At 39.9% G+C, this 72,089-nt stretch overlaps 2 protein-coding genes and 1 pseudogene across 4 annotated transcripts; 1 reads left to right on the top strand and 2 right to left on the bottom strand.

The window, feature by feature from the left end:
- The first annotated feature begins 24,602 nt into the window (after positions 1-24,602).
- On the top strand, positions 24,603-24,827 carry LOC116753459 (annotated as a pseudogene).
- A 7,640-nt stretch (positions 24,828-32,467) lies between these two features.
- On the bottom strand, positions 32,468-51,776 carry DPPA2 (developmental pluripotency associated 2). Its single transcript, XM_032629418.1, has 9 exons — positions 51,635-51,776; positions 48,853-48,909; positions 44,460-44,575; positions 42,074-42,221; positions 40,286-40,446; positions 39,492-39,545; positions 38,834-39,092; positions 35,184-35,379; positions 32,468-32,576 (listed from the first exon to the last, which is right to left on the bottom strand). Exons 1-9 carry the CDS (start codon positions 51,774-51,776, stop codon positions 32,468-32,470), a joined length of 1,242 nt encoding a protein of 413 aa, XP_032485309.1.
- Positions 51,777-60,045: 8,269 nt separating this feature from the next.
- Positions 60,046-67,645, bottom strand: DPPA4 (developmental pluripotency associated 4). Of its 3 annotated transcripts, none has more exons than XM_032629310.1 (7): positions 67,554-67,645; positions 65,628-65,787; positions 64,559-64,722; positions 64,421-64,471; positions 63,781-64,078; positions 62,098-62,293; positions 60,046-60,792 (listed from the first exon to the last, which is right to left on the bottom strand). In XM_032629310.1, exons 1-7 carry the CDS (start codon positions 67,575-67,577, stop codon positions 60,762-60,764), a joined length of 924 nt encoding a protein of 307 aa, XP_032485201.1. In that variant the 5' UTR covers positions 67,578-67,645; the 3' UTR covers positions 60,046-60,761. The 3 variants fall into 3 exon arrangements, with proteins under 3 accessions (XP_032485201.1, XP_032485203.1, XP_032485202.1); XM_032629312.1 differs by lacking the exon at positions 60,046-60,792 and adding an exon at positions 63,412-63,482 and having other exon boundaries at positions 62,208-62,293; XM_032629311.1 differs by lacking the exons at positions 60,046-60,792; positions 62,098-62,293 and adding an exon at positions 63,490-63,589.
- Between the last annotated feature and the right edge of the window lie 4,444 nt (positions 67,646-72,089).

Here is a 72,089-nt window from a genome sequence, read left to right as displayed (position 1 = left end):
TAGACTTTGACTTTGGACCACAGTGGCTCTAACTTTAGAGAGCCTCTTTGCCTAGATTCAAAGAGTCTCATTTTAATTGTACAAAAGAAGAACTGTAGTTCACAAAAAAATGCAGTTTCTCAAAAGAAATTTTTTTCTCAAACTTTAATCAATGGAAACAAAAAATGGGGTATTTTCAAATTTGCATTAATGCACGTGAGTTCTTTGTGGTAGGATTATAGTGATAATGGCCCTAATTAGTTCACATCTCTCTACACCCCTCCCTTGGGAAGTCCCCTCCCTCTCTGATGTTGTGCTTGGCTGTGTGACTAGCTTTGGCCAGCTGGAAAATGGAAAATGTGACTTAGGCAAAGGGTTAAAAAGAGCTGTGCATTAAGACTTGCCTCTTCTTGCTACAGGGAACCCTCTGGCCATTATAGGAAGGAGCTTGGGCCAGTTTGCGAGATGGTGAAACTTATGTGGTCATTGCCCAGCTGACATGGAGCCGACTTCCACATTTATGAGTGGGAGTCCCCCTAGACCAAGTAGTTGTACTCTCCAGAGTGTAAGTGAGGTGTCCTGAACCTAAACACCCCCACCAAAAGAACTGCCCAGGGATTGTTTTCAGTGTCTATGTTTTGGGGGATGGTTTATTAAGCAGCAAAAACTAACTGATAAAGTTTACAACATATTGATGCATTAAGATTCAATTAGAAAATATAGTTAAGTAAATCTTGGAACTATTTTAGAAGTTTCTCTTTCACTTAATATGTGTCAGATAGCTTTCATAACAGTAAAACTACCTCATTCTCTTTCATAGCCCCATTATATTCCATGGTAACATGATTTAACATTCACTACTTGGTATATATTGTATAAAATTCACCTTAACTGACAACAATCCAGATTAAGTTCTTTCCAGGATAATAATGGGGCACTAACAATCATTAGCTCACTGCCAATTCTCCAGTAGCATCAAGTATGTCTAAATTTTTGGATCACATTCACAAGCAACATATTCCTTACATCTCTCAGCAAAGCCTCTTTCTCTTAAGTTTATTAAGATTTGTTTCCTCTTAGATCTCTACATTATACTTTTCATTATACATTTCACCCCAAAGTTTCTCTCCATCTTTCCTGAAACAGACATACATTCAAGATTGAAATTCAACTTGAAAGCTCAGAATTCCATCAAATAGCCAAGTTCTAGCCAATGTACCTTATAATAGCTATAGTACTTAAAACAGGTATTTTCCCATGAGAAATTCACCCACACCAATGTTGTCAATTTGTTTCTCTGTTTGTTAAGCAAGAAAGACAAGATCTGATGATTCATCTATATGTCACTATTTCTTCAGCTAAGGATGTGCAGTTTATTAGTTTTGATCACCTATGTTGAACAGAAATTTTATTTTTTTAATCCCATTCTTGCTTTAAATTAAAAAGATATATATTGCATTTATTTGTATGAAATTGAAATACCATGCCTTGAACAAAATTAGGTGTTTCACTTCTACACTTTATATTTAATTAACATAAAGCCAGGGACTTCCCCAGTGGTCCAGTGGTTAAGATGCCACCTTCCAATGCAGGTTTGATCCCTGGTCAGGGAACTAAGGTCCTGCATGCTATGGAGTGCAGCCAAAAATTTAAAAATAAATAAAATAAAGCCAAATATTTGTAAATGCATTTTACTTTATTTAGGTTAGATTTTTTCAAACTGGTAAATAGCAGAGATTCTGTTCAGAGTCATACATGAAATCCATCTAAATAAAGTATAGCTGCCTGATTTTAAAAGGCCTATTTCAGGCAGCAGACCTGAATAGACATTCTTCCAAGAAGGTATACAGATGGTCAACAGACACATGAAAAAATGCTCAACATTACTAATCATCAGAGAAATGCAAATCAAAACCACAATGGCAGGGGCTTCCCTGGTGGCGCAGCGGTTAAGAATCCGCCTGCCAATGCAGAGAACACGGGTTCGAGCCCTGGTCCAGGAAGATCCCACATGCTGTGGAGCAACAAAGCCCATGTGCCACAACTACTGAGCCTGCACTCTAGAGCCTGCAAGCCACAACTACTGAGCCCATGTGTCACAACTACTGAAGCCCATGCACCTAGAGCCCACGCTTTGCAACAAGAGAAGCCACCGTGATAAGAAGCCCGCACACCGCAACGAAGAGTAGCCCCAGCTCGCTGCAACTAGAGAATGCCTGCATGCAGCAATGAAGACCCAATGCAGCCAAAGATAAATACATAAATAAATAATTTTTTTAATTTATTAAAAGAAAACACAATGACATTTCACCTCACACCTGTCAAAATGGCTATCATCAAAAAGTCTACAGATAACAAATGTTGGCAAGGATGTGGAGAAAAGAGATCATTTATACACTGTGGTGGGAATGTAAGTTGGTGCAGTACAGGGGTTCCTCAAAAAACTAAAAGTAGAACTACCATATGATCTAGCAATTCCACCATTGGGTATATATCTGAAGAAAATGAAAACACTATTTTGAAAAGATACATGTACCCCAATGTTCATTTACAACTGCCAAGCTATGGAAGCAATCTAAGTGTCCATTGACAAATAAATAAAGAAGATGTTATATCTATATGTTGTATATTTACATATACATACACACAAGAATACTATTCAGCCATAAAAAAGAATGAAGTTCTGCCATTTGCAACAGTGTAGATGGACTGAGAGAGTATTACGCCTAGTCAAATAAGTCAGAGAATACTCTGTTATCACTTATATGTGGAATCTAAAAAGTAAAACAAACAAATGTATGTAACAAAACAGAAACAGACTCATAGATATAGAGAATAAAACAGTGGTTACCAGTTGGGGGAGGGAAATGGGGAGGGGCAAGGTAGGGGTATGGGATTTAGAGACACAAACTGCTATGTATAAAATAAATATGGGGCTTTCCTGATGTCGCAGTGGTTGAGAGTCCGCCTGCCGATGCAGCGGACGCGGGTTCGTGCCCCAGTCCGGGAGGATCCCACGTGTCACGGAGAGGCTGGGCCCGTGGGCCATGGCCGCTGAGCCTGCGCGTCCGGAGCCTGTGCTCCGCAACAGGAGAGGCCACAACAGTGAGAGGCCCGCGTACCGCAAAAAATAAATAAATAAATAAATATGCAACAAGGATATATTGCACAGTACAGAGAAATATAGCCATTATTTTATAATAACTTTAACTGGAGTATAATCTATAAAAATATTGAATTACTATATTGTACACTTGAAACTAATAAAATATTATAAATCAACTATACCACAAGAAAAAAACAAATAAATAAAAAATAATAGAAAGATCCATTTCTTGATCACTGAGAAATAGCTTAAACATTGCTGGCTCAGATGATGCCAAAGAATGTGTAAATATGGATTTTTAGATTTTTTTCTCTTTTAACAAATTTCTCTACTTCTGGAAATTCAGCTTCATAGTTATGAGGGCATGTGTCACTTTGAAAGAGACAGCTTCTAAGTTAACATCTATCTTCTTTCTAGGGGAAAAAGAAATGAAGCAACACAGAAGGAAGCTTCTATTTGCTCCCTTGTGACTCTCTCTTGACCCTTAGTGCAAGAAAATTCCATTTTGAAGCACTGCTGGCTTATTTTTACTTCAGAGCATATAAACCCAAGAGTTACATCTACTTTAACTGGCATGGGAAGGAAGCAAGCACTCTGCATCATTTTCTTTGAAAAAAACTCTGCTATATACCAGCTCTCAAAGTAGCAATCACTTTGGGTGGATCCTGAAGTCCAGTAGATCTTAAACAGATCACTCCTTTTATCCTCTGGTCTCTTCACAATGGAGACATGATAGAGAGGAGCATTGTGAAGACAAAGATGCAGCTTTTGTAGGAACCAGATTATGGTCAACATACCTGGAGTTTATTTAGTCAAAGTTTCTAAACCAGGGGATGCTCTTAGCTGCTCGTAACAATTCCTTCTCTTGCTCATCTGTACTGACTGGGGGCTTTTCACTAACCTCAGAGGCTTATGGGGCAAATAAAACGTGAGTTTGCCAAAGAAGGGTAGTCAGAGAGACCATTTTACATAGGCCTCTTTCCTGAAGGTGGTCAGGAAAATAAAGAAAACAGTTGCAGCAACACCTGAGAGTGGTGGGTGGGGAAGGAAGTAAATGTAATAAAGGAAAGAATGTTTCTCTTATTCTTCACTGGGCCTCTCATATCATACCATGCTAGTGATGATGCCCTTCCCTACATCTTCATCAACTATTATGGACTGATTATTTGTGTTCCCCCTCCCACATTTATATGTTGAAATCTAATCCCCACTGTAATGGTATTTGGAGGTGGGGCCTTTGGAAGTAATTAGGTTATGAGGGTAGAGGCCTCATGAATGACTAGTGCGTTCCTAAGAAGAGGCCAGAGAGCTTGCCAGTTTTCTTTCCACCATGTGAGAATACAAGGAGAAGTCAGTTGTCTGCAACCTGGGAGAGGGTCCTCACCAGAATCTGACCATGTTGGGACCCTGATCTCAGACTTCCAGCATCCAGAACTGTGAGAAATAAATTTCTGTTTGTTCCTAAGCCACCCAGTCTCTGATACTTTGTTATAGCAGCCCAAACTGATTAAGACAATCCTATTCCCAATTAATCATAATGCCAAGTTCTCATCTTATCTCTGACCCACCCATTTTCAGTCTCCTTTGCTCACCTGTTTATAAAAATACAGGGATCTTTAGGACTTCTTCCTCAAGACAAAACCTTCTCTCTATGCATTTTAAGCAACCTCCTTCATTCCACAGGTGCCAACTACCAGTACCTGCTTGTGTCTCCCAGAAGGATCTCCAACAAAAACTTTTCTCCTGAGTTCCAAATTACCTAAAATAGATCTGAATTTGAATTCAGTGCCTTTATCACCAAATCTAATTGCCTGCCTCTATTTCCTGTCTCTTAGGTTGTAACACCAACGACTCACATCACTTAAGCCAGGAAGCCTAGAATGAGGCATCTCAGCTCTCAACTACACACTCAATACTTCAAAAGTCCAGTGATTCTCAAAAACAGAAATATAGATCAATGGAACAGGATAGAAAGCCCAGAGATAAACCCATGCACATATGGTCACTTTATCTTTGATAAAAGAGGCAGGAATGTACAGTGGAGAAAGGACAGCCTCTTCAATAAGTGGTGCTGGGAAAACTGGACAGGTACATGTAAAAGTATGAGATTAGAACACTCCCTAACACCATACACAAAAATAAGCTCAAAATGGATTAAAGACCTAAATGTAAGGCCAGAAACTATCAAACTCTTAGAGGAAAACATAGGCAGGACACTCTATGACATAAATCACAGCAAGATCCTTTTTGACCCACCTCCTAGAGAAATGGAAATAAAAACAAAAATAAACAAATGGGACCTAATGAAACTTCAAAGCTTTTGCACAGCAAAGGAAACCATAAACAAGACCAAAAGACAACCCTCAGAACGGGAGAAAATATTTGCAAACGAAGCAACTGACAAAGGATTAATCTCCAAAATTTACAAGCAGCTCATGCAGCTCAATAACAAAAAAACAAACAACACAATCCAAAAATGGGCAGAAGACCTAAATAGACATTTCTCCAAAGAAGATATACAGACTGCCAACAAACACATGAAAGAATGCTCAACATCATTAATCATTAGAGAAATGCAAATCAAAACTACAATGAGATATCATCTCACACCGGTCAGAATGGCCATCATCAAAAAATCTAGAAACAATAAATGCTGGAGAGGGTGTGAAGAAAAGGGAACACTCTTGCACTGCTGGTGGGAATGTGAATTGGTACAGCCACTATGGAGAACAGTACGGAGGTTCCTTAAAAAACTACAAATAGAACTACCATATGACCCGGCAATCCCACTACTGGACATATACCCTGAGAAAACCATAATTCAAAGAGTCATGTACCAAAATGTTCATTGCAGCTCTATTTACAATAGCCCGGAGATGGAAACAACCTAAGTGTTCATCATCAGATGAATGTATAAAGAAGATGTGGCACATACAATGGAATATAACTCAGCCATAAAAAGAAACGAAATTGAGTTATTTGTAGTGAGGTGGATGGACCTAGAGTCTGTCATACAGAGTGAAATAAGTCAGAAAGAGAAAGACAAATACCGTATGCTAACACATATATATGGAATCTAAGAAAAAAAAAATGTCCTGAAGAACCTAGGGGTAAGACAGGAATAAAGTCACAGACCTACTAGAGAATGGACTTGAGGATATGGGGAGGGGGAAGAGTGAGCTGTGACAAAGCGAGAGAGAGGCATGGACATATATACACTACCAAATGTAAAATAGATAGCTAGTGGGAAGCAGCCGCATAGCACAGGGAGATCAACTTGGTGCTTTGTGACCACCTAGTGGGGTGGGATAGGGAGCGTGGGAGGGAGGGAGACGCAAGAGGGAAGAGATATGGGAACATATGTATATGTATAACTGATTCACTTTGTTATAAAGCAGAAACTAACACACCATTGTAAAGCAATTATACTCCAATAAAGATGTAAAAAAAAAAAAAGTCCAGTGATTCTTTCTACCTTCCAAAGTTCTCCTGAGTTTGTCACATTTTTATCCCCTCTACCATTTCTTTAGTTTCAGTCCTAAATTATTTCTCTCTTACATTCCTGACCCAATAATTGATTCCTCCTAATTGATTTTCTTTAATCCTCTTCTAGTCTTTCCCAGTGATGCAAGTCAAATCAGTTCACTTCCCTGTAATCACCTAACCTTCAGGACCAGTAGCTGAGTGTCATAACCAGGAATGCATATAAGTTATTTAGGAGCTGAAATTTTATACAACAGTGTGTATTTGCATTTTTCTGACAAGAGGGTTTTATACATTTCATTAGATTATCAGAAGCTGAGGTCCCTGAGATAATTTAAAAATTGACCCACTGAACAAAATTTATAATATTCTTGGCTCTTCCACTACAACTATACACCAGGTTTTAGTCTTATTAGAGTTACTAAAATGAATCACATTTCTCTCACTTTTTTATGCTTTGTGTGCACAGTTCCCTGTATCAAAATATCTTCCATTTCTCTTTCCATCCAAAATACTACTTGGTTTGGACCTCCCCTCTGGGATATATCCTTTCTTACCCTGAAAGGAAATGTACAGTTAGGTACCTTCTGTGAATTCTCATAGCACCTGTGGCTCTCGTGTGAGCTGCCTGAAGATAAGGATTTTATCTTGCTGTGAAAAATCAAATAATGCACTCCCAAAGATACCCTATTCCCTGGAACCAGTGAATATGTTACCTTACATGGCAAAAGGGATTTAGCAAAAGTGATTAAGTTGAGGATTCTAAGATAGGGAAGTTATCCTGGATTATCTTAGTGGGCCCAATGTAATCACATGGTCCTTATATGAGAAAAAGAGGTGGGTCAGAGTCAAAAAAGGAGACATGACAACAGAAGCAGAGGCTGGAGTAATGAGAGAAAGGGGCCATAAGCTGAGAAATGCAGACACTGTCTAAAAGCTTAAAAAGACTAGGAAACAGATAACTCCCTGAGAGCCTCAAGAAGGAAGGAATGCAGCCCTGCTGACACCTTGATTTTTAAGACTTTTGAACTCTAGAACTATAAGATAATTTGTTCTAAGCTGCTAAATTTGCAGTAATTAATTATAGTAGCACATAAAAACTAGTACACTTGATAATGTACAGCATAGGGAATACAGTCAATAATATTGCAATAACCTTGCATGGTGACAAATGGTAACTAGACTGTGGTCATTTTGTAATGTATAAAAATATCGAAATCACTATGCTGTACACATGAAATTAACATAATATTGTAAATTAATTGGTAATCTGTGCGTTCTAGATCCTAGTAGAGTACTGAGTTTAGAATAACTAAACAAACTTTTCCTGGAAGAATTTCTCTCTAAAGCTGAATGTTGCTAAAGTCCTGACCATGTTGCTTACTTACTTTATGCCTAAACTAAGTAGCCACTAAACTGATTAATAATTTAATCAAATACTCTTCCTTGACTACTTATGGCTAATTAAGAACAATCTATCTCAGCCCTCTTGACCCTCTTGGAGGAGGTAGGAGGATACGAAGAATTAATTAATTAAGAAAAGTGGTAGACTCTGGCCCTATCTCTGAGAAAGTAATGACTGATTTAAGATTTGAACTAGAAACAGCTTTTAACTAGGCAGAAGTTCAGGGTCTTCCCTGGTGGTGCAGTGGTTAAGAATCTGCCTGCCAATTCAGGGTACATGGGTTCAAGCCCTGGTCCAGGAAGATCCCACATGCCACGGAGCAACTAAGCCTGTGCGCCACAACTACTGAGCCTGAGCTCTAGAGCCCACGAGCCACAACTACTGAAGCCCGTGCACCTAGAGCCCGTGCTGTGCAACAAAGAGAAGCCACAGCAATGAGAAGCCTGTACACAGCAACCAAGAGTAGCCCCTGCTCGCCACAACTAGAGGAAGCCCGCGCACAGCAGCAAAGATCCAACGCAGCCAGAAAAAGAAAAAAAAACAAAAAAAACCTACTAAATAAAAAATAATAATAATTTTTAAAAGGCTACAATTGTGGAACATGTCTGGCAGATTACTAGAAAGATATGATCAGAAATAAATAGTAGCCATTGTTAAAAAACACTAGGCAGAAGTTCAGTTCAGGAAGAGTATTCAGCCACTGGAGGTGAGAAGGTTGGTAAGTATAAAGGAATGAAAAGAAAGTCAGATTAGCTGAAGGCTAGAGAGGATGTGAGATACAGAAGATATAGGAAGAGGAAGACCCAAAAGCACCTTGTAAGGGAGTTCCCATTGGCTAAAAACAATGGAAAAGCATCGAAGGGGGACATGGTGGTGACAACAAGAGGGTATGGTGGGGATAAGGAATGACAAAACTTTAGGAATCTGGATATTGGATTAGGGCGGATGTGCATTAAAGGGAGCAGATCTGAGGATTTTCTTCTTTGTTTTCCAGCCAAATTTTTTTAATTGAAAAAGATGAGCGCTGCTAATAAAAATTATTATTTTATTAATGCTATTTTTATTAATAATTATTATTATTATTCTCCCTTGCCACACCCATGAATTCCTATCAATGAATATCCAAAGCCATTTTATTAGCATTCCCTGAAGAGAAACTATATTTACATTAAAGACTACATCCACTCAATTCTAAGGGCAAGTGGAAATGGTGGCTATAATAGTGTGCCTGAGAAGTGACAAAATGAATGTTGGAAAAGGAAAACAAATCACTACATGTTACAGTATACTTCATGTTTACCCGCATCACCATTTTTTAAAATTCATATCATTTATTTTCTGACTTATTTTATTATCTTACTCCATGTATCCTAATCAATATATTTATCAATCGATATATTATGTTTATAATGTTGTTTATAATTTTTATAATTATAATTTTGATATATTATGTTGATATAGTATGTTTATAATTATGTTTATAATTTTAGTTGCTACAAATTTTACATTAAAAAATAATTTTTATTACAAATCCATTAACCGCTATTTTTTTTTTTTTTTTTTTTTTTGCGGTACACGGGTCTCTCACCGCTGTGGCCTCTCCCGTTGCGGAGCACAGGCTCCAGACACGCAGGCTCAGCAGCCATGGCTCACGGGCCCAGATGCTCCGCGGCATGTGGGATCCTCCGCACCGGGGCATGAACCCGTATCCCCTGCATTGGCAAGCGGATTCTCAACCACTGCGTCACCAGGGAAGCCCCAACCACTATTTATTTTCAAATAGATTTTATTCAAAATATAAACAGTTATAAGATATAATGAAAGAAAAAACAATAATTATGTATATGTGTGCATATTTATTGACGTACATACCTATAAAACACAGAAAAATAAACTCCACTGAAAATGGGAACAATGTATATGAATAAATTAATAGAATACTACTGAAAGTCATAAATGAAGATTTGAAAAAATGGAAAGGTATAACTCTAAGCACTAAAAATGTCAAATCTCTTTTGAACAAACTTGTGGTTGCCAAGGAGGTGTCGGGGGATAGGGAGGGATGGATTGAGAGTTTGGGATTAACAGATGCAAACTATTATATATAGAATGGATAAACAACAAGGTCCTACTGTATAGCACAGGGAACTATATTCAATATCCTGTGATAAATCATAATAGAAAAGAATATGAAAAAGAATATGTGTGTATATATATATATATAACTGAATCACTCTGCTGTACAGCAGAAATTAACACATTGTAAATCAACTATACTTCAATAAAATAAATTATTTTAAAAAGTCAAATCTGTTTCAATTTATAAATTTGATGTTGTTCCAATAAAACTCTAAGAAACTTTTTTCTTCTGGGAGTTAAACAATTTTAAAGTTTATATATAAAAATAAACTAAATGATAGCTCAGAAAAATATTTTAAAAATGAAGGTAGCAGGGCTTCCCTGGTGGCGCAGTGGTTAAGAATCCGCCTGCCGATGCAGGAGACACGGGTTCGAGCCCTGATCCGAGAAGATCCCACGTGCTGTGGAGCAACAAAGCCCGTGCGCCACAACTACTGAGCCTGTGCTCTAGAGTCCGTGAGCCACAACTACTGAGCCCTCGTGCCTAGATCCCGTGCTCCACAACAAGAGAAGCCACTGCAATGAGAAGCCTGCGAACCTCAACCAAGAGTAGCCCCTGCTCTTTGCAACTAGAGAAAGCCTGCGCGCAACAACGAAGACCCAATGCAGCCAAAAATAAATGTTTTTTAAAAATTAATTAAAATAAGTAAATAAATAAGGGTAGCAGAATGTGCCACCCCAAAATACACTGCTTTGGTATACTGATTATTTTGAGCTTTTTCATTGTTGTTGAAAAACAATAAATGCAGGCAGTGGCTTTCTCTGAACTCCTAATATCTGCCTAAAGACGAAAGGAGCTCAATTGTCATAAATGCCCTCCCCAGGAATTTCATCCATCAGGGAAGACTGACTCATCACAGGAGAGGAGACTAGAAGCCGACACCTAACTCTGTCATAAACTATCATACCTTCCATCTATTCTTCCAAGGGCCCATTCACCTTTCCTAAAAATCACTTACTCTCCCCTCAGAGGCCTACATCTCCCCTCCGTCTTCCCTATTAAGATGATATTTAAGCCTAAATTCTAAGCCACTTATTTGAGTTACTCATCTGTTTGTGGATAGCTCCTATGTATACATGAGGTATATAAGTTAATAAATTTGTTTGTTTTTATCTTTTTAATCTATCTTTTATTATTGGAGTCTCAGCCAAGAACTCAGAAAGGTAGAGGGAAAATTTTTTCCTCCCTTACAATATTAAAATTAATTATGAATCTACATTTAAAAATGCTAACCTAAGAATATTCATACAAATCAATAGAACAAAATAGAAAACCCAAATATAGACTCAAATACACAGATGTATTTAGGATATGATAAAGGTAGCATTTCAATTCCTAGTGGAAAAGGTGAGTCCATAGCTCACACCTTATACCATATATAATTCCAAGTGGATAAAAGACTTAAATGTTTAAAATGAAACTCTAAAAGTAACCAGAATAAATCACAAAAATTTGTCTACTTGTGTGTGCATATATAAAAAATCTAGGAATGAGGAAAATTTTTCTAAGTATGACACAAAATCCAGAAATCATTCAGAAAAAATAATTGATAAACTGAACTACATAAAAACAAAAAGGCAAACAAAACAAAAAGCCCAAATAACCCGTTGGAAAAAATGGACAACAAATTTGAACAAATAGTTTAAGCTGAAATAAAAATGACTCTTTAATTTATGAAAAAATGCTCAATCTCAATATTAATCAACAAATTAAAACTATACAGATAATCTCCCATGCAGAAAATTCCAAATAATGTATTTTGATACTCCTTCCTGAAGGAGGTGGAGCACAATTCCCCATTCCTTAAGGATGGGCTATACATAGTGACTTCTCTCAAAGAGTACAGTTTAGAAAGGAGTCAGGGGAAACCTAAACTTACGGTGGAGAGATCTTACAAACATTAGTTCAATCAGGTGACCAAGGTCAACCTCAATAGTAATATGGTGTTGATAGTATGTACTCTTGATATGATATGATGAGAATAGCAATTTACCTCTGTGCTTTTCCTCCCCAAAGGGTCTTCAACCCGTCTAGTCATGAGAAAAAAATCAGACAAATTCAAATAGAGGGACATTTTAAACAAAACACCTGACCAGTATTCCTCAAAACTGTCAAGATCATCAAAAATAAGGAAAGTCTGAAAAGCTGTCACAGCCAAGAGAAGTCTGAGATATGACAATTAAATGTGAAGTGGTATCCTGGATGGAATCCAGGAACAGAAAAAGGACTTTAGCAAAAACTAAGGATATCTGAATAAAGTATGGAATTTAGTTAATAATAAGGTATCAACACTGCTTCATTAATTGTAATAAATGTACCATACTAATGTAAGATATTAATTAATAATAAGGGAAATTGGGCATGGGATATATGGAAACTCTATTTATCTTCACAATTTTTTTCTGTAGATCTAAAACTGTAATAAAAAATAAAGTTTATTTTAAAGGAAAAAATTCTATACAGCTATGCCATTTTCAGTTATTAGATTGGCAATGTTTAAAATTTGATTTTACACTCAGTTGGTGAGAGTGTAAAGAAACAGGCATTTTTATACATTGTGAGATGAGTAGAAGTATACATTTCTACTCTATGGAGGGCAATTTGGCAATACATTTTCAATTATTAATATCTCTACTTTTCCTTAGCAATTCCATTTCTAGGAATTTATCATTAAAAAAGACTCATGGGATTTTGCCATTTGAAGCAACACGGATGGATTTGGAGGGTATTATGCTAAGTGAAATACATCAGACAGAGAAAGACAAATACTGTACAATATCACTTACATGTGGAACCTAAAAAATACCACAAACTAGTGAATATAACAAAAAAGAAGCAGACTCACAAATATAGAGAATAAGTTAGTAGTTATCAGTGAGGAGAAGAAAGGGGGGAGGGGCAATATAGGGACAGGGGAGTAAGAGGTACAAACTATTATGTATAAATAAGCTACAAGGATATATTGTACAACACAAGTAATATAGCAAATATTTATAATAACTATAAATGTAGTATAACCCTTAATAATTGTGAATCACTATATTGTACACCTGTAATTTATATAATATTGTACATCAGTTATATTTCAATAAGAAATCAATATTCAAAAAAAGCAGTTCATTACAAAAATTTCTCATCTTTAATTTTATTTTGATCTTCTCTCAATTTTCTGTTATTTTATGTAATACTTTCTCTCCAAACATAACCCTAACGATGTTAATATTTATTTCTAATCCTCTTTCACCAATACTCTCATTTATTTCCTTTCTAACCCAAATTGTGTAGTATGTTTGTCAAAGATTTGAAAGCAAGCCTCTCCCTCCTTCTGAAACACGATTGTTATAATGCCTTTAACATTCTACTCTTTTTCCTATAAAAGCTCAATATTTCAAATGCATTTATTTAATAATAATTCGTTAAGTGCCAACTATGTGTTAGATTTAAGATAGGGTGATATAAATACAGCCCCTGCCCTTGAGAAGTTTACTCTGGGGAACTACTGAGTTGTTAAGTAGCAGTTATGATTTTGGAGTCAGGTCAACTTGATTCGAATTCTGGATTCTAAAAGTATTAGTTCTATTTCTGTAGGCAAATTATTGGCCTCCTTGAGTCTCAGTTTTCTGAATGACTCCTTTTCCTTCTTTGGGACTAGATGTGACTTATTTAAAACCACATAATGATAGAAGATCCCTTCTAGTACTGACTCTTTTTGGCCCTTCTCTCTTTCTTTATAAAAGTTGGATTTCCATTCATACTTTGTAGGTTTATTTATTTATTTATTGGTTGTGTTGGGTCTTTGTTGCTGTGCACGGGCTTTCTTTAGTTGTAGCTCGTGGGCTCTAGAGCACAGGCTCAGTAATTGTGGCACGCGGGCTTAGTTGCTCTTTGGCATGTGGGATCTTCCCAGACCAGGGCTCGAACCTGTGTCCCCTGCATTGGCAGGCAGATTCTTAACCACTGCGCCACCAGGGAAGTCTCATTCATACATCGTATAATACCCATCTTCCCTACCATACTCTGAGCTATATAAGGGCAGGGACCACAACTATTTTTTTTTCACCAGGGTTCAGTTAGCTCCTAACAGCACCGGCACATAGAGTCCATTAATAGATATAAGCCATTCTTATTCTTTTTACCCTGGTTTCCAGGATTAAGCTTGAACAGACCCATTTAATCTGTCCCTTCCTGCTTGAGTCAGGTACTCTCCCTCATGTGTCCCATCTGTAATGTTGTCTTTCATTTGTCATATTCCCAACCACAATGTCAGCATGGGCAGTGTTTCCAATCAGTTTAACCCATCAGAGACGAAAAGGATCTGGTTCCTTGAAGGATCAACACACACTGAATGAACAAATATAAGACGAATTGCAATGACTTTATTTAGTGGCTTTTCAGGCCCTTAAAAAGGTTCTTTTCGGATGGAGTTGTGTCACTCAGGCAACCATCTTCACTATGGAGTCCTAATCACTATGATACTGTTTTTTAGGTCACAAAGATTAATTCAAATGATCTCTTCTATTCCTTCATATTAGATTACATGGTCCGAAAGTACACCCCTCTTTCTCTAGTACCTAGAGGCAAACCTGAAATTGTAAATACAAATCAAGAGAAGTTTCTAGATATATACACTGATTTTGAGGTCAAGAAAGATAGGGTCTTTGTGCAGTAAAATAAGAAAAAAATAGAATGAATAGAACTTTTTTAAAAAAATAAATTTATTTATTTTTGGCTGCGTTTGGTCTTCATTGCTGTGCACATGTGTTCTCTAGTTGCAGCGAGCGGGGGCTACTCTTTGTTGTGGTGCGCGGGCTTCTCATTGCTGTGGCTTGTCTTGTTGCAGAGCACGGACTCTAGGCACGCAGGCTTCAGTAGTTGTGGCACGAGGGCTCAGTAGTGTGGCTCACGGGCTGTAAAGCGCAGGCTCAGTAGTTGTGGCACACGGGCTTAGTTCCTCCGCGGCATGTGGGATCTTCCCGGACCAGGGATCGAACCCGCGTCCCCTGCATCGGCAGGCGGATTCTTAACCACTGTGCCACCAGGGAAGTCCCAATAGAACTTTTAATGAAGAAAGAATGACAGGGCTTCCCTGGTGGCGCAGTGGTTGAGAGTCCACCTGCCGATGCAGGGGACACAGGTTCGTGCCCCGGTCCGGGAAGATCCCACATGCCGCGGAGTGGCTAGGCCTGTGAGCCATGGCCACTGAGCCCGCGCGTCCGGAGCCTTGCTCTGCAACGGGAGAGGCCACAACAGTGAGAGGCCCACGTACCGAAAAAAAAAAAAAAGAAAGAAAGAAAGAATGACAGACTGAAATAGTAGAAAATAAATAACATATAGCCAGAGTTGGTTTTCTTTGGGTTACTGAATTAGACTCCTTCTTAGTTATTTCACAAAGACTGATGATATGTTTTTTAATCCTGTGCTTGTCTCCAGGCAAGAAGTTTTTACATTAGCAGACAATTCATTCATGATGCTTTTAGAAGACAGACCTCGTATCACTTTGCCCCAAGTCTACTTTGCCCTGAGAGCACAACAAACCACCCTACTGGGAAGGCTTCCAAGTGACATTTGATGTTTCTGGTCTAGTCTCCCTGCTGGTTTGGGTTCCCTCTAAAATAGACTGATGATTGGAAACTGTGTCATTACCCATCAATAGCCTGAGTTCAAGTTAGCCTCACCTTAGTCCTACAAAATATATTGCAGATCACACTCATACCTGTAGAGTTCTAACTGTAAGCAATAAATGTGTAAAAGATGAAAATAATTGCTTACTTGGGACCATAGACTGTCCCTTCTCTACCCTTCTTTCATCCCCTCAGAGCAGAGGACAAATTATAGATAGCTAGGTTAAAAACACTGGTATGAAACAGAAGCATTTGGAGAGAGTGCAATAACTAGAAACAATTTGTTTCGTTGGAGGATTAGATATAAATATTAATGGAAAAGAAGAGCAAAGTAGTTTGGAGACTGGGACTGGGACAAAAGTAACAATGACATGGGCCGGCTTTTCTCCCACTTTGATCCTGAGGTGATCCTAGAGGTGGTGGGAATCCTGCTAGCTTGCTGAGGAGCCGAGCTACTGCCTTTCATGGTAGCATAAATTTACTCTGCGCAGACAGAAGAGAAGGAAGAATCTAGGAACTCCTTGTTCTAGAGTCCTTCCATCTGGCAGATGCCATACCAACCCTGATCTTCCAGACACAAACCCAAGATAAAATTATGAAAAAAGAAAGAAAGAGCTATTAAGGAAGAAATTTAACAATATTTAATAAGAGACCTGGAAGAGGGAAAAAATACAGAGCAGAAAATGTTTTGAAGAAATAATGACTGAAAAGAAAGAAATAATGACTGAGAACTCCTCAGAAATAGAGAAAGCGGGGGCTTCCCTGGTGGCGCAGTGGTTGAGAATCTGCCTGCCAGTGCAGGGAACACGGGTTCGAGCCCTGGTCTGGGAACATCCCACATGCCACGGAGCAACTGGGCCCGTAAGCCACAGTTACTGAGCCTGCACGTCTGGAGCCTTGCTCCACAATAAGAGAGGCCGCGATAGTGAGAGGCCCGCGCACCGCGATGAAGAGTGGCCCCCGCTTGCCACAACTAGAGAAAGCCCTCGCACAGAAACGAAGACCCAACACAGCCATAAATAAAAAATAATTAATTAATTTTAAAAAAAAGAAATAGAGAAAGCAATTGTTATGAGGAAAATTCTAGCTTTAAAAATATTGATCAGGGAATTCCCTGGCAGTCCAATGGTTAGGACTTGGCACTTTCACTACCATGGCCAGGTTCAATTCCTGGTAAAAGAGATGATGTTGGCCCAGCAGACAAAGGAATGGAGTTTGTGCATGCCCAGGTTATAAAAATATAATAATAATAATATTGATCAGAAAACAGAAGGACTGAATATAAATGAGCCAATAATTTAACTCAAGGAAAATTACAACTCAAGCTACAAAAAGAACCATTGAATAGATTCAAAGAACCATACAGGAAGGAAAAAATAAAGATAATAACAGAAATTAAGGAAATAGAAAATAAAACAGCAAGTCAGAGAGTGATCAAAACCAGAAATCAGCTATAGTGGACTTGGACGTGAGTTGCCCAGATTCCCCTTCAGTGAAAGAGACTGTTGTCAGGAGACAGTCTCCAGCTGTCAGCCCCTGGAAGAGCACCTTAGCTGCAGACAAATGCCCTTTCCCAAGGTCATACCTTCCCTGTGCAGCCCATAACCAGTGACTGATTTGGCTAGGGTATAAGGCAGAAACATTTAACTTAAGGTGGGCCAACCCTGACATTTTAGCTCCAGAACTGCCCCTAGAGGTTAGTCAAGCCTTTGATTCCTGCTTGCATCACTTTCTGATTTCTCCCTCTCCCCAATCCCACTTTCTTCCCTTTCCTTCTATTGGTGTTGGTCCTAAGGTGCTCCCCAATATCCTGTACCCTAACCTCTGTCTCAGAGTCTGCTTCCTGAAGAACCCTACCAGAGCACTGGTCTTTGGAAAGATTAATAACATGAATAAATCCCTACCAAGACTGAAAAAGAAAACAAGAGAAAAATCAAATAAACAAAATATACAATCTAAAAGAGACATTAACTACTGACAGAGCAGACAAAAAAATATGGTGATAACTTTGAAAACCTGCAAGAAACAAAGTTCTGCAAAAACATAAGATGAAATAACTAGCATAAAAATAAATAGGGGGCTTCCCTGGTGGCGCAGTGGCTGAAAGTCCACCTGCTAATGCAGGGGACACGGGTTCGTGCCCCAGTCTGGGAAGATCCCACGTGCCACGGAGCAGCTGGGCCCGTGAGCCATGGCCACTGAGCCTGAGCGTCCGGAACCTGTGCTCCGCAATGGGAGAGGCCACAGCAATGAAAGGCTCGCGTATTGCAAACAAACAAACAAACAAATAAATAAATAGAAAACTTGAATAAACCAATAATGATGTAAGAAATTGAAATGATCACCTACTTCCCTCAATACAAATCCTGCCTAGATGTTTTTACATGTGAATACCACAAGCTTTCAAGTACTAAATAATTCCGTGATTATACAACTTCTTCCAAAAAACAGAAAGGAGATAACATTTCCAAACTCTGTTAATGAAACCAGTATAATCTATATTATAAAGCCAGGTAGGTTGGTATGTAAAAAATATGATCAAGCTAATCACTCATGTAATGCAACAAGTTTAAATAAAATATGAGCGAATCGAATCCAAGTGTCTTTTAACACATTATGATAATATTAATTGGCTACAGCACATAATCAAAAGTTAAATATGAAAACACTTTTTAATTAAAAAATAAATAAATTTTTTAAACATTTTTAATCCATGAGGCCATAATGGTACTCAAAAAGGAAAGAGGAAAAGGAAAGTTCTTCTTTACAGTAGAATGTCAGCTAAAAATTGAATAAAGACTGATAAGATTTTGCAACCTTCAGTGTAATAATTGATTCAGACATGGATGACCACTGGATGCTAAAATTCATTAGGTGAAGATTTGTTGGGAAGACATGAGATAGTCACACAATGTCAAAGTATCACCTTAAAGAGTAGTTACAAATTCCAAAGTGAAATCTGCATCTAGACCTTGGAGAAATCTGGTGGTCATCACTTTAATAAAGTGATAACATTTTTAATGTAATGATGAGACAACCTGAATTGTGTATCTTCTCACACAATGGAATACAAAATCCTCAATCTCATGCATGAAGTATTCTTGCCAAAAACGTTTTATCTGAATCTAATCAAGCTTCCAGTCTTAATTTCTAATTTACAGGAAATATAGAAAATTAATCAAAGAACACTATAAGGAGACAAACAACTAGAATGTGGTATATTGTACAAGAAAACTGACCTTTTCTCTTCAAAAGGTCAATATTAAAAAAAAAAATCTTTTTTCGTTAAAAGGAACTAAAAAGGTATTACAATAAAATAGAATGCCTAAGACTCTATTGAATCCTGGATTTTTCAAAGAAAACTACAAAACATATTTTGGGGACAATTAAGCATATTTGAATATGAACTAGACATTAAATGCTATTATGGAATGGCTGTATATTTCTTAGGTTTTATAATGATATTGTGATTACATAGAAGAATGTCCTTATTCTTAGAAGATGCATGCTGAGGTATTTAGGGACCAAGAATGTGTCTGCTTACTCTTGTGTCTGCTTATCTGGCAGGGTAACCAATCAACAACAAATAGAAAAAGAGGTTTATCAAATATGGCCAAAATGTTAACAAGTGGTAAATTATTTCTATTCTTTCAACTTTTCTTCGGTGCAAAATTTTTCAAATAAAACATATAAAATATAATCATAAAATGAATCGTGATAAGTTAGCAGTATAAAAAACACAAATGTGTTTCTACATTTGAAACTGATCAGTTTTATTTTACCACACTAATTAACTAAGGGGGAAAAGTAATTTCTTTCAGCAATGTTTTATAGTTTCTGTGTACAATTCTTGTACCTTCTTAGTTAAGGTTATTCTTTAGTATTTTATGCTATTTTTGATGCTATTGTAAATGGAATCATTTTCTTAATTTCCTTTTCAGATCATCACTGCTAGTATAAAGAAATACAACTGATTTTTGTGTTGATTTTTATATTCTGCAAATATAATTAGCTCTTATAGTTTTGTGGGGGGGTGGTTGGTTTCGGTTTTTTTGGCCACACCACACGGCCTGTGGGATCTTAGTTCCCCAACCAGGGATCGAACCCATGCCCCTACCATGGAAGTGTGAAGTCTTAACCACTGGACCACCAGGGAAATCCTATAATTAGCTCTAATAGTTTTTTGATGGATGATTTAGAGTTTTCTATATGTAACATCATGTCATGTGTGTACAGACATAACTTTATTTCTGCCTTTTGAAGTAAGATTATGTTTCTTTCTTTTTTTCTTGCCTAACTTCTCTGGCTAGAACCTCTAGTACCATGTTGAAAAGAAGTGGTAAAAATGGGCATTCTTGTTCCTGACTTTAGGGAAAAAACTTTCAGCTTTTCACCACTGAGAATGATGTTAGTTGTGGGCTTTACATATATGACCTTTATCATGTTGAGGAAGTTCCCTTCTACTCCTCGATTATTCAATGTCTTCATCATGAAATGGTGCTAGATTTTCTTAAATGTTTCTTCTGAAACAATTATGTGTTTTTTTCCTTCTTTCTATTAATGGGTATATTACACTGATTTTCATGTTGAACCACCCTTGTGTCACAGGGATAAATCCCACTTGGTAATAGTGTATAATTCTTTTAATATGTCATTGAATTCAGCTTCTTTTTAGTATTTTTGTTCAGGATTTTGGTATCTATACTCACAAGGTACATTGGTCTATCATTTTCTTATAGTGTCTTTGGTTCTGGTATGAGGGTAATGCTTGCCTCCTAGAACAAGTTAGAAAGAGTTTGAGAAAGACTGGTATTAATTCTTCTTTAAATGTTGGATAGAATTCAGCAGTAAAGCCATCTGGTCCTGAGCTTTTCTTTGTTGGGAGGTTTTGATTACTGATTCAGTCTCCTTGTTATTGATTTATTCTGTTTTTCTTGAGTCAGTTTTGGTAGTTTATGGGTTTCTATGAATTCTTCCATTTCATCCAACTTATACGATTTCTTGGTATACAGCTATTCACAATATTTTCTTAATTATCCTTTTTATTTATGTAAAATTGACAATGCCTGCCTTTCATTTCCAATTTTAGTATTTGAGTTTGTTTTGTTTTGTTTTTTAATCTAGCTAAGGTTTCTCAATTTTCTTGAAATTTTCAAAGAACTTCTGGTTTCATTAATTCCATTGTTTTTCTATTATTGACTTCATTTATATCTTCTCTAATCCTTATTATTTCCTCCATCTCCTAACTTTAGGTTTAGTTCTTTTTCTGGTTTGTTAAGGTATACAGCTAGGTTATTGATTTGAGATCTTTCTTCTTTTAAAATGTAGACACTTACTGTAAAAGTTTACCCATGAGCACTGCTTTCACTACATCCATGAGTTTTGGTATGTTGCATTTTCATTCTCATTAATCTCTAAGTATTTTCTAATTTCCTTGTGATTTATTCTTTGATCCACTGGTTATTTTATTTTATTTTTTTTAAGATTTATTTATTATTTATTTTTTTTTTGGCTGCATCGGGTCTTAGTTGTGGCACGCAGGATCTTTGTTGAGGTTTGCAGGATCTTTAATTGAGGCACGTAGGCTTCTCTCTCATTGCGGTGCGCGGGTGCCTCTCTAGCTGTGGTGTGCAGGTTTTCTCTCTCTAGCTGTGGAGTGGAGGCTCCAGGGCATGTGGGCTCTGTAGCTGTGGTACATGGGTTCCAGAGCGTGTGGGTTCTGTAGTTTGTGCCATGCAGGCTCTCTAGTTGAGGCACATGAGCTCAGTAGTTGTGGCACGTGGGCTTAGTTTCCCTGTGGCTTGTGGGATCTTAGTTCCCCAACCAGGGATTGAACCTGCATCCCCTGCATTGTAAGGCAGACGCTTTACCGCTGGACCACCAGGGAAGTCCCTCCATTGGTTATTTTAAATTGTATTGTTTAATTTCCACATAGATGTGAGTTTTCTAGCTTTCCTTCTGTTATTTCTTCTTATATTATTGATTTCATTTGTATCTGCTCTATTTCCTTCTATTATTGATTCTATTGATTTCTTCATTCCATTTTGGTCAGAAAAAATAGCTGCATGATTCCAATTTTTTTAAATTTACTGAGACTTGTTTTGTGGCCTAATATACTGATTATCCTGGAAAATGTTTCAGGTATACTAGAGAAGAATGTGTATTCTGTTGTTTTGGGGTATTCCACAGATATCTGTTAGGTCTAACTGGTTTATAGTATTATTTAAGTTTCCTATTTCCTTACTGAACTTCTGTTATCTATATATTATGGAAAGTGGGGTATTGAAATTTCCAAATATTGTGGAGCTATTTACTCTTTCAATTTTGTTTGAGTCATATGTTCCTGGGCTCGTGTTTGGTACAGATATAATTGTTATATCTTCTTGATGAACTGACCCTTCCATTAATATATGATTACTTATTGTCTCTTGGAAGTTCAGATATACAGTTTTTACTTTCTACATTTCTTTTTTGAATATAATGAGCATGTAATCATTTTATAATAGAAAAAAAAAGAGTAAGGTAAAGGGAGTAATATCTTCTCACTCAGAATGTAGGACCAATAGTGGGAAAATACCTCAATATAATAAAGGCCAAATATGACAAACCCACAGCTAACAACATACTCAACAGTGAAAACCTGAAAGCATTTCCTCTAAGATGAGGAACAAAACAAGAATGTCCACTCTCACCACTTTTATTCAACATAGTTTTGGAAGTCCTCGCCATGGCAATCAGAGAAGAAAAAGAAATAAAAGAAATTCGAACTGGAAAAGAAGACGTAAAACTGTCACTCTTTGCAGATGACATGATGCTATACATAGAAAATCCTAGACACTACCAGAAAACTACTAGAGCTCATCAATGAATTCGGTAAAGTTGCAGGATACAAAATTAATATACAGAAATCTATAGCATTTCTATATACTAACAATGAACTATCAGAAAGAGAAATTAAGGAAACAATCCCACTTACCATCACATCAAAAAGAATAAAAATACCTAGGAATAAACATACCTAAGGAGGTAAAAGACCTGTACCCAAAAAACTATAAGACACTGATGAAAGAAACTGAAGACAACACAAACAGATGGAAAGGTATACCATGTTCTTGGATTGAAAGAATCAATATCATTAAAATGACCATACTACCCAAGGCAATCTACAGATTCAATGCATTCCCTATCAAATTACCAATGGCATTTTTCATAGAACTAGAGCAAAAAATTTTGAAATTTGTATGGAAACACAAAAGGAAACACTTCAGACTACACTACAATGCTATAGTAATCAAAACAGTATGGTACTGGCACAAAAGCAGACACATAGATCAATGGAACAGGATAGGAAGCCCAGAAATAAACCCACACACTTATGGTCAATTAATCTATGACAAATGAGGCAAAAATATACAATGGAGAAAAGACAGCCTCCTGAACAAGTGGTGCTGGAAAAGCTGGACAGCTACATGTAAACAAATAAAATTAAAACATCTTCTAACACCATATAGAAAAATAAACTCAAAATGGATTAAAGACCTAAATGTAAGAACAGATACTATAAAACTCTTAGAAGAAAACATAGGTAGAACACTCTTTGACATAAATCACAGCAACATTTCATTGGATCCATCTCTTAGAGTAATGGAAACAAAAGCAGAAAAAAGGGGGGGGAACTTAATTAAACTTAAAAGCTTTCGCACAACAAAGGAAACCATAAACAAAACTAAAGGACAAGCTACAGAATGGGAGAAAATATTTGCAAATGATAGGACTGGCAAGAGATTATTAATTTCCAAAATATACAAACAGTTCATACACCTCAATATCAAAAAAACAAACAACCCAATCAAAAAAATGAGCAGAAAACCTAAGCAGACACTTCTCCAAAGAAGAAACACAGATGGCCAAAAGGCACATGAAAAGATGTTCAACATCACTATTTATTAGAGAGATACAAATTAAAACTACAATGAGGTACCAACTTACACTGGTCAGAATGACCATCAGCAAAAAGTATACAAATATGGAATTCCCTGGTGATCCAGTGGTTAGGACTCAGCGATTTCATTACCGGGGCCAGGGTTCAATCCCTACTCAGGGAACTAAGATCCCACAAGCTGCATGGCATGGAAAAAAAAAAAAAAGTTTACAAATAATAAATGCTGGAGAGGGTATGGAGAAAAGGGAACCCTCCTACACTGTTGCTGGGAATGTAAATGGCTACACCCACTATGGAGAACAGTATGGAGGTTCCTTACAAAACTAAAAATAGAGTTGCCATGTGATCCAACAAACCTACTCCTGGGCATATATCCAGAAAAGACAAAAACTCTAGTTGGAAAAGATACACACACCCCAGTGTTCATAGCAGCACTATTTACAATAGCCAAGATGTGGAAGCAACCTAAATGTCCACCAACAGAGTAACAGATAAAGAAAATGTGGCATATATATTATATATATATATATAATATACACACACACACACACACACACACACACACACACACACAATGGAATACTACTCAACCATAAAAAAGAAAGAGAAAAAAAAAAAGAAAAAAAAAAAGAGAGAAAAAAAAGAAGAAAAAAAAAAAAAAAAAAAAAAAAAAAGAAAGAAATAATGCTATTTGCAGGAACATGGATGGACCTAGAGATTATCATACTAAATTAAGTATATTAGACAAAGACAAATATCATATCACTTATATGTGGCATCTAAAAAAATGACACAAATGAACTTATTTATGAAACAGAAATAGACTCACAGACATAGAAAACAAACATGGCTACTGCTGGAGCATGAGGGATGACTCAAATTCTGTTTGGAGGCATCTTTGAGCTTGCTGAGTAGACATCATAAGCAAAGCTCACCCTCCTGAGTTGAAGAAATTTATGGACAAGAATTTATCATAAAAATTAAATGGTGGCAGACATGTCCAAGGAATACTGTAGGGATTCAATCCCTTTATGAATTTTGTGATAGATGAATGTGTGGAGATGGCAACTAGTGAGCAACAGAACAATACTGGAATGGTGGTAATACGAGGAAATAGTATCATCATGTTAGAAGCCTTGGAACAAGTATGAACAATGGCTGTGTTCACCAGAGAAATCAACTGCTTCTATGTGTCCCCTCTCCACATTTTATTATGATAAAATCTGAGTCATGTACATTTTCTTACTGAACTTTTTTGCTAAATAAACTTTTGTAATAGTCAAAAAGAAACAAACAAAAAAAAAGAAAACAAACTTATCGTTGCCAAAGGGGAAGGGGGGTAGAGATAAATTGGGAATTTGGGATTAACAATTACACACTACTATATATAAAATACATAAACAACAAGGACCTACTGTATAGCACAGGGAACTATATTGAATATCTTGTAAAAATGTACAGTGGAAAAGAATCTGAAAAAGTATATGTATGTATATGTATACCTATAACTGAATCAATTTGCTGGTACACTTTCAGTATACCTGAAATACTATAAATCAACTATACTTAAAAAAAAAAAGGAGGGGGCTTCCCTGGTGGCACAGTGGTTAAGAATCCACCTGCCAGTGCAGGGGACATGGGTTCAAGCCCTGGTCCGGGAAGATCCCACATACCGTGGAGCAACTAAGCCCATGCACCACAACTACTGAGCCTGTGCTCTAGAGCCCGTGAGCCACAACTACTGAGCCCGTGTGCCACAACTACTGAAGCACAAGCACCCTAGAGCCCATGCTCTGCAATGAGAAGCCACCACAATGAGAAGCCCTCGCACCACAACGAAGAGTAGCCCATGCTCCCCACAACTAGAGAATGCCTGCGTGCAGCAACGAAGACTGAACACAGCCAAAAATAAATAAATTAAATTTTTTTTTTAAGTAGGACCTTTTGCAAAACAACTGGTTTAGACTCTTCAAAAAAAAATTGTAATTGGGAATTCCCTGGTGGTCCAGTGGTTAGGTTTCCCTTCTTTAACTGCCCAGGGCACAGTTTCAATCCCTGATAGGGGAACTAAGATCCCACAAGCCACAAGGCAGGGCCAAAAAAAAAAGTAATGAAGAAAGTAATGGAGGAATTGATCCTGAAAAAGTTTTAATAACCAAATATAATGTGTAAACATTAACTGGATTTTGTTTAGAAACATTTTGAACAAGTGTGAAATTTTGAAAAACTCTGGTTTTGATCTCTACAACTTTTAAATAATTTAGTAAAAATATTATATATGCTGTAATATATATCAACTTTAGAAAAATATAACACACTAAATTTAGGTAGAGGGAATATAGGTATTCATTGTATTGTTTTTTTCAGTTCTTCAGTGTGTTTTGTTTTTTGTTTGTTTGTTTGTTTTGCGGTACGCGGGCCTCTCAGTGTTGTGGCCTCTCCTGTTGCAGAGCACAGGCTCCGGACACGCAGGCTCAGCGGCCATGGCTCACGGGCCCAGCCGCTCTGCGGCATGTGGGATCTTCCCAGACCGGGGCACGAACCCGTGTCCCCTGCATCAGCAGGCGGACTCTCAACCACTGCGCCAACAGGGAAGCCCTGTTTTGTTTTTTATAAATTTATTTATTTATTTTTGGCTGTGTTGGGACTTTGTTGTTGCGCGGGCTTTCTCTAGTTGCGGAGGGGCTACTCTTCGTTGTGGTGCACGGGCTTCTCATTGTGGTAGCTTCTCTTTGTTTCAGAGAATGGGCTCTAGAGCGAAGGCTCAGTAGTTGTGGTGCACAGGCTTAGTTGCTCCACAGCATGTGGGATCTTCCCCAACTAGGGCTCAAACCCGTGTCCTCTGCTTTGGCAGGCAGATTCTTAACCACCGCACCACCAGGAAAGTTCCTTCAGTGTGCTTTAATGTTTTTCTAATGAAGGTCTGGAGGAGAAAGGGGAAATTTATGGCTTCTCGTCGGGAAACATGCAAGCAAGAAAAGAGTGAAGCAGCTTTTTTCACTTATGGTTGGCAATCGTTTGACCGAAGAACTCGGCTGTGATTAGATTATTGATATGATACAGAGTAGTTAAGTGATTTGGGAGAGACCCAGCGTTCCACTGTCTCTCGGGTTCTTTCCAAATAGGTCTGTGCCAATGGAAAACTTGATCTTAAAAAGATTTTTTTTCTTATTTAATTAAATTAATTAATTAATTTTTGCAGAGTAGAATAGGGCAGGGACAGCACAGTTATGAAAAAGGAAGATAATTGGTAAAGAAATAGGCTGTTAGTACTGTTGAATCCTGTTTTCAAGAATGTCCTAAAACACCTATGGCTTTGACTTTGTTATTGATCCAGATTATTTTTCTTGCATTGGGGAAAATATCTTTCATATGTAAGGGATGGTTTTGCAAGAATAAGTCATGACCAAGACAAACTACCAGCACAAGAGCCCAATGTATTTGTTGCATGACAAAGAGTAACTAATTTGTCCAATTAAAGACACGATCTTTTTGAGTTAAAAAAAAAAAAAGAAAAGAGTGAAGCGATATTTAAAGTACCTAAAGGAAAAAAAAAAACTTAGAACTTTGTTTGGCAAAATTTTCCTTCAAAAGTGAAGAAATAATTTCTCAGACAAAAACTGAGGGCATTGGTCACCAGTAGATCTGTCTCGCAATAAATGTTAGAAAATTTTCAGAGGAGGGTGAGGAAAGTGATTGGAAGGGCTGGAGAAGTTTCCCGAGGGGCGGCGGCAAGAGGCTGCTGTCACTGGATCTTACCCACTTCTTTTGTCACCGCGGGACCGTCGCGAAGTCCATACCCTTCCGCAAGACCCGAGCACTCTCACTACCTGCGCCGCCAAGTCGGCGTGCGCCACCCAGTAATTCCGACCGGAACCGCAACGGGAGCCGTGCAGGTTCCGGAGAGGTGGTGCGCCCCACTCCGGACGTAAAGCTGGGTGGACCACGGCTCATTCTCGCCTGGGGCTCCGCCCACAGACACATCTCAGGTGCAAACCCCGCCCAGCCAGGGATCTTTTGAAGGATCATTTGCACAGAAAGCTGGCTGTGCTGGGATGCTTGGACTTGGGAGAGGCTGTAAAGGCCCCTAATCCGGTTGGGGTTTCAGGGAGGATCGGGAGCTGAGTACTTCAAGAGTTATCTAGGCAAAAGGGGACGGGAAGAGCCTTCTGGGCAGAAATTGTACGGAGAAAGGTCTTGAGGTAGAGAAAAAGGAGGCTAGACTTGTAGGCAGAGGCAGATTTATAGTGAAGCTAATGAAGCTTAAGTTTCAGAACCCGTCATTTGCACTACCCCTTTCAAGGCTCGGTACCTAATTTTTGCATTATTTTTCTCGAGGGCCTCCCGAATTGTCTAAGGTTTAGACCCCACAAAACTTGACTCCACATAGGGTGCCAGTGGAAAAGAGGGACATGATCAGATAATTGTTTATAAAAATGATCATCTGATAGCCTATGATCGGAGTAGGTAGGAGTAAGGCGAGGAGATCAGATGAGAGAAGGTAATGGTCTGGATTAGTGTGGTGGCAGTGAAGATGGAGAGGAGAGAATGGATTCCATTTACAGTTAAGAGAGAGTAGTGCAGGACTTTGACTGATTGGACCTATCTAAAACAGTACCATGGGCTTCCCCAGTGGCGCAGTGGTTGAGAATCCACCTGCCGATGCAGGGGACACGGGTTCGTGCCCCGATCCGGGAGGATCCCACATGCCGCGGAGCGGCTGGGCCCATGAGCCATGGCCGCTGAGCCTGCGCGTCCGGAGCCTGTGCTCCGCAACGGGAGAGGCCACAACAGTGAGAGGCCCGCGTGCCGCAAAATAAATAAATAAATAAATAAATAAATAAACAGACAGTACCATACTACACCACCAGTTAATAGCTGTCCTTTTGCGCTGTTTTATACTTTTGACTTATTACCACCTGATATGTATTTTATTTTCTTTTAGTCTGCTAAATAATTTTCAAAAGGTTGAAAACATATCTCTTATAAAAATATAAAATGAACACATGACAAAGATTTTATTCATCATAACAAACTACTCATCCATTATTATCTTAAATAATGAGGGAACCAGTAAGATGGTAGGTAAGACTTGTTCAAATGAGAATTTGAGTTTCAGAGATTTAGATTATCAGCCAAAGGAATACTGAAATGAATTTGCTAATAGTTGCAAAAATACTAATATCCTATGAAGCAAAAAACTGTAATTCTGGGAGTTATTTCTTCAACCAGATGGAAATGGATTCCATCTCTACTAGACAAAATCCATTTGCGTTACTAGGAATAGGAAGTATTTGCATTGTTCTCAGACTAGAATTATTTGCATTGCTATCCGTTTTCTACAAGTTAGCCTCTACCCCTACAAAGTTGTATGATAGCTTAGTCAATATAAAGGCAATCAAAGGTATACCCCAGCACTACAATGAAAGATGACCCAGTAATCCTCTTCTGCCCATTTACAAGTTCTGGACAATTTTTCTGGACATGTCTACCCTTACTAGAATGTAAGATTTAAAAGAACAAGGATTTTTTAAAATTCATTGTTGAGTTATGAGCACTTAAAACTCTATATGGGGCTTCCTGGTGGCGCAGTGGTTGAGAGTCCGCCTGCTGATGCAGGGGATGCAGGTTTGTGCCCCGTCCGGGAGGATCCCGCGTGCCGCGGAGCAGCTGGGCCTGTGAGCCATGGCCACTGAGCCTGTGCGTCTGGAGCCTGTGCTCCACAACGGGAGAGGCCACAACAGTGAGAGGCCCGCATACCGTAAAAAAAAAAAAAAAAACTCTATATGGTACATAGCTCTCAATAAATATATATTGAGTGAGTGAGTGAAAGATGAGAAAGTAGGGATATGAGTGTAAACAATTTCTCCAAGAAGTTTGTTACAAGGACCTAGCAATTGTTAGGTGGAAGGAGGTATATGTACAGAGAAAGGCCTTTTTTTAAAAAGTTCAAAGACATTTAAATCCAGATAAGGACCCAGTGAAGAGAGTGAATACACCACAAAGGCTTTCACCAAATATGGAGTGTCAGGACCAGAGCCACAATCTTCCTGGGAAGGGCCCCTTCCCACTCCAAGCCTCTAAAAATTGGGGGAGCAAGAGAGAGAGTTGGACTAGATCAACTATTCTCAACTGTTTTGGTCTTGGAACTCCTTCACACTCTTAAAAATTATTGAGAATTATTGAGATTTTGCTTGTCTATCAATATTTGCCAGATTAGACATTAAAACTGAGTAACTTTTTAAAATATTTTTTCACTAAAAATAATAAACCCATTACATGTTAACATAAATATCTTTATGGAAAATAATATATTTTCATAAAGAAATTTAGTCAGAAGAATAACATTGTTTTACAAATCTCTTGCAAATTAATGTCTGGCTTAATAAACCTGGATTCTTTAAAAAAAAATTCTTCAGAAAGAATACGATATAGGTCAGAAACTCAGCTCTAAAGAAGAGTTCTAGAGAAGAAGTAAAAGGAGATAAAATCTTTTATTTTTCTTATTCCTAATTGATCTAACATATGTTTATTCAAAATAAATAAATGGATAAATAAAATGAATGACAGCAATGTTATAAGGGAGAAGTAGGAGTTGGAAATACTATATTACAAGGCACTTGCAATACTTGTGAATTGCTATATTGTTATTTGAAAAAGAGCCTGGGGACTTCCCTGGTGGCACAGTGGTTAAGAATCTGCCTGCCAGTGCAGGGGACACGGGTTTGAGCCCTGGTCCAGGAAGATCCCACATGCCACGGATCAACTAAACCCGTCTGCCACAACTACTGAGCCTGCACTCTAGAGCCCGCAAGCTACAACTACTGAGCCTGTGTGCCACAACTACTGAAGCCCGCGCGCCTACAGCCTATACTCTGCAGCAAGAGAAGCTACCGCAACGAGAAGCCCGCGCGCTGCAACAAAGAGTAGCCCCTGCTCACCGCAACTAGAGAAAGCCCACACGCAGCAGCAAAGACCCTACGTAGCCAAAAATAAATAATAAATAAATTCATTTTTTTAAAAAATGACTTATATTTTAAAAAAAAAGAAAAAGAACTTGATTGCTAGTAACCATAGCAAACTCAAGGGCAAGCACACACAAAGAAAAAACAGTAGTGAAAGTGTAATTGATATACAGGAGAGGGGGAAAAAAATGGAGTCATATAAAACGTTCAACTAAAATGAGAAGGAAAAGAGGGGAAGACAAAAAAATTCAAAAAGAGGGTGATGAAAACAAATACAGATCTTAATCCATCTATATCAATAATGTTGAACATCGATTTTCTAAATATACTAATTAATCCAGAAAAATTAACAAGAAGAAGCCACCACAATGAGAAGCCTGCACACTGCAACAAAGAGTAGCCCCCACTTGCCGCAACTAAAGAAAGCCTGCGTGCAGCAACGAAGACCCAACGCAGCCAAAAATAAATAATATATATAAAATAAATAAATTTATTTAAAAAATAAGATAGAAAGGCCAAAATCCAAAGCCCTGACATCCCCAAATGCTAGGGAGGATGTGGGGCAGAAGGAACTCTCATTCATTGCTGGTGGGAATGTAAAAGGGTACAGCCATTTTGGAAGATAGTTTGGCAATTTCTTACAAAACTAAACATACTCTTATGATTCAAAAATCATGTTCCTTGATATTTATCCAAATGAGTTGAAAATGTATGTTCACACAAAAACCTGCACACAAATGTTTATAGCAGCTTTATTCATAATTGCCAAAACTTGGAAGCAACCAAGGTGGCCTTCAATATGTGAATGGATAAATTATGGTACACCCAAACAATGGAGTATTCAGCATTAAAAAGTGAGCAATCCAGCCATGAAAAAACATGAAAGAATTTTAAATACATTTCCTGTTGTGAAAGAAGTAAATCTGAAAAGGCTACTGTATGATTCCAAATGTATGACATTCTGTAAAGAGGCAAAGCTATGCCAACAGGAAGAAGATCAGTGGTCTGGAGCTGGGGGGAGAAAGTGTTAAATAGGGGAAGCACAGAACATTTTTATAGCACAGTGAAACTATTTTGTATGACACTAAAATGATGAGTATGTCATTATACATTGGTCAAAACCCATAGAGTGTACAACACAAAGAATGAACCCTAATATAAACTATGGGCTTTGGGTGACAATGATGGGTCAATGTAGGTTCAACAACTGTGCCTCTCGGGGGCAGGATGTTGATAGTAGAGGAAATGGGGTGGGGAGGAGGGGTGATATTTGAGAATTCTGTACTTTCTGCTCAATTTTTCTGAAAGCTTAAAACTGCTAAAAAAAACAAAAATCTATTAACTAAAATAAAACCAAATTACATTCTATATAGCTAGTACTTGAAGCAGCAGTAACAGTCATTTTTTGGTAAACCCCAGTACAGAATCCAGACATTCCCATCTATACTTAAGGCATCAGGCAACATTGAGGATGGCGAGGACAGAGCATAGCAATCATTGGGATGCAAGTCACTTTAACTGTGGGCTCTCCATCATTTATCTCTTTTTTTTTTTCATGACTACTAGTAAGGAGTTTGAATCATAATCAAAGACTTCCCAACAAATAAAAGTCCAGGACTAGATGGCTTCACTGGTGTATTCTAACAAACATTTTTTTATATTGAGGTAAAATTGGTATATAACGTTATGTTACAGGTGTACAACATAGTAATTCAATATTTGTGTACACTACAAAACTGATATAAGTCTAGTTACCATCATTACCATACAATTACCCCCCTTCACACATTTCATCCACACCCCACCCCTTCCCCTCCGCTAACCATTTATTTTGTATTAAGACATGGCCCATCTAAAAGCAATGATGTTTGTATGTCCAAACCAGGTTTCTTCCTCTTCCCCATTGCAATTAATCTTTTCATAATTTTCTTATTCCTTTAAAGCAAGTCAGAAAAAAATTTTGGAAAATGGTTAGAATAAGATAGACCATTACATACCAGCCCCTTGAAAATGACCAGTAAAATGAGGAATACCCTTCTGGAGTTTGTGAGTAGTTTGCCCCACAGCCCTAGGATGGTGGGTAAAAAGATTTTATGTAATAAGCAAAGGAACAACATTGTCCACTTAATATCAGGGCTCCTATTCTCTAAATTACAATTGGTTCTACTTCCTTTATCTTTATACTCTTCCTTTCCTCCTCACAGCTTCTCCCCACATCCCCTCTCTGTTCACACTGCTCTTGGTATTCCCATTAAAAATTAAAAAGAAGAAACAGAGGAGGGAAGGAAGGAAGGAAGGAAGGGAAGACACAAACAAGATCCTTTGACATTACTGCCTCAACTAACTGCTATCTCCTCTAGCTCAGGTAGTAGAGATCATCAATATGACCTGTTCCTAGTTTTTCACATGCTCTGCTCCAACTATCACCTGACCCTCTCAACATACTCTCAAAAAGGCCGCCAATGGTGTACCAAATTCACATTCCCAACAACACTGCATTAACCATAATCTTACATGGCCATCTCACTACCAACTATTTCCTTCTGAAACTCTCGACCCATTGCTTTTTTTCTCATTTATCTCCCAACCTCTAACTGCACTTTTTCAGTCTTCATTGCTCACCTGCCATCGATAAGCTGCTTCTCTTTTAAGGTTCTTCTGCAGTCCCTTCTAATTCTTACATATTCTTATGTTCAATTTGTATGTTAATGACTCCCAAAGAGGTTTCTTTCTAACCCATACTTCTCTGAACACTAGACCCATGTGAAGCATGTCCCATGTATCATTCTTTGCCCTTGAACTGAACTTCTGCCTTTCCTCTAATAAGATGGCATTCTGTTCTCTATACTCCTGCAACTCTTACATTTGTCCCATTCCGCTTCAAATTCTTTACCAAGGTCATAAATTACATCTTTCCAGAATTATTATAGTAATCTCTGACACTCCAATCTAGTCTCTGTCACAAAATTTCAATCTACTTTCTTAAAAAACAAAAAAACCTCAAGACTTCCCTGGTAGTCCAGTGGTTAAGAATCTGCCTTCCAATGTAGGGGATGCGGGATTGATCCCTGGTCTGGGAACTAAGATCCCACATGCCATGGGGCAACGAAGCCCACATGCTCTAGGGCCCGCAGGCCACAACTACTGAGTCCGCACGCTCTGGAGCCCATGTGCTACAACTACTAAGCCCACACTCCACAGCTAGAAAAAAGCCCACGAGCCGCAACAAAGAGCCCGCACACCGCAATGAAAGATCCCGCATGCCACAATGAAGAGCCTGTGTGCTACAGCTAAGACTTGATGCAGCCAAATAAATAAATATTTTTAAAGTATATAACTTTAAAAAAAAAAAAACCTAATTTCCCTTCACACCCATCTTGCATCACCTCCATCCAATTCCATCACCAAAAGCTGAATTTTGTGCTCATGAGTTCCACGTCTATATAAAACCTAAAGTACTGCTTATGTATATGCACAATATGTGTTTTCTTGAGTGGAGAAGATGTTGTTATCATTATTTTCTCAAAGAAATCTATGTCCCAAAAGTGACTGAGAAACTATGACCCACAGGATAATATGAGACCTTTAATATAGATATAAAACCTTCAATAGTCTGCTCCTTCCCTTCCCAGACTTATTTGTCAATATAAGCTTCAATCATATTGGCCTATTTGCAATGTAAGCAGGTTATATTCTTCCATGTATTGGTAGGGGCTGTTTCGACTACCAAAATGCCCAAATTTTTACTTTCTAACTGGTAAACTCTTCCTCAGTACATGTAATCCCTTCTGAAGTTTCCCTAAGTCACTGCAATATAGGTACTTTCCAGATAGTTTCATAGCATCTCCTACTCATTTTCAACTCAGCATGCTACATGGGTTTTGTCTTCCTAATTTTTGTATCCCCAGCTAAGTATCTGACATACGATGAGAACCTAATTTTTTCTTTCTTAAAACAGATCTCTCTAAAATTGAGGCAGTTAAGGTCTTAACTTGTCAACTACCTTGTTAAGGTTGCTAAGAAGAAGACACATTTATCTGAGTTCTAATCCACTGCTAAATTTTTTTTAATTTATTTTATTTATTTTTATTTTTGGCTGCATTGGGTTTCCGTTGCCGCGCGTGGGCTTTTCTCTAGTTGGGACGAGCGGGGGCTCGCGGTGCATGGCTTCTCATTGCAGTGGCTTCTCTTGTTGCAGAGCACGGGCTATAGGCTCACGGGCTTCAGTAGTTGTGGCTCACGGGCTCCAGAGCACAGGCTCAGTAGTTGTGGCGCACGGGCTTAGTTGCTCCGCGGCATGTGGGATCTTCCCAGACCAGGGCTCGAACCCGTGTCCCCTGCATTGGCAGGTGGATTCCTAACCACTGCGCCACCAGGGAAGCCCCTGCTAAATTATTTTTGCTTCCTATTTTTGCCTGATCTATATGGCAAATTAAGAAAACAGCATGTTTGCCCTCTGCCTTCTCCTACTAAATTTTTCAGAAACCCATCTAGACATCTATTGTTCTGTGTGTCATATTTAGAAAGATACTTAAGGATTACCTCTTAGCACATTCAGGACATAACATATTATCTTCTAGGTCTGGGGATGGGAAAGTGCAGGCAGGTAACATGAAGAGAGAGATCATCCTCCTGGGAGTGCTAGGCACCCAGGTCTGACCTGCATGGAACTGCAGGCGAACCCAACCTTCTGTGTCTGCCAAGAGTGGTCTGCCATGGACCACACACCACCGGACACCTAGGCAAGGAAAAAGAAGCAAACATAAACTGCTACGATCAGGTAACTGTACCACAATCCAATCCCTCAGTGAGTCACTCTTGAATCAACTGAATGAGAAGCATGGAAAATGTAGACCAAAAGACACTGTAATCTAACTTCACAAACTACATAGCACAGAGGACAATAACAATTAACTTTTGGAAAAGTTGCTTTGTGTCCAGGATTTTGCTAAGTGACTTACATGTATTAATACATTTATTCTTAAGAACATCATTAATATTTACCTTTTATTTACTTTTCTTATTTACAGGTGAAGTAAGTGAAGCTTACAGTGTTAAAGTATCATAATTTTCCCAGAACTAAAACAAGGATCTAGATATTCTGATTCACAGCCAATTTGCCTAACCATTACATTGTACTGCCTCAACTATAGAAAACAGGCAAAAGGATCTTTTTTAAAAGTCTAACGAACAATCTAATTGGAGAGATGGGATATTTGAGAGACCACAGAGTAGTAAGTCCTATAGATATCAAGTGTCTGAAATTGAGGGAAAGGAGCAATCATTGTAGGCTTAAATATCTATAAAATCTCCCCAGTCAACTGTAAAATAAGAGTAGAGATGACCACGCTCTTGGATTGGAAGAATTCATATTATTTAAATGGCCATACTACAGAAAGCAATCTACAGATTTAACGTGATCCCTATCAAATAACCCATGATTTTTCACAGAACTAAAAAAATAGTTCTACAGTTTACACTGAACCATAAAAGACCCAGAATTGCCAAAGCAATCCTGAGGGAAAAGAACAAAGTAGGAGGCATAACGCTCCCAGACTTCAGATAACACTACAAATCTGCAGTAATCAAAACAGCATGAAAAAAAAGACAAAACAGCATGGTATTGGCACAAAAACAGACATATGGATCAATGGAACAGAATAGAGAGCCCAGAAATAAACACACACACTATGCTCAATTAATCTTTGACAAAGAAGGCAAGAATATACAATAGAGAAAAGACATCCTCTTCAGCAAATGGTGTTGGAAAAGTTGGACAGCTGCAAGTAAATCAATGAAGTTAGAACACATACTCACACCATATACAAAAACTCAAAATGGCTTAAAGACTTAAATATAAGACATGATAACTATAAGAGAACATAGGCAAAACATTCTCTGACATAAATTGTAGCAGTGTTTTCTTAGGTCAGTCTCCCAAGGCAAAAGAAATAAAAGCAAAAATAAATAAATGGGACCTAATCAAACTTACAAGCTTTTGTACAGCAAAGAAAACCATAAACAAACAAAAAAAAAACTTATGAACTGGGAGAAAATATCTGCAAATGACAAGACCACCAAAGGTGTAATTTCCAAAATATACAAACAGTTCATAACAAAAAAAACAAACAACCCAGTCAAATAATGGGCAGAATACCTAAATAGACATTTCTCCAAAGAAGACGTACAGGTGACCAACGGGCACATGAAAAGATGCTCAATACCACTAATTATTAGAGAAATGCAAATCAAAACTACACTGAGGTACCACCTCACACCATACAGAATTGCCATCATTAAAAAGTCTACAAATAGCAAGTGCTGGAGAGGATGTGGAGAAAAGGGGGAACCTTCCTACACTGTTAGTGGGAATGTAAATTGATATAGCCACTATGGAGAACAGTACAGAGTTCCTTAAAAAAAATAAAAACAGAGCTACCATGTGATCCAGCAATCCCACTCCTGGGCATATATCTGGAGAAAAACATGGTTCGAAAGAATACATGCACCCCAGTGTTCATTGCAGAGCTGTTTACAATAGTCAAGACATGGAAGCAACCTAAATGTCCATTGACAGATAAAAAAGATGTGGCACATATACACAATGGAGTATTAGCCATAAAAAAGAATGAAACAATGCCACTTGCAGCAACATGGATGTACCTAGAGATTATCATACTAAGTAAGTCATAAAGAGAAAGATAAATACCATATGATATCACTTATATGTGGAATCTAAAATATGACACAAATGAACTTATCTACAAAACAGAAACAGACACACAGACATAGAGAACACAGACGTGTGGTTGCCAAGGGGGAGGAGGTGTGAGAGGGATGGATTGGGAGTTTGGGATTAGCAGATGCAAACTATTATACACAGAATGGATAAAAAACAAGGCCTTACTGTATAGCACATGGAACTATAGAGTATGAAAAAGAATGTATACATATATGTATAACTGAGTCACTTTGCTGTACAGTAGGAATTAACACAACATTGTAAATCAACTATACTTCAATAGAATAAATTTAAAAAAATAAATTTTAAAAAAGTAATTTAAAGAGTGTGGTTAGGCACACTCCTGGATCCCAGTAGGTGCTTGATAACTGCTGAATGAAGAGGAACTAAAAGGATGAGTAGGGCTTCCCTGGTGGCGCAGTGGTTAAGGATCCACCTGCCAATGCAGGGGACACGGGTTCGAGCCCTGGCCCAGGAAGATCCCACGGGAGTTGTAACGGAGCAACTAAGCTCATGCACCACAACTGCTGAGCCTACGCTCTAGAGCCCACGAGCCACAACTTCTGAGCCTGCATGTCACAACTACTGAAGCCCGTGCACCTAGAGCCCGTGCTCTGCAGCAGAAGCCACCGCAAGGAGAAGCCTGCGCACTGCCACAAAGAGTAGCCCCGGATCGCAGCAACTAGAGAGTGCCTGCCCGCAGCAACGAAGACCCAATGCAGCCAAAAATAAATTAATTAATTAATAATAAAAAAAGAGGATCCAGAACATCTCTGGAAATGGGATGGAGAGAGGAAAAGAATTCAAGCCAAAAAAGAGAATGACTTTGTGCTGGCCTGAGGTACGGTCTGATGGAAATGTAAACAGAAATATCAGAGTGGAGCAAGAATTGGAGAAAGATGGGGCTAAGTTATTCTCGAGATTTCTCAAGAGGACAGGGGCCCCAAATATTTTAATTATCATTGCCTACTTTTAGGATACCGAGTTGTATTTCATAAGCCTCACAATCATTCTATCAAGTAGAATAGTTGAAATCTTCATTTTATAAATCAGGATACCAGGGTTTATGCTGAGTAACTTGCCAATGTCACATACCTAGGAAGTGGTAAGACGAGGGTTTGAACCATGGTCATTTTAATTAATTCTTCCAATCCAATAGAAAGGGGAAGACCTCAGGCTGTGGCTGACCACATTACCAGATTATGCTTTCTTCCCACCTTGGATCTGTGCTTAGCGATGAGAAAGTGTCCCCACTCAGCCACCTGGCTCAGAGAGCCATTCAGGCAAGACTTGGCTATTTATCAATCACAAGATAAGCCCTCTATGAACATAACGTCCCATCTGCAGATATTTTAACTAACGCTTTCCCTTTAACTACCATCAGTATTGGACTAATAAAAGTGTGCCTTTTTTCTCTGGCATGGTAACCATTTTTTAACGTTGATCTTACCGGAAGCTTGCGGCAGAAAGGACTCAACAGAGGTAGGCAGGGGACGTGAATTTACAGCCTTAGGTTGAACAGCTCTTGCAGCAATTCTTGACCATGCTGCCAACATGGCTGCCTGAGCTGAAGTTATCACTTCAACCATGTTAGTCCTTTCCTCATTCTCACTCATCTTCCTTTTCTGAACACTTGCTGTCTTGGTCACCGTCTTGTGTTTCCCTGGACATGACTGCAATCTGGCCTCCCGTGATGATTCAGGAATATACTGCAAATGGAATTCACGATGAGTATGCAGTGAAGCGTCACTGCCCCAAGGATATTTGGGTTGATTTTATCATTCTTCGTACATTGACCTGTGTATGTCAGTGTGGGAAGGGTTTAGGAATGTTAGTTCCCTCAGAGCAGTGGTTCTTAACTGAGAGAAATTTTGATTGTCAAAACTGTGTATAGGGGAAGGGAGATCACTGACACATTGTGGGTAGAATCCATGGATGTTTAGGCTACTAAACATCCTACAATGCACAGGACAAGCCCCAGGACAAAAAGAAATTAATTGGCCCGAAATGTTAATTGTCTTGGTTGAGAAACCTTGCCACCATATAGAGATGGTGGAGAGGAGGAAAAATTCACAATCAGAACTTACATCATGACACTCCTCACTCACCTGATCTTTTTCAGGATAAGCATGTTTCTGGAGTCTCAGATAAACTTCTATTTTCTAAGGAAATTAAGAGGGAAAATAAAAATTAAAACCTGCAGACTTCCCTGGTGGCACAGTTGTTAAGAATCTGCCTGCCAATACAGGGGACATGGGTCCGATCCCTGCTCCGGGAAGGTCCCACATGCCATGGAGCAACTAAGCCCCTGCACCACAACTACTGAGCCTATGCTCTAGAGCCCCAGGCCCACAACTACTGAAGCCCACATGCCACAACTACTGAAGTCTGCACACCTAGAGCCCATGCTCCACAACAAGAGAAGCCACCGTAATGAGAAGTCCATGCACCACAACGAAGACCCAAAAATAAATAAATAAATAAATAAATAGATTTAAAATTAATTAATTAATTAAAAATTAATTTAGGGCTTCCCTGGTGGTGCAGTGGTTGAGAGTCCGCCTGCCATTGCAGGGGACACGGGTTCGAGCACTGGTCTGGGAAGATCCCACATGCCGCGGAGCAACTAGGCCTGTGAGCCACAACTACTGAGCCTGCGCGTCTGGAGCTTGTGCTCCGCAACAAGAGAGGCCGCGATAGTGAGATATCCGCGCACCGCGGGCCAATGAAGAGTGGCCCCCGCTCACTGCAACTAGAGAAAGCCCACGCAGAGAAACGAAGACCCAACAGAGCCATAAATAAATAAATAAATAATTTTTTAAAAAATTGATTAAAAAAATTAAAAGCTGGCAGAGCTCCCATACTTGTTGCAAGCACCAGAGATTCCTACCAGTGCACTCACCTGACCATCGGTACTCAAATTAAGTTGTTGGCACCATTTCCGCAAAGTATCCCGACTCACGTTGTTAATTGGAGGCAATATGGTTGGCAAGGGATAAATAGGTTTACAACAACTAGATTTTGGGCAAGCTTTGAACTCTTCATCTGTTTGAGGAGGATGAACTGAGAAAAGAAGAGAACCAAAGTAGTAATAATGTAATATTTGTAAATTCTTTAAAATTTTACAAAGTTCTCACTTATTTCTCATAACCCAATTTGTACATATACATATCAACTATTTTTCCTCATCTTACAAATAAGGTAATAGATTCAGGAGTTAAATGACTTACCCAAGATCACACCACCATTAAAATGGCAGACCTGGGACTCAAACACACATTTTGAAATTCTAAATTCCACTTTTTTTACACTACCTATAGCAGCCTGCTTTTTGCAGCCATAAACAACCACCTGGATAGAACATTATATTGGATTGCTCCTCCAAAATGTGTAGATGTTGGACCACAAAATATCTGTCCTTACAGAAATAATTAAAACCACCCCATCCAACAATGGTCCTCCATTCTGTCAACCTGCCTCATTTTTCTCTACAGAGAAAATGTACCTTGTCTCACATCACTTTGCTTAACTTATCACTGTCTACTTTATCTGGAAGCCCTCGTTATTTGCCCCCAAAATAAAATCATTCTGAAAATACTTATTCAATGCCTTCATATGAAGCCCTGATACAAAGGGTCATGATATTAAGAGCCGCTAGATATTTGATCAGTAATTGCTCACCAAGCAAAAGACTAGTTGCTTTTCAAAATGATTTAGTCTCCCAAATACCATCTGATCTTATATGTGGACTCTAAAAAGGCTGAACTCAGGAACGGAGAGTAGATTGGTGGTTGCCAGGAATTGGGAGTAGGGGAAATGGGAAGATGTTGATCAAAGGGTACAAATTTTCAGTTATGAGTAAGTTCTAGGGATCTAATGTATAGCATGGTGACTACAGTTAATAGTATAATGTATGCTTAAAAATTGAGAAGACAGTAAATCTTAAAATGTTCTCACCACAGTGGGGGAAAAGTTAACTATGTGAGTTGATGGATGTGTTAATTAACCTTATTTTGATAATCATTTTGCAATATATATGTACATCAATCATCACCCTGTACACCTTAAAATTACACCATGTTTTATGTGTCAGTTATATCTCAAAAAAGCTCGAAATAAAAGAAAAAGGAAAAAGCTCGGAATGATTTGGTTTTCATAAGAAGTATGTAAAAATGGAAAGAAGATTGAGCGTCATGGGTTGGGAATTTGAGCTCACATCTAGCTGCCCCATGAGGTCACGCTCTGTCCAAAGCACTCCACATGCCTAGTTTTTTGGGGTTTTTTGTTTGTTTGTTTTGCGGTACGCAGGCCTCTCACTGTTGTGGCCTCTCTCATTGCGGAGCACAGGCTCCAGACGCGCAGGCTCAGTAGCCATGGCTCACGGGCCCAGCCGCTCCGCGGCATGTGGGATCTTCCCGGACCGGGGCACGAACCTGTGTCCCCTGCATCGGCAGGCGGACTCTCAACCACTGCGCCACCAGGGAAGCCCACATGTCTACTTTTTGTGCCTTTTTAAAAGCAAGACAGTAATGGTGCTTAGCAAATGAGCAGTATGAGAGTTTGAGAAATCTCCTACCACAGATAATTAGGTGAGATTTAAACTGGGTGTTGCATAGTTAAAGGACAGGGGAAGAATAATCTTCCAGAGCTGGAGGAGCAGCAAACTGAGCTCACTCTGTTGCTCTCATACCTTGATCATCTGGACTCAGTGACTCCACTTTGACTTCTGAAGTTGAAGAAACACTTGGTTCCGTTAGATGGTCTTCAACAATTTCCTCATTAACTGGAATCAATGTAAGAACCATATTTTCTTCACCTAAGAGCTCTTCAAAGAAATTCTGGAAAAGCAAGGCTCAATCACTGATTCTCATTTAATGCTGTACAACTAAAATGTTTACTTTCATGGCACAACTAATGAATAAGGGAAGCCAATAGCTGGATGGAGAGACTGAGATTCCCTGAATTTGGTATTGATTCATAGGCCCTTTATTAGATGGGAAAAACAATGAGGAAATGGGCAAAAGCAGATTTACATGTGGATTTTAAGAGGAAATTAAAGCATAGATCTTGGGTTTGGGGAAACCATTTCCTTCATGGCCTTCCTCTCCATCAGTTAAAACACCAAATACTTTCATTTTATCTCCTAAATCTATGTAGAAGGTGTTTCTGCCTTTTCATCTTCTGTTGTGTGATTCACGTTATCATCACTGGCAGGATCAGTAATCTCCTGTGATTCCAATCCATTCTGGCTCCTTTCTGCAGACTGCTCTCCTGCTTGTTCAAAATACTTAAGTTAAAAGACAAAACTCCCTGGTATAGCCTGTAAGTTCTTAACAGCCGGGCCCCCTGCCTGCCTTTCCAGCTTTAGAGCCCTGAGCTTTCTGAGCTTCAGCCATACCAACCTTGTTTCAGCCCCAAAACCGGTGGGGAGCAAATGTATCTGTCTTACCCTCCATTGCTATCGCAGGGCTTACACAGTGCCCAGCACAGAGTGGACACTCAGTGTTCTTTTAACAATTTCATGAATTAAAGATAAAGTGGATAGGTAGGAAGGAACTGATATTTACTGGTTTTGTACAGTCCACATGTACTGTGCCAGGAGCTTTTTGTATTTCTCATTTAATCCTATAACATACTTGTAGTAATTTATTAGTTTTCATATTTTAGAAATTAGGCAACTGAGGCTCAGAAATTACATGACCGATAACATAGAGTCACGTATGCTTAAGTTTCTAGCTTTTCCTCTCCAATCCAAGGGTGAATAAACTCCATTCCAGCTCAACTGTAATATTCTCTTCTCTGAACATCTAAGTGTATCCGATGCGGCCAGGCCCGTCCCCGTCCCCCCCCACCCCCGCCCACCCGCCCGGTTTAAATCTCTTCAAAGACTTCCCCTTGCTCTGCACTTCAGCTAGCAAAAGGGATTTTGCCTTTGTACACCACTTTTTCAAAGCACTCCAGGAAACATTTCACTGGTCAGCTTAAAAAAAAAAGGACATTATTGGGAGAATATCGCTCCACTCAAGAGGTAAGCAGCTATATGACTTGCCCATAATCATATACTTCATATTGGCCAATTCAGTTCTCTAGCCCAGTATAGTGGCCCCTGCAAATACCTATGAAACCTACTCAATTTATATTTTCCTCTAGTCCAGGGCTACCCAAGCCTAGTCAGGAAACCCTTTGGTACCAAGGCCATTGGGAGTAGGTTTGCTTCTTACTCCTGGGGGAAAGAAACCTACTAGTCACGTCACTTTCTGACCTTATCCACGTTACCCTTTTCACTTTCTTTTTACCGCAGCTCTCTATTTCTTTACCGTTTTATCTTGCCCAGCTACAACATGTCTTTCTACAAAATAAATATCTTACTTTGAACTAGGAACAGAAATATTTAGTTTCTCCTTTTTTACTTTCACCCAAGTTGTATACCGCAATCACATGAAAGAAAAGTAATAATTCGCTTGCAAAGGAGGGAGATTCTCAGATAGAGATTTCTTACATCCAGAAAGACGGAAATATAAGTGAGCTCTAGAAAGGCTTTAAAAAGTGAATCTGTGGGAAAATAAATGAAATTCAAACCAAACTTACCTTCTCACAATTTGGGTGTGCCATTCCAAGGAACTCTCAGAGAAAGGCAGAGCCAGCAATGTTAAGGATATCTGCAATTTAATCCTCTTAACCTGAGGTTTCTAGTCCAATTTCTCCTTTTATAAGCAAATGTCTCCTACTTCCTGTTTTCCAGAAGAGCTGTCTTCCTTCCTCCTCTTTTCCCCCTCCCTTGTTATCTGACAGTGTGATAATTTCATCAGTTTTATACCCAGGCTTGTCTATTAGGCAAGAGTTAAGTTATTGGGTAATTAATATCTCTCCTGATTTTTTAAAAAATTTTTGGGTTTTATTCCTTTAAGGTGAGACTTAGGTGAAACTTGAAAATGACAAACACTTGTTGACAAGTTACAAACAAATAAACAATCTTTGTAAACAATATTGGTGATGGATTGAATGATGCTTTGTGGAGGGAATAGAAGTTCAAAGGTATTTTATAACTGATTTATGCCCATGGGTGTGTCGCTCACTGGGAGATTAGATTTAGATCGTAGGGACTGGATAACAGGATCTCTTCTGGATCTAGATCTAAACACAGGTTTTAAGCCTGCAATAATGGCGATCTGAGTAGAAGGGAAAGGTTTGGCTATTCAGAATAAGAACAGCAGAAGCCATAACGCTAAGGCAAGTGACGTACTAATGAATGCAGGAGAAGGAACTGCAAAAACTTGGGAATTGCTGGAGGATAATGTTGCGGGCAGGATGTGATGAGACAGGAGGCTGGAAAAGTCACAGATGTTTTTATAGGTCACTCTAAAGGAGCCAGAGTTTCTAAAGGAAAATATATTCACAAACAGTATGGCAACTCTGACATTCGTTGGTCTCACAATGGGCTTTCTCTTCCCCTAGGTAAATAGTCTGGTCCCTCAGTCTCAGGACCCAGGGAGCCGAGATCAGTTTAACCTAAATATTATATTATATTCAAAGTGCAAGGGCTCTGCCTCAGTTTGCTGAAGAGCTGGTTGGAAAATTAAACTATGAGACTCCACCCCAGACCTTCAGAATCAGATCCTTAAGGGCAGGACCCAGAAATCTGTGCTTCAACCAGCCCTCAGGGTTGTTCTTATGCACCTAAAAGTCTGTAAACATTGGCTAGATCAGGGTGTGACCAAATGGTTTTGGATTAGGCAGATAATGCTTGGAATCCTGACTCCTCCCTTCCAAGATGGAAACTGAATTGGCCCATAGAGATTCAGCCAAGAAAAACTCCATCTCCCCACTTGGGTGTGGCCCCTACCTACAGGCTTTTTCTGGATGATTTAGAAGGGAGGTGACCTGGTAACCAGAACAGATTGATTCCAGTGCCTTAGGTTAGGATGGGACTTCAAGTGAGAAGACCATTCATTACCATATCTCTTTTCTTAGCATTTATTACAATATAATTATTTATTTTCTTGGGTTTTCCCCTCTGTTTTTTAAAAATATTATATTATGGGAAAGTTCAAACATATAAAAGCAGACAGTTCACAGTGTATACCTATATCAAATCATCACAATGTACACTTTAAACATCTTAGAATTTTATTTGTCAATGATACCTCAATAAAGCTGAAAGAAAAGAAAAAAATAATAAAAGAAGACAGTAATATCACCAGCCCTCATGGATCCAGCTTTGAACAACTATTGACTCCCAGCCAATCTGTTTTCATCTAAACCACCACCTATTCCCCCTCTCTTGGGTTATTTTAAAAGAAATACCAGACTTCATAGCTTTCATTCATAAATTCGGGGGGAAAAAAGACTTTTTCCAACTATAGTTACAATATCTTTTTCATATCTAAAAATAATTTAGAATAATTTTTTAATTTTATTGCACTATTCAGTCTGTTTAAACATCCAGCAGTATTTAAATATGCAATTATCTCATACTCTCATTTTCTTGTTTTAACAATCTGTTGGAATCAGGATCCAGATAAGGGCTACACACCGTGATTAGATATGTGCCTTAATATAAAATAGATAAGGACCTACCATGTAGCACAGGGCATGTTTCTCAAAACTCTGTAATGACCTATATGGGAAAAGAATCTAAAAAACAGTGGATATGGGAATTCCCTGGCAGTCCCGTGGTTAGGACTCTGCACTTCCACTGCAGGGGACACGAGTTCAATTCCTGGTAGTGGAACTAAGATCCTGAAAGCTGCGCAGCGTGGCCAAAAAAACAAAACAAAAAAGAGTGGATATATATATGTATAACTGATTCACTTTGCTGTAGAACAGAAACTAACACAACATTTTAAATCAACTATACTCCAATAAAAATTATTTTTAAAAAAGGATATATGCCTTAAATTTTCTTTTCTTTTTTCTTTTTGGCCATGCTGCACGTAGGATATTAGTTCCCTGAGCAGACCAGGGATCCACCCCCGGGCCCTAGTCAGGGAGAGCACGGAGTCCTAATCACTGGACCGCCCGGGAATTCCCACCTTAAATTTTCTTTAATCTGTAAATTCTCCCTCCATCTTTTATTTTCCTCACAAATTTTGTTTTTGTTCCTATTATTGCTTAAAGAATTGTGTGAATTTCCTGTAGTTTTATACCTAGGTTTTGCTAATTTCATTTGTACTTCCACTTTAAGCTAGTCTTCTATCCTCTGCATTTATTGTAAATGGGCTTGATCAGGCTTCCCTGGTGGCGCAGTGGATGAGAGTCTGCCTGCCAATGCAGGGGACATGGGTTCATGCCCCGGTCCGGGAAGATCCCACATGCCGCAGAGCGGCTGGGCCTGCGAGCCATGGCCCGCTGAGCCTGCACTTCTGGAGCCTGTGCTCCGCAGCGGGAGAGGCCACAACAGTGAGAGGCCCGCGTACCGCACAAAAAAAAAAAAAAAAAACTCTTTCCCTTTCTCTTCACTCATTTGACTCCGCATTCTTTAAACTTATTTTTTTAACTTATTTTTAATTCAAGTATATCTGACATATAACATTGTGTAAATTTAAGGTGTACATGTTAATTTGATACATCTGTATATTGTAATACTGTTGCCATTATAGCTATAATTAGCATTCTATCCTGTTCTTTAAGTGTAAATGCCAGTTTTTTGTAGTGACCCTAAAAGAGTTTACTCTTGTTATTCTCTTATTCCTTTTCTTCATAGAATTTCTTTAAATCTGTATATATTTGAAATTTTGATTGTTTAACTTCATCTCCCCAGTTAGACAGCAGGCTCCAGAGAGCAATGGTCTAACCTAGAGCATTGCACTGTATCAGGCTCAGAACAGAGGCTCAATCAATGCTGGTTATTCATCCTGCATCAGCCTCTATTCCCTGCCCCCCACACCATGCCACCAACTCCCTTTTGAGTAGATGGTCCTCTCTGTGCTGCTGCTCTAATGGATATGCTGTAACTGCTGATAACGGACTCACCTGACTCTCTCCTGTCAGACTGTGACATTGTCAAGTTCTCAGACTCACCTTTATTCTCCCCATGCTCAGCTCAGTGTCTGGTTTAGAGAAGGCTCTTAATTAGGCACAACAAAGGACTCAAATTTTATTACACCAATTTCAGTTTAGGGCTCAGTATATACCTCAAAGCTGAAAAGCAGCCACTAAATGGATGTTAAGCTATAAAAAATAACCTAGACTGTAGGGTAGAGATTTTAAAAAGAAAAAAAATTGTTTATGTATACTTGGATTCTAATATTATTCCAATAATAGAGAATAGTTCTGAAATAAAAATGTATTACCTATTTCAAATATATTTTATTTACATATTGTAAGTTAAATATTTAAATACACTGTATTTTTTTGTTTAGATAAATATTTTTCAAAAGTTTTTTTTTTTTAAATCAAAGGAACATGCTCTGTAATAGTAAATGTTCATGGAGCACCAATATGTAACAGATAAAAATGGAGCAACTCTGGTTGAAAAATAAAAAAACATAAGACATCCCCGCAGAACCCTCAGATGCTGAGAAACAGTTTGGGAACTATGGTTCGGTATCACTCTCATGTGGAAGGGACAGCTACTGAGTTCTTCAGTTTTCTGAGGAGGAAGATAAAAGATGCACTCTGAAAGATGTTCGCAACTTTGCCACATCCTTCATTTCAAGAAATTCCCACTTCCAAGCACTACTGAAAATTCATTTCTACTTTACAGCGGTAGTTACAGATCTTCGTCTTCTGATCGAGAATAAATGAGCATTTTTGCTTTTTTTTTTTTTTTTCTGAAAAAAATATCTCTTCTCTATCATGAAGCAACAGTCACAATTAGGAGAATCTTAAATTCAGAATCCAGACAAGTAAGGTCTATCCTCTGTTCTGTATGACTTAGAAGATGTGGTTAGGACAGAGCATGGCAGTCAGGGGAGATGAGGTGGGAAGGACAATTTTTTTGTTGTTGTTGTTTTGCGGTACACGGGCCTCTCACTGCTGTGGCCTCTCCCGTTGCGGAGCACAGGCTCCGGACGCGCAAGCTCAGCGGCCATGGCTCACAGGCCCATCCGCTCCACGGCATGTGGGATCTTCCCGGACCGGGTCACGAACCCATGTCCCCTGCATCGGCAGGCAGACTCTCAACCACTGCGCCACCAGGGAAGCCCAGTTCAACTTTTTGAACATAACTTTTTATTCTGTCTAGTTCCTTTCCTTTCTGGTCTAATAGTTTTTCTGTCTCCTTTTCCCCACCTAACTCCTAAAACACTGATGTCCCATGAAGTTGCATCTCTCTATTCTTGATCATGCTTCATGCTTTTCTAGAGCAGCTTCATCCATTTTTCCAATTTCAACCTCCACCTACATGCTGATGACTCCCATATATGTATTTCTAGCCCAATCTTTTTGCCTGCCTTACTGACCCAAGTTTTGGCATATCAGGCTATGCACTTCAAACTTAGTAAGAAGTAAACTCAGTGACATCCTTACCAACTTTCACCTCCTTTGGTATTTCTTCTTGAGATGTGTTATCATCCACCCAGTCATCTAAAGGCAGAAACGTAACAACTACTTAAAACACCCCTTCTCCTTAAACTCCAATAGGTCAAAGTCCTGTGGAGTCAAACATGTTGCTTGATTTTGCCTCTCCTATAATTCTACTGCCATTGCCTTATTTCTTGTCTAAAGCATCTCTAACCCGTTATTGAAACACACACACACACACACACACACACACACACATTCTTTTTCAGATTCAACCCATTCTGTGTGTTTTGTTTGTTTGTTTGTTTGTTTGTCTCCATCAGGTCTTAGTCGCAGCCCGTGGGCTCTTCCTTGCGGCGGCACGAGGGCTCCAGAGTGCGCAGGCTTAGTTGCCCCGTGACATGTGGGATCTTAGTTTTGCAACTGAGGATCTAACCCGTGTCCCCTGCATTGGAGGGCAGATCAGGGAAATCCTTAACCCATTCTTTTTTCTTAATTTATTTATTTTTAATTTTATTTAGTTATTTTTTTTTTGGTTGTGTTGGGTCTTTGTTGCTGCACGTGGGCTTTCTCTAGTTGCCGAGAGTGGGGGCTACTCTTCGTTGCAGTGCACGGGCTTCTCATTGCAGTGGCTTTTCTTGTTGTGGAGCATGGGCTCTAGGCGAGGGGGCTTCAGTAGTTGTGGCACGCGGGCTTAGTTGCTTTGCAGCATGCGGGATGTTCTTGGACCAGGGCTTGAACCCGTGTCCCCTGAATTGGCAGGTGGATTCTTAACCACTGTGCCACGAAGGAAGTCTCCCAACCCATTCTTGATGATGCTTGATGTATGTTACCTCAAGTTGAGTTTCATAACTAGGGAATTTAGTGTCTGTGCTGTGCGCACCAGGGTGAGATAGGAAGCAGTTTTATTTATTTATTTTTAATGAAATTATTTATTGGCCACACTGCGTAGCATGCAGGGTCTTATTTCTCTGACCAGGGATCGAACCTGCTCCCCTTGCAGTGGACGTGCAGAGTCTTAACCACCAGACCACCAGAGAAGTCACAGGAAGTAGTTTTAGAGGTTTAGAATTGGCGTCCCCACTGTGATAGCTCTTATCCCACAGGCCAAGGATCCAATGTGGTGGTTACTTCATCTGTCAAGTATATCAATTCCAATTATACATTCAGAGACTGAGAAAATGATCCCTGGGTGTCTTCATAAAAACAGTGGGCCTACCGGAGCTAGACTTTAGCCAGGACTCAGCTATTATGGGGCTGCTTTAAGCCCCCAACCTAAAAAAAAGGGGGTCATGATGGTAATTTGGGTATCAAAGTCAATTCAGATCCTGTGTCCAATAGTCTTTAAAATGTCTCATTTCTCTTTTCCAGTGTACAGTCACATGGTTAAATGCCTGTATATCCCTTTGGAGAAAGACGGGGGAATAATTATAAGAAATACTTGTTATGGGGGCTTCCCTGGTGGCGCAGTGGTTGAGACTCCGCCTGCCGATGCAGGGGACACGGGTTCGTGCCCCGGTCTGGGAAGATCCCACATGCCGCGGAGCGGCTGGGCCCGTGAGCCATGGCCGCTGAGCCTGCGCGTCCGGAGCCTGTGCTCCGCAACGGGAGAGGCCACAACAGTGAGAGGCCCGCGTACCGCAAAAAAAAAAAAAACTTGTTTTGGTGGTTACAGGGTCCTTCTTCACAGGAAGCCGCCATCTCATCTCCTAGTGGGTTCTGGATCTGAAAATCAGCTGAGGTCTGGGAGCTAAGCAAGAGATGGTGACTTTTTACTAGAATGACTGCCCTTAGCCTCCTGCTCCTCTATCCTTGACTTTGATTATAGCTGTTAAGAAGCATCCTTTTTCATAATAGATACATGTATTAAATCATTATGTTGTACCCCTCAAACTTGTACAATGTTATATGTCAATTATCTCAATAAAACTGGAAAAATTTTAAATACAAGTAATTGTTTACTTCCACATTAAAAAAAAAAGAAGCAGCATCCTTGTTGGCTGCCCATCTACTTTGCCCCTAGCTGTCATGCACTACTTACCATCTCCATATCCTCCTGTGAATCAAGCCCCCTTGGCTGCCCTCCAACCCTCCTGGTAATTGCAGCCTCCTGGTTTCTGCTGGTTAAGAGCCACCATATGACTCATTTACTTCAGGGACTATAATCCCCAGAATGACATTAACAAGCCCAACTCTGTGACTGCCTCATCTACCATCAGCCTTGTCTCAGCAATACCGGTGCTCCCTTCTCCAGCATGTTCCTGCTGGGCCCTCCTGAGGAACAGTCTCTGGTAGGTGTCTGGCCTCACATAACTTGTCCATCCCTGCAGATTCACTTTCCTCAGCTTCTTTATTCCCTCCTCTACCCTCTGCCAGGGCAGCTTGGGCATTTATACTTTGCTCAGTGTTACCTGTCACTTGCCCTGGGCCTCTAAGAATCATCCTAGCAGTGAATTTGTCCCATCTCCTGGGATGCTTGCTAGGATATTGAATCCCGTGCAAAGAGAAAATATCCCTCCAAGACAATAAATTCTTTCTTATCTAATGTTGTATTCCAGTTCTTTTGGTCAGTTGCTTTTAAAACCTAACACAAGAATTATTTCCCTAGCTCCTGCCAGAACATACTGGCTAATGTCTCCGGATCCTCTGGTGGATATTCTCTGTCCTCTCTTGCCAGGCCCATCACTTCCTCAGCTGGGTTATGCTGGAATGTAATTCTCAGTTATTGGCCTAGTAGCTGGGAGAGGAGTTTGGAGGAACTTTTGAGGGGAGTACCTGTCACTGTTACCTTTCGGGGGAGAGGCCTGTGCGGCATCCTCCAGCATATAGGTAGTGTTAGTTCTTACTGGGGAACCACGGACCAGCTCTGTAAAGTCTGAGAACTCACAGGGCTCTACAGAGCCGACACTCTCAGGGGCACCCACTCCCATACCCCCACCTGATGTTTCAGGGTCCAAGATGTTCCCAATCAGGTTGCTGACTTTAGCATAATAGAGCTGCCTCGGCTAAAATTTTAAGTCTCTGTAGCTCTGCGACTTTATCTATTAGAGCTTCCGTTTGCTGTGTCCATTCATCTAACATCAGGAGATGTGGGCCTCTGTAAATGACTAGGGGCTGTTTGGCTCTCACATCTCATACTTCATCTTCCAATGCTTGTTAATGGCCTTCCGTTTCTCATTATCTTATTGATGGACGTTAACATGACTTACAAGTAACCAGCCAACTCCACTAACTTTGTAGTTGCTTTTACACCTATATTTTCCAAATGCCTGAATTATTGCATTTGTGAGGGCATTCCCCTCTACAAGGACATTTTCCCAGATCACCTCCAGTAAAATCTTCAGCAATTGGACCACCATTGTAGGCCAGGGATTATCCATCCCCCATATAGCACCCAGAATGTTCTCCTTTTGTGCTCACCAGCAGGTCAGTGAGCCAGTTCCAGAATCTCATCTTATTACCTGGTTTTTCCTGACTGCTCCTGGCACAATAGGTATTTGTTCGTATGTTCCAAGAAGCAGATGGCAAGAAGGGATTAGGTATGCAAGAGATTCGGTATAGAAAATAACTGCGAATGAAAGTAAGAAGGGAGCTGGAAGGCTGGGAGAGTTGTCAGACCATGACGTAGGTCTGACCCCTGTGAAGGAGAAGGAAGGGAGTATGGGTAGGAAGAGTCTTGAACTGCAGTGCAGTTCTAAGGAAGTTTCAGCAAGGCTGATGAAGAGTCCTTGAGTCTAAGCCATAAGAATGCCCCTGCTTTAGAATTCCTGCTACACTTAGTGGCTGGGAGGAGCAGATGGGAGTTATAGCATAGGTGTGAACTTCACAGCAGTGGTGTTAAAGATGGCGCCAGTGACCTGCAGTACAGAGTTGAAAGGCACATTTGCGTGATCACCACACCATAATGCTATACTCCCTTTGCTTGAATGCCTTGAAGAAAGGGAAGAGAAGTAGAGTATACTTAGGTTGGGGCATTCCTCGTCTGAGCACATCAACACTTTATTCTTCCCTCTGAAATTATAATTACACTCAATGATGGGAAAAGAGCAGGGGCCAAATCACTTGGCTTAGAAATCATTTCAGGAAAAACGTTGACATCTGCCCGTAGTAAGTGAGCTGCCGCAAATGGAGAGCTTTATGGAAAAATATTTCCCAACCTATGGACTGTTAAATAGTTAAGTGGCTTGTTCCATCACTTTATTTCCATTTGAAGCTATTTTAAATTGAGTTTCTTACCTCTTCCTGACCAGCACTATTATCAGTCTTACCAGAGACTTTCTGGGTCCAGGACTCAGAAGTGGCAGTAAAAATAGCTAGGGCAACTACAATAGGGTTGTCTGATCTTGAACCTTTTCTTGAATGTAATAGTTGTACAGTCCCTTTGTCTGAGTTATTTATCACAAATCTTTTAGCACTGTTGAGGGTAGTGACCACTGCAATCTTCTTCCTTCTTTTAGGTCTGCGCTGAGGCATTGCTGGACTAGCTAATATCAGGTCTCTCTCTCTCTTGCTCTCTCTCTTTTTTTTTGAGGGGGGGGGTTGGTTTTAGTTGAGTTATATATATATATTTTTTTTTCTTCCAATTGTATCTGGATAATATCTGATCTCCTCTCAAATGTGACAATTTCTGGACCATTTCTGCTGAGGTGAGCAATTTTGCAAACAGGTCTCATGATCAGTGTTCAAAAGTAAGGTATTACTACCATTTTTAAAAAGATGAACATTATTGGGCTTCCCTGGTGGCGCAGTGGTTGAGAGTCCGCCTGCCGATGCAGGGGACACGGGTTCGTGCCCCGGTCTGGGAAGATACCAGATGCCGCAGAGCGGCTGGGCCCGTGAGCCATGGCTACTGAACCTGCGCATCCGGAACCTGTGCTCCACAATGGGAGAGGCCGCAACAGTAAGAGGCCCACTTACCGCAAAAAACAAAACAAAACAAACAAAAGATGAACACTATTTATCTCAATAGGTCAAAATAGAGTATGGAGACAGTAATGTATGGTAGTAGACACTAAGAATAATATCCTCCCCTTCTCTATCTGTCTGCTTTCTCTGGCCTTGCTTTATACCAAAATTAGGCAAAATGATTCAACATAAGAATTATGATTTTGTAGCATTAATGTCTTCCCAACAAGTGACTTTAAAAAAAAATGCATGTTTACACAATCTCTCATAAATTGTTTATTTTTTCTGGAGAGAATAAGAGGGAAATAAAAGTTAATAAAAGGATTCACATTCCCGTCTTTGTTCTGAGCAGCACAAATTCCCAGTTTACTAACCTTGTTATCACTATGTTGTTGGCACCAACTACCCAAAGTGCTCAAGATAGCCCATCCATAGGAGGCAGACTGCTCGGCTAGGGAAGTATTCTATTCGGGGCAACTTGACGTTGAAGAACAGAAGCTAAGGAAGAGTTTAATAAAATAGCCATAAAGAGCATTTGCATAGACTGTCAATTTATGAAGTATATTATATATATTATCTCATTAATTCTTATAATCCTGTGAGATAAATATTATGATCACTGCTATTCAGGTAACAGATACTCAATACCAACCATCTACTAAAATAGCACCTCTGGTCTCAAACCTAGGTCTTAGACTTCTTACTTCCTTAATCTTGGCGGGTCATTAACACTTTGCCCAACATACATGTGTGTCATCTTTTTTGTTTCTGTAGTCCCCACTCACAGGTCATATCATTGCATTAGATTATAGTTGAGTTATATTAACCATCTAGGGCAATGAAGTCTTAGAATTTAACACAGTTGACTGTTATCTTCATTTCCTAATACCTTCCACACTACATACAACCCACCCGCATTCCATTATTGCCTTCTGCTACTTTGCAGAACTCCTTACACACTGCATTCTACTTAAGGCTAGATATTTTCTTACAGAGGAACGTACTTAAATGTATTCTTCTCGCAAGAAACATAACTATCCCTAACACATTACAACACAATACCAAATATCATTTTTCTAGAGTTAGTCTTTCCTGTTGGACCTGCAACAAGCTGCTTTTCCCATTACTCACTGACCCAGAAAACTCATCAAAATCCCTAAAGGATTTTTGCTGCAGAAGGTGACATGCTGATTCTAAATTTATATATAAAGAACTCCTCAAGCTCAGTAATAAGAAAACAATCCCCCCCCAACCCCGCTGCCAAAAAAAAAGAGCAAAATACTTTAACAGCCACTCCATCAAGAAGCTATATGGAGGGTAAATTAATATCACAATTAAGATACCACTATAAAAAAAAAAAAAAAAAAAAAAAGATACCACTATACACCTATTAGAATAGCTAAAATTAAAGTCTGATCATATCAAGTGCTGATGAGGATATCATACGTTTCTGGTGAGAATGCAATATGTCACCACCATTTTGGAAAACTGTGTGAGAGTTTCTTGTAAAGCTAAACATACTTAATATATGACTCAGCAATCTCCCTCCTTAGATATTTACCCCCAAATGAGTGAAACTTGAGTGTTCACTCAAAAAACTGTATATGATGGTTTATAGAGGGCTTATTTATAATCACCAAAACCTAGAAATAACCAAATATCCTTCAATTGGTGAACAGTGTAGGAGCAGAAAACTCTTCTAGGTAGTTTGGCTGGTCTAATAATTAAATTGACATGAGACAAATTAACAGGAGAAAATCAAATTTTGTATGTGTGGGAGCCCCATAAAAATATGTGGACTCCCTGGCAGTCAGGTAACTGAGGTGTATATACCATCCCAAGCTAAAGAGAAGGAGTAGGGGTCTGGGGCTTCAAAGCGGAGGAAGACAGTTCTCAGGAAGATGAGAAGAGCAAATGTTTGGTAAACAAATGTTTGATCTGCCACGTAGATGAGTCTTCTATTTTTTGACCATGTCATGCGTCATGCGGGATCTTAGTTCCCTGACCAGGGATCAAAGCTGTGCCCCCTGTATTGAGAGCGTGGAGTCTTAACCACTGGACTGCTGGGGAAGTCCTGTTAATAAGTCTTTCTTATATAAAATATTATCTCTAGTAATAGCTTTCTTCCTAGTATAGGTCCTCTATCTAAATTCTTTGAGGCAGTTAAGGGGAAGGTAAAAAGCTCTTTCTGAATCTGCTGGTCCCTGCTTGTCTTCAGTTCAAAATAATCCATATGCCAAATCCACATTCTGGGGTGGCATATTCTGCTCCCCCTCAATGGATAAACAAACATGGTATATCCACACAATGGAATACTACTGTTCATCAATAAAAAGGAACAAACTGGTGATACATTCAAAAATATGAGTCAACCTCAAATGCCTTATACTAAATTAAAGAACCCAGTCTCATTCCATTCATAAGACATCCTGGAAAAGACGAAACTACAGGAACAGAAAATAGATCTTTGGTTTTCAGGAGTTTAGGAGGGGAAAGGAGTTAACTACAAAGAGGCAAGAAGGAATTTTCTGGAGCAATGGAAGTTCTAGCTCTTGTGATGGTAGTTACATGGCTGCATGCGTTTATCAAAACTCAAAGGATTATACATTAAAATGGGTGGATTTCACTGTATGTAAATAAACGTATATGTTCAATAAACCTGACTAAGGCTAGAGAGATTAATTAAATTCCCAAAGCCACACGGCTTTGAAATGGCTAATAAGTGCTTGGTAATTACATATCAGCTCAGTGCAGAAAAGAAAGATAGAGACAAAACATAGTAGAAATTACAGCAGTTACTCTCGGCTGAGTGCCTATCACTTTCCTAACATAACTGTTTTACATACATTATTTTTTTCAACCTAGCAACCTCGCAAGTGTGAGTTGTTACCTTCATTTTAAAAATCAAGTGAACTGAGCTTTCAGGATAGAAACTTGTAAACATATCTAGCTGCCCCCAAAGCTTGGGCTCTTGTGTTTCTTTTTTTTTTTTTTTTTTTTTTTTTTTTTTTTTTTTTTTTTTGCGGTACGCGGGCCTCTCACTGTTGTGGCCTCTCCCGTTGCGGAGCACAGGCTCCGGACGTGCAGGCTCAGCGGCCATGGCTCATGCACGGGCCCAGCTGTTCCATGGCATGTGGGATTTTCCCAGACCGGGACACGAACCCGCGTCCCCTGCATCGGCAGGCAGACTCTCAACCACTGCGCCACCAGGGAAGCCCTTGTGTTTCTTAATAGTAAGAAATAAGTGGTGACTTCCAATCCAGTATGGATAAAAGAGGTAGTAGTTTTAAGAATTGAAATATAGAGACTTCCATGGTGGTCCAGTGGTTAAGACTCTGTGCTTCCACTGCAGGGGGCATGGGTTTAATTGCTGGTCTGGGAACTAAGATCCCCCATGCTGCACTGCGCAGCCAAAAAAAAAAAAGGAATATATCAAATAAAGTTATCAGAGAAGATTTAATCAGGGCTTTTGAGGAAGAGCAGAAGGAATCAAGTTCTGACCTTCGTTTTCCAGTGTTAGAGCTACAGGAGTTCTGAGTTACTGAGGAAATCTTGTCCAGTCTCTGTGAACTTCTTCTATAACCCTTCTCAGTGTTATAAATCTCCCTAATGTATTGGGCCACTCCTCTTGGTCATCCATCATGAGAATAAACGACCTCCTCAAACTCTACTCTGAGGCCTCTGTATAAAAATCCTAGGAGTCATGTGACTGATGCAATTTCCTCTTTGGTCTCCAAACTAAACCTTTTTTTTTCCTTTGAGGTAAAATTTACAGTAAAATATACAGGTTTTTTTTTTGATGTGGACCATTTTTTAAAGTCTTTATTGAATTTGTTACAATACTGCTTCTGTTTTATGTTTTGATTTTTGGCCATGAGGCATGTGGGATCTTAGCTCCCTGACCAGGGATCAAACCCACACCCCCTGCATTGGAAGGCAAAGTCTTAACCACTGGATCTACCAGGGAAGTCCTAAAATACACAGATCTTAAGTGTACAGTTTGATAAGTTTTGAAAAATGGTAGACAACTCCCTAGTTGAGACAGAAAATATTTCCATCACCACAGAATTTTCTCTTTGCCCCTTCCAGGAGATTCTGGCCACTCCCCCATGGGTTAGTTGGATAAAGAAGTGGCCGCTTATTTACTTTGGGTAGGTGGACTGTCCCTCTTCTTACTCATCTTGATTACCAACTGGTTTTTAATATAAAAGATGATGAAGAGAACACAACGTTGTTAATCAACTATACTCCAATAGAAAATAAAATTTTTTAAAAAATGATGAAGAGACTAAAAAATTGAACAATGGAAGTGGTAATTTGTTGATAGACATCAGTTTTAGAATCACTTTTTCCTTACTTTCTATTATCTTCCCTCCAATATCCCGTCCCATTACGGACGTGCAGGCTCAGGGGCCATGGCTCACGGGACCAGCCTCTCCGCGGCATGTGGGATCTTCACGGACAGGGGCACGAACCTGTGTCCCCTGCATCGGCAGGCGGACTCTCAACCACTGGGCCACCAGGAAAGCCCCCCTCTATTTTTTAAGATAAAGGCAAAACAGAGGATTTCTCTTGTCTGGGCTTCCATTCCTTTCCAGCCTCATCCAATATCTATGTTCCCTGGTTCTGAACTCCCAACGCACTGGCCTTTCAGTTTTCTTGTTTCCCACCTCAGGAGCCTCACAATCCATTCTACTGGCTGGAATGTCCTTTCTTCTCCTTTTTTTAATTCTTATTTGCCATTCAATCTGATGTCAGCTCAAAACTCTTTCTCAGAGAAATCTGTCCCTTTAAGTAGTAGACTCAGAAATGAAAAGTAACGTCTTTTGGAGCAATTTACCTCCTTCAGGCCATTCCAATCTAGGTTTTCCTGGCCAGGAACAAAAGATGACTCAAGTTAATTCTTCTAAAGAGAAGTGTCTTGTGGACCCATTTACTTCATCTTTTGTCATCTGATGTCTACCCCTTAGTAATGGAAGTTCTTTTTCCTCTCCTTATCTTTGAAAAAATACAATTTCAGCTATATCCTTCAGGTAAGGCTGATTGAAATATTGGGTGATTACTGGCATTCTTAACACTTCGGCCCTTCATATTCTAAAACAGGAGGGTAGCTCATGGGGGAAACACAAATCCTGCTAAACAGGATTTAAAACAGTTTTAAAAGAATTTACTAGAGATCTTCCAAAATTGTATTTTGGAGGAAATTAAACTATGAGTTTTATGGCGGAACTAGAAAACAGAATACTGCGTGTTACAACAGAGAAGTTTTTTTTTTCCAAAAGGTAACTCAAAGCAATTTATTTTCCCAGAGAATATAGATAGACAGGACAGAGATCTATTTTTTAATATTGGTTTCCAAGAAACTTGTAATCCATCTCCTTTTATAATTCACTTCATACCTTCTCATTCATCATCCATTGAATAAACATTTATTGAGTACCAACTACGTGTCAGGCTGTTCTAGGAGGCTGTGATACCTAAGTGCACAAAACCGACAGAAATCCATTTTTAAAAAAAATTTATTTTTATTTTTGGCTGTGTTGGGTCTTTGTTGCTGCACACAGGCTTTTTCTAGTTGTGGTGAGCGGGGGCTACTCTTCGTTGCGGTGCATGGGCTTCTCATTGTGGTGGCTTCTCTTGCTGCGGAGCAAGGGCTCTAGGCACGTGAGCCTCAGTAGTTGTGGCATGTGGGCTCAGTAGTTGTGGCTCACGGGCTTAGTTGCTCCGAGGCATGTGGGATCTTCCCGGAACAGGGCTTGAACCTGTGTCCCCAGCACTGGCAGGCAGATTCTTATTCACTGCACCACCAGGGAAGTACCCCAGAAATCCTTTTTTATTGTTAGGGGAAGGCAAATAATAAATTACAAATTAACATGTTAGAGGAGACAAGTGTTATGGAAAAATAGAAATTGGGACCCAGGGTGCTTATAGGGCTGGAGAAACAAATTGTGATTTTAAATAGGGGGTCACAGTATGCCTTTTTGACAAAGTGGCATTCGAAGAAAGAATTAAAAGAAAGTTTACCATATTGACATATGGGGAAAAGAGCATTCCAGCCAGTGACAAGGCCCTGAGGTAAGAGCGTGTGAGGCATGGTCAAAGAACAGCAAAGGCAGGGTGTTGGAGATGAGGCAGGAGATGAAGGGGCACGGGGTAGAATGCACTTTAGTTAAGGTCTTGGAGGTCATTACAATGACTTTGGTTTTCCCTCTGAATGGGATCCATGGGAGGGTTTTGAGTAGTGTCCTGATCTGACATATTTCAAAAGGATCATTTCACATACACAATTGAGAATTTTGTTTTAAAATACAAGCTTTAATTTCAAATTTTTCTAGTTGCCTTTTTACTAGAGGCACTATAACTTATCATTCAATGTAGGACACTTAAAAAATTATATATAATTTACAGATAAGTAAAATCCAGATATCTTAAGTGCATAGCTCTGTGAATGTTTACATATGGGTGCATCTAAGTAACTGCCACCCAAAACAAGGTAAGCTCACTTAATTATGCGGAGACAAGAAGCATAATCAGGACTGATTGCTTCCATGTGAATACATTCTTTGGGGCAAGACTATTAGTGATATATTGTATCACATCAGGAAACACATTGCTACCCTTACCATTCCTGGTGATGATAAGTTTGAATACTTGGTTAAGGTGTACATAACCAAATTTGAACTTTTGCCTATAAGCCCCATTTTTCCCAATGTAGAAATTCACTTGAGGCACTTTCAAGTAAATTAATTCCATTCATCGAATTAGCATTTTTAAAATGTCCCTATCTCCTTTCTCGTCTGCTCCCTTAGGGCTGGGAGTCTTTGGAGAGATGGCCACTTCCACTTTTGGCAGTTCACAGGCTTTTCTTTATGCAACCCTGTAAGCAGGAAGCATGGAGAGTGCAGTGGCCCAGAGTTCAGCTGTCAAATAGCACCGTGGAGTTGATTTGTAGTCACTTCTCTATCATTAATTATATTCATAGCTGTACCCTTTTTACTGGTATTGTGATCTCACTGCAGACTTTTCATTAATACTTTATTCCTAAAAAGCAAATGAAATGTTTTAGAATCAAGACGAAATATCAAATTGCATTCTTGAAAATAACCAAGAAACCCACTCCTGGAATGCCAATAAAATTGCCCTTGGGACTTTCCTGGTGGTCCAGTGGTTAGGACTCAGTTCTTTCACTACTATAGCCCCAGGTTCAATCCCTGGTCAGGGAACTAAGATCCCGCAGCTTGAGCTCCCCCCAACCCCATCCCACTTGAGGCTTCTATCCTCTGCCAGCTGCCCTAGATCCCTGGTGTTCAGTCATCATGACGCCAAAGGTGGGTCCCCAGCAGGCCAACAGAGAGCACGGGATGAAGCCCAGGATGATTCCTGGACAATTACAGGGTGAGGAGATGGATTCCTGGGAGCCAAGTCTGGGCTGCTCCAAGCCCCTCTATTCAGAGGGATGGGCTTCTCTCCATCCTCCTCCTCGGCAGGCCCCTCTTCCAAGCTAAGCCCGGAAACACACGTGGCCCAATTTAACAGAAAACACATGGCAATCCCCTCCAAGCATCCTACTGCTCCCCTTCTCCATTCGTATCTTTCAGAAAATACCTCCAGTTGTAGCCTCTATTTCTCTCCTCCCCTTATTCAACCACCCCCAAATTATCTATATTCTTTATTGCTTTGAATCCCTTATCTTTTCCAAGCAAGTATGTTATCTCTACCTCCTTTCTAAGACAATTTCCCCATGCAAATTCTCCCCACTGACTTCATATTTCAGGTTTTCTCCTTGTTTCTTTTGTCTCCTTTAACATGTCCCTAAAACACTGCTGTTCCTTGAAGCTCTGTCCTCAACCCAATGCAACTCTTCTCCTTATCAGTGTTCAAGTAATTACTGAAAAACTATCTAGAAGCCAGGTTTTTCTTACTTCCTCCTTTCCATCTAGACAATTCTTCCCTTAAATTAAGAAACCTCTTCTTTGATACCAGTCATCACATGGTGATACAGTCGTTTACGTACCAGTCATCCCCCTTAGACTGTAGGTCACCTAAAAGAAGGGTTTTTTTTGCTAGTCATTATTTCTGTGTAGTGCGTATACTGAGACTATAGTAACTATACAATTGGTTACTGCTCCAAAATTATGGGTCTCCAGGTAGAAGCATTATGCCTTGACATAAAAATGCCCTTTCTCCTAGGAAGACACTTACTCAAGTAAAACTTTTTGTGAAAATCTTTATTGACAAATTGTGCTTGAAATACAGGACTAATTAAGATGAATATGTATCTCCTTTTTCCCCCAACTAAAACCCAGATGCCCACTTTTAGTGTGTAGAAGGGTACCATGTGGTTACCTGTGCACACACTCAGGGCACAGCATGTTGTCCTCCAGGTGTGGGGGAGGGAGATTGCCCGCAGGAGGCAAGAAGAGCGCAGACACCCTCCTTCGTTTTTCAGGCACCCAAGCCTGTCCGGCATGAAATTGTAAATGAACCCAGCCCTCTGTGTTAGCAGGGAGACCTCTCCCGTGAACCACACACCACCAGACCCCTGGGGAAGGAAAGAGAGGTTCAGTACGAGCACAGCAAGACCAAAGTCTAAACTTTGAGTTTGCATCATGGCCTTTGATGCTACTGTCTTCCTCAAGTGCCAGCTCCCAGATATGAACCCTGAAACCTAACTTACTCTACCCTGTTCCCCTTTAGAAAATAATGCAAAAACAGTTCCTGTTAAATATTTTAAAAGAAACAAAAAATACATCTGGATGTGTAGAGACAAGTGGGTAGATGACAGTGTGGCTGGGAGGGTGGCAAAGCTTTTCCTCTGCCCGTCTTAGGTTTTCACCTGGGACTCTAACAAAAAGACTAACAAGGGAAAAACAGTTGATGAATTCAGGCAGTGCACAGAGCGCAGGAAAAACGCAAACACTAGCTCAAAATGGCAGCTTGGAATTCCATCTTATGTAACATCTTTGACAAAGAACAATACATTTGCAAAGAAATGACAGGACAAAGGGAAGCAGTTTTAGGCTCCCAAGGGTGGCAAACAGTGGGAAGGTAAATATATGGGAGGAAACTAATGGATGAGGTTTCTTTGCTGGTTGCTCTGGTGCCCACTCTCAGAGGATAAGTCTGTCTCCAGCAAAAGGAGAATAGATAATCCTGCCTTAGGCCGAAAAGGGAGAGCTTTTTTGGGGTTGCTGCTTTTTGATTGCCTTCAGCTCAAGATTTTTATGGCAAAGAGGAATATTTTGGGGTGACGTTCTGGTTTCCTTCAATAGAAAGACTAAACCAGAGTGGCCTGGGAAGGCCCTCATAAAATAAGTTCAGAGGTCTCAACTTTTTTTTTTTTTTTTTTTTAGCGACATCAGTGGTTTAATGGATGGGGGATCTTACATGTCTGAAGCAAGATCCTGGAGCAACACCCCACTATGTGCAACAGACAGTGGACAGGGCCTGGCCCCAGGCTTTGCTCCCAAGGGGAGGAGGAGGTTACCAGTTATAGGGGGACAGGGGTCTCAACAGGCATTGTAATGTGCTAACCAGTTCATGGTCTTAATTTTATCTCCTGTAACTCTCACAATAACATCATGAGGTAGGTCTTATTATTAACCTACATCACCTCGAGCAAACTGAAAACTAGATTAAATAACAGTTAATGCCACTTACTTGACAGATGCTAGAAGATCCAAGGCTTTAGCTCAGGCAGTTGATTTTAGAGACTGCTTTTACTTTTAATTCTTTAAAGGAGGTGAAAAGAAATGAAGCCAGATTTCTATCCCCTTCTGATGACCTCATTAATTTAGATCACCGGTTCTCAAAATGTGGTTCCCCAGATTAGCCGTGCCTGGGAGATTGTTAGAAATGTAAATTCCTAGGGCCTACCCAGACCTGAACCAGAAAAAATGTGTGGGTGGGACCCAGGAATCACCAGGTCTTCAGATGATTTTGATAACACCCTGAAGTTAATCAGCGGTTAATATCAATTAAACTTATTTTCCCACCTGAACCAGAAGCAGTTCTTACTAATGAGCTTACCACAGGTCTCTTGTGATTGCGCCGACTCCATCTTCATGGCCCTGGCTGTCATTCTGCTCCAAGAAGCAAACACAGTTCCTGGGTCAGAGGCAGAAGTCGATACAACTTCCTGAAGAGTAGGATCTCCTTCAAGGGCAGGAGCTCCTTCAAGGGCAGGTGCTCCCTCCTCAGGAGCAGCAGCCACTTCAGAAGACATCTTTTCATCAGAACATTCCAGAGGTAGGTCCCCCTTGTTCATCTTTGATTTTCTTCTCGCTAGTGATAGGATCCTGGCCTCCTCGGCTGTGGCAGGAATGTTCTACATAGAGGGTTTAAAAGATTAAAGACAATTCTTCTACTCAACTTTTTTTTTTTTTTTTTTTTTGCGGTACGCGGGCCTCTCACTGTTGTGGCCTCTGCTGCGGAGCACAGGCTCCGGATGCGCAGGCTCAGCGGCCATGGTTCACGGGCCCAGCCGCTCCGCGGCATGCGGAATCCTCCCAGACCGGGGCACGAACCTGTGTCCCCTGCATCGGCAGGCGGACTCTCAACCACTGCGCCACCAGGGAAGCCCTCTACTCACCTTTTAACGCTAAAATAGGTGATTAGGATGAGAATAACTAAACCTTCGACTTGGCCAAATTCCCTACAAATTACTCACTTTTTGATGAGGGTAGGCATGTTCACAGAGTCGTTTATATCCGTCTAGTTTCTAAGACAAGAGAAAAATGAGTTAATAATAAAACTGAGGCTCGCAGTCTTCCTCCCAAGAGCATCAACTCCTACCCTGGGCACTCACCGGGCCTTTGGTGCTTAGTTTCAACTGCTGGCACCAAGCGCGCACAACATCCCTGTGAATCAGATTGACAGGCGGCAGTATAGAAGGTAAAGGAGGAATTGGCATCGTCTTCTTCTGAGGTTTCACACTGTCACAACATTGTGGCATTTTTCGTGGACAACAAGCTGAAGGAGAATGAGATAAAATTAGCAATAATTAACTTTTGTGTAGCCTTTTAAAATGTCAAAAGTACAATCACTTTTAGTTCTTATAGTCTAATCCCCACTGTAAAATTAAATGACTTGCCAAAGACCACGTAACCTTCAAGGGATAGAACCTCAAAACTAAAACTGACAATATTTCTGAATCCCTCAGTATTTTTACTTCCTAAAACTCCCCACTACTCACGCACACTTGCTCTTTTGTGAGAGCTCTAAACCACAGACCCTGAGGAGGTTGACCTAGAGATTGCACTTCCAATGCAGGGAATGATAGAAGTTTTAGACCTGAGGTCATAACTACTAGGCCATGCCTTGCCCTCTCACCACAAAAAACAAAATAAGCCACCCAGAAATGCTACACAATGACTAATACCCATAATTCTGGCAGCCCACCCCACTAGGGCAGCACTCTGGTCTCCTGCTGCACCTCACACGCTCTCACCATTCAGGAAAGACTGACGTTAATAGTCACTAGGTTTGACTGAGCGCCCATTCAGTCAGATGAAGTGTAGGCTGTTTACCTAATTATTCTGTGTAAATTACAACTGACCCTCCACCCTGACCTCAATCCAACTCAGCAAGGTAGCTACTTTCCTCATATTTTTAAGACAGGAAGTAGAGTTTCAAGGATGGGATTTTGAATTTATAGGTCTCTGTCCCCAGATCATTGCACATTAAGATCCTTAACTCCCAGAATCTAGAGTAGGTAAAATAATGATCACAACCAGGAGGTGAGATTTAAACTAGGCTTCGAAGGAAGTGTAGGATTTGCAGAATACAGGACTGAAATTTCTTCCCTACTTTTTCAGAAAAATCCCTGTCTTCTCGGACCCAGGGAAATAGGATTTGAGGAACTGTAGATCTCTTACCTCTGTTATTTTTTATAGATCTTTTTCTTTTGGTCCTCTTTGCCACGTTTTCTAGTATATCTGGCTTACCAGAAGCCCCCTGTCCCTCTTCGGTATCTACTGATGTACGTTTGAAGTTGCAGCTCATATATTCTTCCTCTGTCTTCTTTGTGGAGTTGCACTGGGGATAGAGGAACCAGAAAGTCACTCCTCTGGGCGTCCAACCCACCACATACACTACATGACTTATGACACCTCACATCCAAGGTACCAAGATAATCATTGAACTCCACTGGCAACATGGGTTCTCTTCTGGGTATCATCTTAATACTCAGGTTTATTTATAAGAAAGGGAGGCAGTGATAGAGAAGTGGAAGGCCAATCTGAAAGTATGAGAAAAGGGGAATTCCCTGGCGGTCCAGTGGTTAGGACTCAGCACTTTCACTGCAAGGGCAAGGGTTCAGTCCCTGGTTGGGGAATTAAGATCCCACAAGCCTCGGCGGCAAGGTCCAAAAATGTACGAGAAAAGACAGAAAAAAAAATTTTTATATGTATATATATATATATATATAAACAAAAGTCATAGAAGAAATTAGCCTCTGCTTTGGATAAAGCCCTTACATCACCCACAATATCAATTATCCCTCACCTGGAAGGTTTTTTTTCCCCTCTTTCCCCATTCCCCCCCTCCCTCCCGTTTACCTCTTCCAGATAAACCTTTCCCATACTATTGCCCCAAGCTACTGCCACAAAACTACTTTCCTTTCCAACCTAGTTACTTTGCCTGAAAGGATATCACTCAGCTCCACACATACCACCTTCCCTTATATTCATGTTCTTAAACTCTTAACCCGCTTTCAGAATCTCACTTCAAGTGTTAGTTCAGATGGTGACTTTTCTCCACTTTATAGACCAGTACAAAATCTACTGCACCATTGCCACATTCCTACCACTTGTCAGTTGCAGTTTTACATTTGCTTGTGTGATCTGACCCATGACTGTTACTCCATTTAATTATAAACTCCCCAAGGGTAGAATTCCTTTCCCTCTGGTTGTAGGCACTCAATAAATATTGGTTAATTCAAAAGAAACAAGAGAACAGTGAGAATAAAGCTGTTTGATACAAAGAAACAACATTTTTTGAGCCTATAGTTTCCATCAGGCATTGTTCCACACCACAGACTCCTTATTTTCCTTCTTTTAATCCCCACAGCAATCCAGCAACAATCTATTATTTTGTTTTTCAGATGCAGAAGCTGAGGCTCAGAGGTTACATAACTAAGGGCACACAGGTAGACACTTGCGATAGAAATTAAACCCCAAGTCAATATTAAATCCCAGATTTGCTTCCAAATCTAATTCCTATCACCTCCAAGAAGGGAGTAGGAATTACATTTTTACATCTCTATAGCAGGTTTACATTCATATTCAAATCTCACATTGGCATAACACTTACACGAAGTGCACTTTGTACCTCACTCACTCTGGGGCCTCCCAAAAGTCTTAGTTAAAATTGGGAGGGCAAAAAATGACCTAGCTCTAGGAAAGAGACCTGGAGAGCGGTCAGGCTGCACTGGCAGAGGGATTCAATTTTTCTCAACAAAGCCCCACAGCCTGTCTGACTTTAGTTGCTGTCCTCAGTGTTCCTCAATACGTCTGGTTTCCCATTGTTCCTTGGCCCTAACAACCCTAAGAAAAGATGAATCCAGATGCAGCAATTTTGGTCTTGAACCTGTGTCTGTAGAAGCGAAATTAAAGGATCTGGTCCAGTATACCAGGGAGCAATTATATCCAGGAACTTGATTTTTTTTTTCAACAAGTGAAGGGAAGGAAATTCTAAGGGACCTTCTTTTCTCCTCAAAAGAGGGAGTAAGTGTGCCCAAGAGAAAGAGAAACACGAAGATTGACAAAGACAGACAAAAGCAAACCCGTGCAGATTGTACTCACCTCCTTGTTCTTTGCACTCTCCATGATCAGAAATCTCCAGCTTGATAAAACTCTCCTTACTTCTGAAATGGCCCCTGGCCCAAGGTTGCTCTTTTAAAGGCTCCTCCTTCTTCCGGGGCCGGTAAGCACTTTTCCTTTTCTCCTCCCCTCTGTTCCTTCCCCCACAACCCGTGAAAGCTAAGCTTGCACACTTTCTTATTCATGAGTGACTATTGTATGAATGAATACATAATAACATTCCGGGCCCTTTCCTGTGAGTTTTTTTAACATTATTACGCAGGGTGTGGTTCCGGAGACATTGGGAAGTTGAAAATTCCTTCAGAAAAATTCCAAGGGAAAAAGAAAAGTTGCTAGAGACTTCTGAAGGGGATGTGTGACAGGATTTAATGATGAAACTTGTGGAAACAACAGAATTCTGGGCCAAACCAGTGGCTTGAAGAAAGCAAAACTGTTTTCTTGTACCATATACGTTTCATTTCTTAAGCAAGTTACTCAACTTATTAAAACTTCAGTTTTCCATCAGTACTAATAATAACTAGAACCTTCCCATCTGCCAACAACTAACAATAATAATTTTAAAAGTCCATTGAGGGGGCTTCCCTGGTGGCTCAGTGGTTGAGACTCTGCCTATTAATGCAGGGGACACGGGTTCGAGCCCTGGTGAGGATCCCACATGCCACGGAGCAACTAGGCCCATGAGCTACAACTACTGAGCCTGCGTGTCTGGAGCCTGTGCTCCGCAACAAGAGAGGCCACAATAGTGAGAGGCCCACGACCGTGATGAAGAGTGGCCCCCGCTTGCCACGACTAGAGAAAGCCCTCACACAGAAACGAAGACCCAACACAGCCATAAATTAATTAATTAATTAATTAATTAATTCCTACCCCCAATATCTTAAAAAAAAAAAAAAAGTCCATTGAGGGACTTCCCTGGTGGCTCAGTGGTTGAGAATCTACCTGCCAATGTAGCGGACACGGGTTTGAGCCCTAGTTTGGGAAGACGCCACATGCTGTGGAACAACTAAGTCCGTGCACCACAACTACTGAGACCATGCACCACAACTACTGAAGCCTGCGTGCCTAGAGCCCTAGCTCCACAACAAGCGAAGCCACCACCATGAGAAGCCTGCGCACCGCAACGAAGCCTAGCTCCCGCTCACTGCAACTAGAGAAAGCCTGTGCACAGCAATGAAGACCCAACACAGCCAAAAATAAAATTTTTTTTAAAGTCCATTGAGTATTTGTTTTGTACTAATTCTGGGTTTAAAGGTTCACAGCTATTATTATTATTATTATCACTATTAATTTCTTTTCTTGGCCATGTCACACGGCTTGCAAGATCTTAGTTCCCCGACCAGGGATCAAACCCATGGCCCTGCAGTGGAAGCATGGCGTCTTAACCACTGGACCACCAGGAAGTCCCACACAGCCATTGTTTTATTGTTCTCCAGTTCATAGATGACAAAAGTGTGTATAAGATTGTGTGGGTAACTTGCTTGACACAGTAAGTGAAAGAACCAGAAATCAAGTTTAGGTTTGGCTGATTCAGGTATTTCATTGAATCATCTTCCTTTTCGCAGTGTAATTGAAGGTAACATTACTGAGTTCTAAATTAAGAGATACCTACTCCTGGGCAAGATATAATCCGTGATTTGTATGTTGATAGATGGGAGTGTGTGTTGAGATTATAATTTAGAAATTCTTAGACCAACCACTATTTGGAGAAACACAATTCTAAAAGAATTGCACCTGGAATTCCCCAGTGGTCCAGTGATTAAGACGCAGGCTTTCACTGCCGTGTTCCCTGGTTCGATACCCGGTCAGGGAACTAAGATCCCACAAGCTGCACGGCATGGCCAAAAAATAAAAATAAAGACAAAAAAAAAGAATTGCACCAACCATTCAAAAAAAAAATGGGTTAAATAATGTCCTATATATTCAATATAAAGAGGATTAGTATAATTTAAAATATGTGAGCATAATTAATACTACTGAGTTATTGAATGAAGTAAAAATCCAAATATCTTTTTATCTTATATATACACATGTATTACCCAAACAAATGTAAACGATTCAATTATGACCCTTGAAAAGGAGGAAAATTTCCTACATTTGGCAGCCTGCAACAGGGGTTTAGACTTCATGGAGGAAGTCAAGAAAGTAGCAGATCTGAAGGACCAGGTGAGCTACCTAATTGAACAGAGGAAGGTGGGGAGGGATCAGCCCCGCTCTGTTCTGAGGGAGAGGAGGACAGTGTAAACTGAGTCTGGATAGTTTGGCCTTTTGATCTGTAGGCTAAGAGCAATGGAAAGCTATTGAAAAGTTCAAGGTGGCAGTGGGGATGGGATGGGGGTGAGTGAACTCTGATGAGCGTACTTTAAAGGTCTCTCAGCTGCAGTGAGGAGAAGAGTGGAGATGAATCAGCACAGACACCGGAAGATGAGCTAGGAAGCCACTGAGGCATTTTTAGGCCTGTGAAAACTTGTGAGTGGGTGGTGATGTAGAGTTGTGGTTAAGAAAACAGACTCCAGGGACTTCCCTGGCGGTCCAGTGGTTAAGACTCTGTGCTCCCAGTGCAGGGGGCACAGGTTCGATTCCTGGTTGGGGAACTAAAAAAGAGCAGACTCCAAAGCCAGACTGCATTTGAACCTCGACCTCTCCTCTTCTAGCTGTGTGACCTTGGCCAAGTTATTTAACACCTCTAGGTCTTTCCCTTTCTTCACTTGCAAAATGGGGGTGATGAAAATGATACCCCTTGCTCAAAGGGTTGTGGGAGAGTGGAGTGGGCTCTCACATGTTCCAATATATGGTGTCTGGCACAGCACGTGTTGGATCAGTGTTAAATGTTTCTATTATTAGCATGTTGGAAAGGAAGACAGATTTGAGAGATATGGGGGTATTTCTGCCAGGTTTTCTTTTGTCTTTGTTTTTACATGTATTTTCTCTTCCCCCCAAATTTTGATTGAATAAAATGAGCTGAGTTAATGAGGCCTATAGTTGTTTACCTGGAGGCAATGATGTTTAAAAAGCCATTAATCTGCATTTACACTAGATGAAACAGGATTATATCATACATAACCACCATTTCATATTTGATGGGATAAAGAGATTTTGTGGGAGGTGTGACTGTGGAGGCTGGTTGGAGAATTTACCTGAATCTTTCTGCACTGTGTATTCCTAGAAGTGCTGTGTCCAAAGTTAGGCTTATTTAAAATTTATGCATAACTCAATTCATATGCAGAGCGATTTTACCAGTTTAAAAGTGTATGAGAACCCCTCTTTCTCCATATCCAAGAGACTGGTACTTTTACAAGTACACTGGAACTTGACACACCTAATTTATGACAATGTACCTTTTAAATAGTATCTCTTATAGTGGGAAATTATTGCTCTTTATTAGGTTATTTTATTTTAAGAAACAGGTCAGTCATTTAGAAGTAAATCTAAACAGTAAAGTAGGCCATCAGCTTTGTTAATAACTTTGGTTTAAAAAGGGAAAAGTTGGAGGTAGCTGATAGAGCTGATAATGAAAGAAAAAAAAAACCTGTGTCTTTATAAACTCTCTCCCAACTTCCCTCCTCCCTTTCTGCCTTCCTTTCTTTGTGTCTTAGGCACTAGTAACAAAAAGGTGGTTTTTGTCCTTAATTTCTTCACAGTAGAAGAAGTTCCAAAAATGTGAACAAACCTAATGGTGTGAATTATATACCTAGTTTTCTTTGGAATCTACTTTAAAGAACAGGACGCATTGTGCTAATCAGGGCAGATTTACCATGAAACTACTAAAGTTTAAGCTTTGAGTACTTGACTTTCACTGTCCCATCCCAAGTTACTGTGAGGGCTCTAGCAATTGTACATTCATAATTTTATATTCTTTTTCTTAAAAAGGGAACTCCGAAGTTGTATAAGCTTCAGACTTTATAGATCTGTCCCAGTGATTATACATAAATACTGAAATGTTTGCGTAAAACAATAACATTCCTTGACAATCTCACCTAATATGTTCTCCTTTTTCTTCCCCTCTCTCCTCCCAATTAACTGCTCCAGGAGAATCATTACTCAATTATTAGGTTTCTAGCTTCTGATCTTCCTGTATGTGCTAAGTGCCAAAGTAATTGTGTGTCCTAGGGCCATTATCAGCCCTTATGAAATTTAGTATACATCTGAAACCGATAACACTTTGGAGCTGACAAATTGCAAAAAAGTATCCACTCAAGTGGACCAGTTAGAAAAAAGTTGCCACTTTCTCCAGGCTGATGCAGCTGTGAGTGAGGCCACAAGGATTGACAAGAGGCTCCTGAGCTTTATTCCAGCTTCAATTCACATCCTTTCTCTGGAGCTTCCATGTGGAGACCACTACTTGAACTATTACCACGGCAGTTCTGTGTGCCTGGTTTATTTCAAATATGTTATTGAGGACATCTTCAAAAGCTTTTTTTTTTTTTTTTTTTTGCGGTACGCGGGCCTCTCACTGCTGTGGCCTCTCCCGTTGCGGAGCACAGGCTCTGGACGTGCAGGATCAGCGGCCATGGCTCATGG

The sequence above is a fragment of the Phocoena sinus genome, chromosome 4 (assembly GCF_008692025.1).
Source record: "Phocoena sinus isolate mPhoSin1 chromosome 4, mPhoSin1.pri, whole genome shotgun sequence".
Taxonomy (NCBI): Eukaryota; Metazoa; Chordata; class Mammalia; order Artiodactyla; family Phocoenidae; genus Phocoena; species Phocoena sinus.
The sequence above is the reverse complement of the archived record's forward strand: the minus strand, read 5'-3'. Positions and strand labels throughout refer to the sequence as shown.

Bases quoted from the DNA above. Each gene is read 5' to 3' on its own strand.
- DPPA2 (XM_032629418.1), bottom strand. From the start codon at position 51,776: ATGGGAGTGGGTGCCCCTGAGAGTGTCGGCTCTGTAGAGCCCTGTGAG. The intron at 42,222-44,459 runs GTGAGCGACACA...TTGCTTTTCCAG, and splicing joins GATCTAAATCTAATCTCCCA to AATTTCTTTGAAGAGCTCTT. The intron at 35,380-38,833 runs GTAAGATCAACG...TTCCTTGCCTAG, and splicing joins CTTTCTGCCGCAAGCTTCCG to GTGTCCGGTGGTGTGTGGTC.
- DPPA4 (XM_032629310.1), bottom strand. From the start codon at position 67,577: ATGGAGAGTGCAAAGAACAAGGAG. The intron at 64,079-64,420 runs GTGAGTAATTTG...CCCTCTATGTAG, and splicing joins ATGCCTACCCTCATCAAAAA to AACATTCCTGCCACAGCCGA. The intron at 62,294-63,780 runs GTAAGCTCATTA...TTCCTTCCCCAG, and splicing joins GCAATCACAAGAGACCTGTG to GGGTCTGGTGGTGTGTGGTT.